Source organism: Oncorhynchus kisutch, linkage group LG30 (assembly GCF_002021735.2).
Source record: "Oncorhynchus kisutch isolate 150728-3 linkage group LG30, Okis_V2, whole genome shotgun sequence".
Taxonomy (NCBI): Eukaryota; Metazoa; Chordata; class Actinopteri; order Salmoniformes; family Salmonidae; genus Oncorhynchus; species Oncorhynchus kisutch.
The window spans coordinates 10,540,984-10,601,931 of NC_034203.2; the positions used below are offsets into that span (position 1 = coordinate 10,540,984).

The 60,948-nt window shown below is 43.5% G+C and overlaps 2 protein-coding genes across 2 annotated transcripts; one reads left to right on the forward strand and one right to left on the reverse strand.

Moving 5' to 3' along the window:
• The first annotated feature begins 31,501 nt into the window (after positions 1 to 31,501).
• LOC109875220 (prostaglandin E2 receptor EP4 subtype-like) lies at positions 31,502 to 33,333 on the forward strand. The gene is made up of 2 exons (XM_020467479.2): positions 31,502 to 32,356; positions 32,526 to 33,333. Exons 1-2 carry the CDS (start codon positions 31,502 to 31,504, stop codon positions 33,138 to 33,140), a joined length of 1,470 nt encoding a protein of 489 aa, XP_020323068.1. The 3' UTR covers positions 33,141 to 33,333.
• A 10,228-nt stretch (positions 33,334 to 43,561) lies between these two features.
• LOC109875410 (artemin-like) lies at positions 43,562 to 60,319 on the reverse strand. The gene is made up of 5 exons (XM_020467753.2): positions 59,734 to 60,319; positions 59,010 to 59,187; positions 45,618 to 45,709; positions 45,204 to 45,402; positions 43,562 to 45,017 (listed from the first exon to the last, which is right to left on the reverse strand). The coding sequence occupies exons 2-5, from the start codon at positions 59,098 to 59,100 to the stop codon at positions 44,527 to 44,529; spliced, it is 873 nt and encodes a 290-aa protein (XP_020323342.2). The 5' UTR covers positions 59,101 to 59,187; positions 59,734 to 60,319; the 3' UTR covers positions 43,562 to 44,526.
• Positions 60,320 to 60,948: the final 629 nt, after the last annotated feature.

Below are 60,948 nucleotides of genomic sequence, written 5' to 3' on the forward strand. Positions count from 1 at the left end.
CATTATTTTTATTTCTACTTTGCACATTCTTCCATTGCAAAACTCCCATTCCAGTGTTTTACTTGCTATATTGTATTAACTTTGCCACCATGGCCTTTTTTGCCTTTGCCTCCCTTCTCACCTCATTTGCTCACATTGTATATAGACTTGTTTATACTGTATTATTGACTGTATGTTTGTTTTACTCCATGTGTAACTCTGTGTCGTTGTATCTGTCGAACTGCTTTGCTTTATCTTGGCCAGGTCGCAATTGTAAATGAGAACTTGTTCTCAACTTGCCTACCTGGTTAAATAAAGGTCAAATAAAATAAAACAATTCCTCTGTAAAAGGCACATGACAGCCCACTTGGAGTTTGCCAAAAGACACCGAAAGGACTCTCAGACCATCTGGTCTGATGAAACCAAGATTGAAGCATGGTGGTGGCAGCATCATGCTGTGGGGATGTTGTTCAGCGGCAAGGACTGGGAGACTAGTCAGATTCAAGGGAAAGATTAACAAAGTACAGAGAGATCCTTGATGAAAACCTGCTCCAGAACTCTCATGACCTCAGACTGGGGTTCACCTTCCAACAGGACAACAATCCTAAGCACACAGCCAAGACAATGCAGGAGTGGCTTCAGAACAAGTCTCTGAATGGCCTTGAGTGGCCCAGACTTTAACATCTCTGGAGAGACCTTACTATAGCTGTGCAGCGACGCTCCCCATCCAACCTGGTCTGCAGAGAAGAATTGGAAAAATTCCCCAAATACAGGTGTGCCAAGCTTGTAGAAGACTCATACCCAAGAAGACTCGATGCTGTAATCGCTGCCAAAGGTGATTCAACAAATTACTGTGTAAAGGGTCTGAATACTTATGTAAATTTAATATTTCTGTTTTTTATAAATTAGCAAACATTTCTAAAAACCAATTTTTGCTTCGTCATTATGGGGTATTGTGTGTAGATTGAGGGGGGGAAACTATTTAATCAATTCATGTCCCTTTTATAAAAATGTTAATGGACAATAACATTTTCTTTATTTTATCTTTAACAGTTGAACCGGTGTTAGGCAGTCAGAGGAGTTACCAGATGTACTGAGGTGCAGGTCAGATGAGGAGGTAAGCATGCAGAGAGATGGTGAAGTGTGTGGGATGACCAACCATCATAAAAACACAGTTGCTAGGTTATAAGGGCATACACAATACAGTACAGATTCAGCCTGTGAGATCCACATGGTAGCCAGGCAACACATAGAATTAGAGTCATATCTATCTGACCTGCCATCAATCACATTATACATGTATCACCAAGCATGCAGTGGTCCATCACACGGTCCACACACTGTGTATGTTAGGGCAGCAGGTAGCCTAATGGCTAGAGCGTTTGGCCAATAACCGAACGGTTCCTAGATCAAATCCCCTATCTGACAAGGTAAAAATCTGTCATTCTGAATAAGGCAGTTAACCCACTGTTCCTTGGCTGTTATTGTAAAGAAGAACTTGTTTTAAACTGACTTGCCTAGTTAAATAAAGGTAAAATAAAAATGTTCAGCCTCATCGCTATCCATCCATCCACACATCTAGCTGACCTTATTACAGTAAGCATGCATATTCTTCCTATAAAGTATACTCGAAAGAGCATATTGTGCTATAGCCATGAACGTATTGCAGTAAGGGCTTTCCCTCACCAACCACCTGAAGAGGAAGAGAGAGAAATCTGAAGGTGAAAGGGAGAGACACAGAGAGAGAGCAATGTGAAAGAGAGAGAGAAATATGAAGGTGAAAGAGAGAGAGAGAAGTCTGAATGTGAAAGAGAGAGAGACACAAATCAAATCAAATCAAATTTATTTATATAGCCCTTCGTACATCAGCTGATATCTCAAAGTGCTGTACAGAAACCCAGCCTAAAACCCCAAACAGCAAGCAATGCAGGTGTAGAAGCACGGAGAGAAGAGAGAAGAGAGAAGATAAATCTGAAGGTAAAAGAGAGAGAGACTGAGAGAAAGGGTTAGAGAGGGAGAGTTATGAGACATAGCCATCTATTTAATGAGCTTTGCAGCGGAGACAGCCTGTGGGCTCCTTGGGAGGGAGCCAGTGATTTCCCCTGCAGGAAGTATTTGAGCAGTGTGACGGAGTGGAGTATCACAGTGCGGTAACACTATCAACATCATAGCGGTGCTGACGTCATCTACATCCGTAGACGAGCCAACACCACTAACTCTTCTCTCACTCCAGGCATGCTGGGAACGCATTGTGGCTTCGCAAGCTTATGGGCATCTTTTCATATCATCCTCATAGAGAGAGAGAGAGAACTACACCTCATTTAATCGGGTTTGCTGAATTCCCTCTCTTTGCCAAGGGCTGCCTTCTCTCAGAAATGTCTCAATCCAAACAATCTCTATTTTCTGTATCAATAAGGAAGATGGAGTAAAAACATAACGTGCACTCATCTCTCATAAAGTGCACTCATCTCTCTCCAATGCAGACACAATGGACATGCAGGTGCCGTGTTTCAATTCTAATCATCTGTGTTTCCTTTATTAAAAACAACGGTTTCTGAACATCATCCAGTTTGCTGGAAAACAAAAGAATGAATGGTTTGGACAACTCTGATTTTCTCATCTAGAGATTTGGGACATGGATTTGTGACTCTGCTGCCACTGGTTCAAATCCCACCGGAGCAATTCAACTACTTAAGCAGTGAAACTTGCTGAAGTTATTGCTGTAATAAATAACAAGCCATGGCTACGGTAGCTGTAGATACATACTCTATTTACCAGGCACTGATCTCCACCTTCTGTTGCCAAAAAAAAACACAGCAAATGATTGTAATGCTAATGGTATGAATGGATAGGACAAATGTTGGTGTGGATACAAATCCCATTCAAGTCATGGGACCGATATCAGCATTTTTCGTGCATCATGTCCAAATGATAATGTTGAGCCCATGACATTAATGGGGTTTGTGCCACAAATGCTAAAACGTTAGCATTTGGAAACAATGCCAGGGAAACTTAACCAAATCATGGTTTGCTGTCATACCGTACCTTGTAGAAAAACTGCTTACAGGGTAATGAAACCAATGTGTAATTTTGTAATTTGGGTGAACTATCCAATTAAGTTTTCAGTATTTGTCTGGCAACCCCACTGAGTGGGGTGCAGGAGAGGTGTTAATTAAAGCGAACAGAACGTTTGAGAGGTGGGTCCCTAATTAGGAAAAGTGGAACACTATCTCTCCTGGGAATGATGTTATATCTTAGGGGTGAGGCAGCCCTGCTTTTTCCTTGTCCTTTGTGACCCAACTAGCATCTTTTGACACCTGAGTAGAACAAGTGTCTGTCAATTTTGACTTCTCCAATAATTGACGACAGTCGAGAACAGTGTCATCAAAAAGATAATTGTTTTGCCATTGCCAAAATGACAAGGTGTATAATGCATAAAATCTATAATTGAAGGTATGACATTTGAAGAAATTATGTGGGGATGAATGTGTGACACCAGCCAAGCAGGCAGCCAGCTGGCGAGAAGTCGTACTCGTGGAAAATACATTCATTTGAGGAGTGCATCTTCATTTGCATTTATTTGGAGCTTTTGAATGCACTGTAAAAAAAAATATTAAAAAAATTATGTTCATTCAGCGTACCATTGTAAGGCAACAACCTGCTCAACATTTGGGCATCTAGCAAAACCAAAATACATTTTCAAGTTTAATTGTATGCTCAATAAACGTCGAATTTTAGGTTGAGTGAACGTGCAAGTCAACTTAAACATTTATTCTACCTTATTTACATATTTTTTTTGTTAGCATCTACTTTATGATTTCATGGCTTTAGAAGCTTCTGATGGACTAATTGACATCATTTGAGTCAATTGGAGGTGTACCTGTGGATGTATCTCAAGGCCTACCTTCAAATTCAGTGCCTCTTTGCTTGACATCATGGGAAAATCAAAAGAAATCAGCTAATACCTCAGAAAAATTTGTAGACCTCTACAAGTCCGGTTCATCCTTGGGAGCAATTTCCAAACGCCTGAAGGTACCACGTTCATCTGTATCTGTACAAACAATGGTACGCAAGTATAAACACCATGGGACCACGCAGCCATCATTACACTCAGGAAGGTGACGCGTTCTGTCTCCTAGAGATGAACGTACTTTGGTGCGAAAAGTGCAAATCAATCCCAGAACAACACCAAAGGTCCTTGTTAAGATTCTGGAGGAAACAGGTACAAAAGTATCTATTTCCACAGTAAAACGAGTCCTATATCAACATGACCTGAAAGGCCACTCAGCAAGGTATAAGCCACTGCTCCAAAAACGCCATAAAAAAGCCAGAATACGGTTTGCAACTGCACATGGGGACAAAGATCGTACTTTTTGGAGAAATGTCCTCTGGTCTGATGAAACAAAAATCGAACTCTTTGGCCATAATGGCCATCGTTATGTTTGTAGGAAAAAGGGGGAGGCTTGCAAGCTGAAGAACACCATCCCAACCGTGAAACACGGGGGTGGCAGCATGTTGTGAGGGTGCTTTGCTGCAGGAGGGACTGGTGCACTTCACAAAATAGATGGCGTCATGAGGATGGAAAATTATGTGGATATATCTCTAGACATTAGTCAGAAAGATAAAGCTTGGTCGCAAATGGGTCTTCGAAATGGACAATGACCCCAGCATACTTTCAAAGTTGTGGCAAAATGACTTAAGGACAACAAAGTCAAGGTATTGGAGTGGTCATCACAAAGCCCTGACCTCAATCCCATATAAAATTTGTAGGCAGAACTGAAAAAGCGACTGACTCAGTTACACCAGCTCTGTCAGGAGGAATGGGCCAAAATTCACCCAACTTATTGTGGGAATCTTGTGGAAGGCTACCTGAAACATTTGACCCAAGTTAAACATTTTAAAGGCAATGCTACCAAATACTAATTGAGTGTATGTAAACTTCTGATGAAAGAAATAAAAGCTGCAATAAATCATTCTCTCTACTATTATTCTGACATTTCACATTCTTAAAATAAAGTGGTGATCCTAACTGATATAAAACAGGGAATTTTTACTAGGATTAAATGTCAGGAATTGTCAAAAACTGAGATTAAATGTATTTGGTTAAGGTGTATGTAAACTTCTGACTTCAACTGTACACACACACACACACACACACACACACATACAATGCATTTGGAAAGTTTTCAGACCCTTTCACTTTTTCCACACTTTGTTACATTACAGTCTTATTCTAAAATGTATTAAATTGTTTTTTTCCCCCTCGTCAATATACACACACAATAATGACAAAGCTAAAACAGGTTTTTAGAAATGTTTGTATAAAGAAAAAACGGACATATCACATTTACATAAGTATTCAGACCCTTTACTCAGTACATTGTTGAATCACCTTTGGCAGCGATTACAGGCTCAAGTCTTTCTGGGTGTGACGCTACAAGCTTGGCAACCCTGTATTTGGGGAGTTTCTCCCATTCTTCTCTGCAGGTCCTCTCAAGCACTGTCAGGTTGGAAAGGGAGCGTTGCCGCATAGCTATTTTCAGGTCTCTCCAGAGATGTTTGATTGGGTTCAAGTCTGGGCTCTGGTTGACCACTCAAGGACATTCAGAGACTTGTCTCGAAGCCACTCCTGCGTTGTCTTGGCTGTGTGCTTAGGGTCGTTGTCCTGTTGGAAGGTGAACCTTCGCCCTAGTCTGAGGTTCTAAGCGCTCTGGAGCAGGTTTTTAATCAAAGATCTCTCTGTACCTTGCTCCGTTCATCTTTCCCTCGATCCAGTCCCTGCCACTGAAAAATATCCCCACAGCATAATGCAGCATCCGCCACCATGGTGCCAGGTTTCTTCCAGACGTGACGCTTGGCATTCAGGCCTAAGAGTTCAATCTTGGTTTCAACTCAAAGCGGGCTGTCATGTGCCTTTTACTGAGGAGTTGCTTCTGTCTGGCCACTCTACCATAAAGGCCTGATTGGTGGAGTGCTGCAGAGATGGTTGTCCTTCTGGAAAGTTCTCCCATCTCCACAGAGGAACTCTGGAGCTCTGTCAGAGTGACCATCAGGTTCTTGGTCACCTCCATGACCAAGGTCCTTCTTGGCCAAGCGGCCAGCTCTAGGAAGAGTCTTGGTGGTTCCAAACTTCTTCCATTTAAGAATAATGGAGGCCACTGTGTTCTTGTGGACCTTCAATACTGCAGAAATGTTTTGGTACCCTTCCCCAGATCTGTGCCTCGACACAATCCTGTCTCTGAGCTCTATGGACAATTCCTTCCACCTCATGGCTTGGTTTTTGCTCTGACATGCACTGTCAACTGTGGGCCTTTTCAAATCATGTCCAATCAATTTAATTTGCCCCAGAGGACTCCAATTGAGTTGTAGAAAGGATAATCAATGGAAACCAGATGCACCTGATCTCAATTTTGAGTCTCATACTTATTAAATAAGGTTTTTCAATTTTTTTGTTTTTAATACATTTGCAAACAATTAAAAATAACTGTTTTCACTTTGTCATTATGGGGTATTGTTTGTAGATTGATGAGGAAAATGTTTTATTTACTGTAATGTAACAAAATGTGGAATAAGTCAAGGGATCTGAATACCTTCCGAATGCATTGTATATATACCCTAAACAGAAATAAAAACGCAACATGTAAAGTGTTGGTCCCATGTATCATGAGCTGACATAAAAGATCACAGAAATGTTTCATATGCACAAAAAGCTTATTTCTCTTGTTTACATCCCTATTTGTAAGCATTTCTCCTTTGCCAAGATAATCCATCCACCTGACAGGTGTGGTGTATCAAGAAGCTGATTAAACAGCATGATCCTTACACAGGTGCACCTTGTGCTGGGGACAATAAAAGGCCACTCTAAGATTAGGCAGTTTAGTCACACAACACAATGCCAGAGATGTCTCAAGTTTTGAAGGAGAGTGCAATGCTGACTGCAGGAATGTTCAACAGAGCTGTTGCCAGAGAATTCAATGTTAATTTCTCTACCATAAGCCGCCTCCATTGTAGTTTTAGAGAATTTGGCAGTACAACTGCAGACCATGTGTATGGCATCGTGCGGGCGAGCTGTTTGCTGATGTCAACGTTGTGAACAGATTGCCCCATGATGGCCGTGGGGTTATGGTATGTGCAGGCATAAACTACAGACAATGAACAAAATTGCATTTTATTGATGCTAATTTGAATGCACAGAAATACCATGACGAGTACTTGAGACCCATTATGAGGCCCATTTCTTTACACTACTGCAGATACCTTAAAGTACTTAGGTAAAAATACTTGAAAGTACTACTTAAGTCATTTTGGGGGGTACATGTACAGTACTTTACTATTTACACTTTTACTTCACTACATTCCTAAAGAAAATGCTGTACTTTTTACTCCATACGTTTTCCCTTACACCCAAATGTACTCATTACATTTTGAATGCTTAGCAGGACAGGAAAATCATCTAATTCACATACATATAACGAGAACATCCCTGGTCATCCCTACTGCCTCTGATCTGGCAAAGTCACTAAACACGTGCTTAATGGCTATCTGTAAATTAAACTAACAAGAAAATGGTGCCCTCTGGTGTGCAATATAAAGAATTTTAAACGATTTATACTTTTATATTTGATGCTTAAGTATAGTTTAGCAATTACATTTACTTTTGATACTTAAGTACCATATATTTAAAAACAAATAATTTTAGACATCAAATCAAACTTTACATGCACCGAATAAAACAAGTGTAGACCTTTCCGTGAAATGCTTACTTTCAAGCCCTTAACCAACAGTGCAGTTCAAGAAAGAGTTAAGAAAGTATTTACCACATAAACGAAAGTAAATAATAATGAAAAGTAACACAGTAAAATAACAATAATGAGGTTATATACAGGGGATACCGGTACCGAGTCAATGTGCGGGGGTACAGGTTAGTCGAGGTAATTTGTACATGTAGGTAGGGGTGAAGTGACTATGCATAGATAATAAACAGCGAGTAGCAGCAGGGTAAAAAAAACAAATGGAGGGGGGATGTCAATGTAAATAGTCCGGTGGCCATTTTATTAATTGTTCAGCAATCTTATGGCTTGGAAGTAGAAGCTTTTAAGGAGCCTTTTGGTCCTAGACTTGGCGCTCCTGTAACCGCTGCCATGCGGTAGCAGAGAAAACAGTCTATGACTTGGGTGACTGGAGTCTCTGGCAAATTTTGGACTGACACCGCCTAGTATGTAGGTCCTGGATGGCAGGAAGCTTGGCCCCAGCAATGTACTGGGCCGTACGCACTACCCTCTGTAGTGCCTTACGGTCAGATGCCGAGCGGTTGCCATACCAGGCGATGATGCAACAGGTCAGGATGCTCTTGATGCTGTAGAACTTTTTGAGGACATGGGGACCCATGCCAAATCTTTTTAGTCTCCTGAGGGGGAAAAGGTGTTGTCATGCCCTCTTCACGACTGTCTTGGTGTGTTTGGACCATGATAGTTTATTGGTGAAGTGGACACCAAGAAACTTGAAACTCTTGACCCGCTCCACTACAGCCCGTCGATGTTGATGGGGCCTGTTCAGCCCGCCTTTTCCTGTAGTCCACGATCAGGTCCTTTGTCTTGCTCACATTGATTGTTATCCCGGCACCACACTGACAGGTCTCTGACCTCCTCCCTATAGGCTGTCTCATCGTTGTCGGTGATCAGGCCTACCACCGTTGTCGTCAGCAAACTTAATGACGGTGTTAGTGTCGTGTTTGACCACACAGTTGTGGGTGAACAGGGAGGGCAGGAGGGGACTAAGTACACACCCCTGAGGGGCCCCAGTGGTGAGAATCAGCATGGCAGACGTGTTGTTGCCTACCCTTACTACCTGGGGGTGGCCAGTCATGAAGTCCAGGATCCAGTTGCAGAGGGAGGTGTTTAGTCCCAGGGTCCTTGGCTTAGTGATGAGCTTCGTGGGCAATATGGTGTTGAATGCTGATAAACAGCATTCTTACATAGGTGTTCCTTTTGTCCAGGTAGGAAAGGGCAGTGTGGAGTGTGATTGAATTTGTGTCATCTGTGGATCTGTTGGTGCAGTATGAGAATTGGAGTGGGTCTAGGGTATCCGGGAGGATACTGTTGATGTGAGCCATGACCAGCCTTTTAAAGCACTTCATGGCTACCGACGTGAGTGCTACGGGGCAGTAATCATTTGGCAGGTTACCTTCGCTTCCTTGGGCACAGGGACTATGGTGATCTGCTTGAAACATGTAGGCATTACAGACACGGTCAGGGAGAGGTTGAAAATGTCAGTGAAGGCACTTGCCAGTTGGTCCGCGCATGCTTTAAGTACACATCCTGGTAATCCGTCTGGCCCTGCGACTTTGTGAATATTGACCTGTTTAAAGGTCTTGCTGACATTGGCTACCGAGAGTGTGGTCACACAGTCGTCCAGAACAGCTGGTGCTCTCGTGCATGCTTCAGTGTTGCTTTTAAAAAATATATAAAAAATGGGCTACCCTGCCGCTTGCCTTGAAGTGAGCATAAAGGGCCTTTAGCCCATCTGGTAGGCTCGTGTCACTGGGCAGGTCGTGTCTGGGTTTCCATTTGTGGTCCGTAATAGTTTTCAAGCCCTGCCACATCCGTTGATAGAATGTAGAATGGCGCCGGAGAGGATGGCTTACGTTTTAGATGCTCCTAACCAACTGTGCTGTATTGTTAGTTTTTTTTGCACTGTTTGTAACTTATTTTTTTACTTATTTTGAACATAATGTTGCTGCTACTGTCTCATATGACTGAAAATAACTTCTGGACATCAGAACTGCAATTACTCACCTCGAACTGGAAGAAGCTTTTTCCTTCGCGACAAGTCCGATGCGAAGGATACACTGCTTTCTGGAGAACAGGCCCAAATCTCCGTCATTTGCGTGAAGAAAATATGGAGAAAAAGAGGGAGGAGGGCTGCCTTCTGAGAATTCGTAGGCGAGCAAGTAAACTCCCACTGCCATCTGTTCAATTGGCCAACGTGCAATCATTGGAGAAACAAAAACGATGGCCTACAATCAATATTATCCTACCATCGGGACATTAAAATGTGTAATATCTTATGTTTCACCGAGATGTGGATGAACAACGACATGGATAATATAGAGCTTTTATCGGGATTTTCCAAGCACCGGCAGGACAGAGAAGCTACATCTGGTAAGACGAGGGGTGGGGGTGTGTGTCTATTTGTCAATAACAGCTGGTGCGCAATGTCTAATATTAAAGAAGTCTCAAGGTATTGCTTGCCTGAGGTAGATAATCTGTAGAACACTATCTACCAAGAAAGTTCTCATCTATATTATTCGTAGCCGTCTATTTACCACCACAAACCGATGCTGGCTCTAAGACCGCACTCAACCGACTCTATAAGGCTATAAGCAAATGAGAAAATGTTCACCCAGAAGCGGTGCTCCTAGTGGCCGGGGACTTTAATGCAGGCAAACTTAAATCCATTTACCTCATTTCTACCAGCATGTCACATGTGCCACCAGAAGAAAAAAACTCCAGACCACCTTTACTACACACACAGAGATGCATAGAAAGCTCTCTCCTGTCCTTCATTTGGCAAATCTGACCGTAATTCTATCCTCCTGATTCCTACTTACAAGCAAAAACTAAAGCAGGAAGTACCAGTGACTCGCTCAATATGGAACAGGACTGTTTTGCTAGCACAGACTGGAATATGTTCCGGAATTCATCCAATGGCATTGAGGAGATTATCACCGTATATTACAAAAGTATGTGGACACCTGCTCGTCGAACATCTCATTTTAAAATCATGGCTATTCATATGGAGTTGGTCCTCGCTTTGCTGCTATAACAGTCTCCACTCTTCTGTGAAAGCTTTCCAATAGATGTTGGAACATTGCTGCAGGGACTTGTTTCCATTCAGCCACAAGAGCATTAGTGAGGTCGGGCACTGATGTTGGGCGATTATGAATGACTCACAGTTTGCCTTCCAATTCATCCCAAAGGTGTTCAATGGGGTTGAGGTCAGGGCTCTGTGCATGTCAGTCAAGTTCTTCCACACCGATCTCGACAAACCATTTCTGAATGTACCTTTGTCATGCTGAAACAGGAAAGGGCCTTCCCTGAACTGTTGCCAGAAAGTTGAAGAATCGTGTAGATTGTCATTGTATTTTGTAGTGTTAAGATTTCCCTTCATTGGAATTAAGGGGCCTAGCCCAGACCATGAAAAACAGCTCCAGACCATTATTCCTTCGCCACCAAACTTTACAGTTGGCACTATTTAAGGCAGGTAGCGTTTTCCTGGCATCTGCCAAACCCAGATTTGTTTGTCGAGATTGCCAGATGGTGAAGCGGGATTCACCACTTCAGAGAACGTGTTTCCACTGCTCCAGAGTCCAATGGAATTCGGTATTGAGTGTTGCAACGTGTTAAAAACGTCCTGACATGGTCTTTGCTGACATCCTGATAACTTACTGGGAAATACACAAAGGTCCCCCAGACAACATTAGCTTGGGACTATCGCGTGAAATGAAAGTCCTGAGAACGTCCTATAAAAGTCTTGACGTGGTCCTCAGTGACGTCCTGGTAACTTACAGGGTACTTACTGCACATTCTCAGGAAATTAATTTTACCAGTCATCAGGACACCACCTGATGGCCCACATTCTCTTGGGGACCTTTGTCAAGTTCCCTATAAGTTTCCAGGACGTCGTTGAGGACCATGTCAGGATGTTTTCAAAACGTTCTCAGGACATTTGTTTTATAAGTATAGTAATGAAATGGGATGGGATTTTAAGGGAAGTGGGACACTGTTCAGCCTTTATACTAGTTGAAAACTTGGCTGCAAGTGGATCTTCCAGCAAGATAATAATCCCAAGCACACATTAAAATCCAGAAAGAATTGGTTAATTTACATTTTGCAATGGCCATCTCAGTGTCCGGAATTGAAACCCATTGAAAACCTGTGGTTTGAATTGAAGAGGGCAGTCCATAAGCAAATAATAAGGATATCAAGGCTCTGGAAGGATTCTGTATGGAGGAATGGCTGAAAGATCCCTGGCAATGTGTTTTCCAACTCATACATTTGAGTGCTGTTATCCTCGTAAGGTTAAGGTATTGAAAGGTATTGGCCCCTACCATTTTTTGAAAAACAATGATTACTTGTTAAACACAATCTGTTTCTCTGAGCAATTGTATTAGTGTAAAAAATGTAATCCTTTTTTTGAACACATAATATAGCTCAGTATTTGAATTATTTTTTTCATACAGCCATGTTTTCTCATCTTTATCAAGGGTGTCAATCATTTCAGACCCTACTGTATGTATGCTTAAAAGCACTGTTTGTGTGTGTCCCTAACCTTGCTAATAGACAAACAGTTGTGAATGGGTCAGTAGTTCACCAATCAGGGCCTTGATGTGCTCGGCAACAGTAACAATGGGTGATGTGTAATGAAACAAGGATGGATATGCCCAGGTAGGTGGGTAGAGCGTTTCTCGGGACGTCCTGATGACGTGATATACAGTCCCATGTTGCTCATTTGGTACAGTATGGCAATTGCAATGCCAGGGCTGTGGGTTTGATTCCCATGGGGGACCAGTATGAACAAATAGAAAAATGTATGCACTCACCACTGGTGGAAAGAGTACACAGTTGTCATAGTTGAGTAAAAGTAAAGGTACCTGAATAGAAAATGACTCATGTGAAAGTCACCCAGTAAAATACTACTTTGAGTAAAAAGTCTAAGAGTATTTGGTTTTAAATGTACTTAAGTATCAAAAGTAAATGTAATTGATAAAATATACTTAAGTATCAAAAGTATAAATCATTTCAAAGTCCTTATACTAAGCAAACCACACAGAATAATTTTCATGTTTATTTATTTATTTCCGGATGGGCACTCTCCAACACTCAGACATCATTTACAAAAGAAGAATGTGTTTATTGAGTCCACCAGATTAGAGGCTGTTGGGATGACCAGGGATGCTCTTTTAAAAAGTGTGTGCTAAATGACTCAAATGTAAAAATGTAACGACTTGAAAATACCCTGATTCTAAATGTCATTCCAGGAACATAGAGGAAACAAGAGATTGCCTTGTGACCATCACATGATGTTTCTGAGGTACGTGGTAAAAATCTCCAGGGGACCATTACAGAACCTTCTATGAACATCCTTTGAATGTCATTGGAGACGTCCGTGGAATTAGACAAAACCTCCACAGGACCATGATACAAAGCCTTGAGAATATCCTAACGACAAATTTTTGTTTGCAGGGTAGTTACACCCTAATACAGTGGTCTAAAACCCCAGTTTACAGGACACATCACGTCACATTATGCTGGTTTGCAAAGTAATGTGTAATTCGTATTGGAATCCAGCCAGAATGAGGCTATCCAACAATTGGAACTTTGAATCATCTGCAACCTGAATTTAGAATGACTGCCAGGGTAGGGCATATTTATTATCGAGACTACCTAAATCATATAAACTGGAACAACCATCTCAGTAACGGGTGCAATAAGTTAAACTACTGAGAGATTGGATTAATTTAGAAAATGTATGTTATTTATGTTTGTGTAGCATAAGATTAATCAACCAATGCAAAAACAGGTATTGAAACAAACAATTCTGAAAATCAACCTGCAATAATCAACCGGTTCTGTTCGTGTGGTAATGAAAAGCTTTCCTTGTGTATTGGCCAGTGATTTTTTTGTGTAATATTTGTTGTGTAAGAGCGAAATTAACTCTAAGCAGTATAAAACAACCCCCAGTGTTGGTGTTAATACCGGAGATGTTTTACAGGCTCATCAAAGCCACGCCCATCATTATCATATTTCCCAGCATGCTCTACTGCAGGTACACCAGACACAGATGAAAGGGGACATATAAGTATATTTGCCATTGATGCTTAGTGTAAGCTTTAAATTATATTTGCTGACACCCTACAGTCAAATGTTGGCACCAGTGGAGTAGCTATCTAGCTACATAAACCACACCCCTCCACAAACACGTATTCTCTGATGTTGGTTACAAGGCGGCCCTCATTTAAATTAGGTAAGAGAATATGTATTTTGACCTTTATTTAACTTGGCACGTCAGTTAAGAACAAATTCTTATTTACAATGACGGCCAAAGAACAGTGGGTTAACTGATTCATACCTTGTCAGCTCGGGGATTCAATCGAGCAACCTTTCAGATACTGGCCCAACATGCTAACCACTAGGCTACCTGCCACCCTTAATATCATGTTAGCAAGGGTGTATTAGAATGAAAGTTAGTGTGATGTCACGCTATCCCCTTAATGATCCTGCTCCTCAATCCAAGTGTTTGACATGGTGGAGTGGACCGGTAGGTAACTTTATGATCAAACTTTATTAATGTAGAAGCAACAGTAATTTTTCATACTTTGGTCATCATATTTTGATCTGGTTTCATCCAAATGTCACCCAATTTCATGTTGACTGTTCATGACCTTTAACAAAGGCTTCCAAACTTGCAGCAACTACAGGGCAAAACAGACCAAAAGGACATGGTAAAATGTTTCAGACTTGCTGTGACACTAATCTGTCCCCTATACAAATTGATGGGGCACTATAACCACATAGGAGTTCAATTGGTACAGCATTCTCACTCACAAAGCAAAAAATATAGCCTCTTAAAAGGCACGTCTCAAAATATGTTAATGAGCCAGAAACAACAAGACCATGCACCCACTAGTGGTCAAAAGGTATTTGGCGCTCCAAAGATACGGTATGGTACCGCATTCTGTGGGGTGGAATTACAAAACCAATCGAAAATTCTTTCCCCGCCCACATTTACCAAACAATGCATCATAATTTACAGTAAATGCGCAGCACTAAAATGTTTATTTTATTGTTGTTAATACCCAAAATGAACATATAATTGACAGTTTTCCATTACATTGACACTATCACCTTTTGACTCTGAGTAGAAAACATGTCTTTCCATTTTGACTTTGAATAATTAAAGAGGACAGTCCAATATAGTGGAATCATATACAACCCCAGCTTCAGGTGAGGATGCAGGAAAATGTAATTGTTCTGACATTGCTGAAATGGCACGGTGTATAATGCAGAAAATCTATAACTGAAGGTATGACATTTGAGGGAATTATGTGGGGATGAATATGTGACACCACACCATTACTGTGGCAAGTAATATAATTAAACCAGTGTTCTTTTTTTAACACTGGTTCATTCTCTATTTAAAAATATTTATTGTAGGATTGTATCTTCACTATTTGGGATTTGTCACGTTTCTTAGTTGACTTGGACCTCATTTGCATTTATTTGCAGCTTTTGAATGTAGTTGTACTACATTGCCACGAAGAGACAATGCATGCCACAAAAAGAAACAGCTCAGTATCATATTTGGAGAGAGATCCCCAAGGATACTAATGCGTGTGGACTAGTGATGAGAAGCTTTTCTTCTTGTGTACATACACACGTCACACACGTACAGTATCAGTTAAAAGTTTGGACACACCTACTCATTCCAGGGTTTTTCTTTATTTGTTTGTATTTTCTACATGGTAGAATAACACATATGGAATCATGTAGTAACCAAAAAAGTGTTAAATCAAAATATATTTTATATTTGAGTTTCTTCAAAGTAGCCACCCAGACCAACCCTTGTCAAGTTGGCCTTGAGGACAGCTTTGCAACCTTTTGGCATTCTCTCAACCAGCTTCATGAGGTAGTCACCTGGGAGCCCTCACGGAGGATGAATAATAACCGTTTCTGTACTGTGGTGGAGCAGGACACTTTATAGCTACCTGCCCTATTAGGAAACCCTTGTCTCTAGTGGGTACCAGTACTATGGTGAGTCAGACTGGGATTTCCCTAATTCCCATCACTCACGGGGGCTGATGAAAATCTTATGGATGCCACGATAGCTATGGTGCTTGGTATTCCCACTCGGCCTCTCTCTGTGCCCTTGGATACTAGGGCACTGGACGGCCGCTCTCTAGGGGAAGTCACCCATAGTACTGTGCCCGTTCAATTACGGGTTTTTGGTAACCACAGTGAGATAACACAGTTCCTCCTCATTACCTTTCCCCATGTTCCGGTGGTTTTGGGATTTTCCTGGCTTCAAAAGCACAATCCGATGATTGATTGGACCACAAGCTCCATCCTGGGTTGGAGCCCATTTTGACATTCCCACTGCCTTCAAGCAGCACAGCCTTCCTCAAGTCATCTTCCTCAGGATGTTAGCAAGACTGTGGATGTCTCTGCTATCCCCACATACCATGGCCTCCTAGAAGTGTTCAGTAAGGCACACGCTACTTCCCTTCCCCCGCACCGTCCTTATGATTGTGCTTCTTGATCTTCTCCCAGGCACTACACCACCTCGGGGTCGATTGTATTCTCTGTCTGGACCAGAGACCAAAGCTATGGAGTACGTAGAGGAGTCTCTGGCCACTGGGGCCTTCCGTCCTTCTGCATCTTCTGCCAGCGCAGGGTTTTTCTTTGTGGAGAAGGACAAGACCCTGCGTCCGTGCATTGACTACCTGGGACTTAATGACATTACTGTCAAGAATCGTTACTCCCTACCGCTCCTCGGCTCCAGGGGGCCACCATATTTTCCAAGTTGGACCTTCGAAATGCCTACCACCTGGTTCAGATACATGAGTGGGATGAGTGGAAGACAGCCTTCAACACAGCCAGTGGACATTATGAGTGCCAGGTCATGCCATTTGGACTCACCAACTGTTTTCCAGGCTTTGGTCAATTATGTGCTTCGGGACATGCTAAACCGATTTGTGTTTGTGTACCTTGACGACATCCTGTTTTTTCCCAATCTGCACAAGAACATGTTCTTCATGTCAGACAGGTCCTTCAGCGCCTCCTGGAGAACCAACTGTTCATGAAAGCCGAGAAGTGTGAGTTCCACCGCTCTACTATCACCTTTCTGGGATATGTCATTGCTGAGGGCAATGTTCAGCTGGATCCTGGAAAGGTGAAAGCAGTGGTGGATTTGGCCTCAACCAATATCCAGGGAGCGGTTGTAATGGTTTCTTGGTTTTGCTAACATCTACCATCAATTCATTCGGGACTACAGCACCCTGGCGGCACCCTCGGCCCTCATCTCCCAAGGTACCGTTCAAATGGTCTCCAGCTGTCGACAAAGCATTTGTGGACCTGAAGCATCGGATCACAGCACCACCCATCCTCATCCATCCTGACCCCTCGCGTCAATTTGTGGTGGAAGGGGATGCTTCGGATGTTGGAGTGGGGGCCATCCTGTCCCAGCGATCTGCCCAGGACCATAAGCTTCATCCCTGTGCCTTCCTGTCCCATCGTCTCAATCCTGCTGAAAGGAACTATGATGTTGGCAACTGAGAACTCCTGGCGGTGAAGATGGAGTTGAAAGAGTGGAGACACTGTCTGGAAGGAGCAGAACAGCCATTCCTGGTCTGAACTGACCATAAAAACCTGGAATATCTCTGTACAGCCAAGCACCTCAACTCCAGGAAGGCCTGGTGGGCCCTCCGTTTCACCAGATTTAACTTCACTATCTCCTACTGACCAGGGTCAAAGAATGTGAAGCCCTCCCGCCTATACAGTTCCTCTGCCACAACCTCGACCTCTGAAACCATTCTCCCTACCTCATGCCTTGCTGCCACTGTGGATTGGATCGAGGCGCAACGCTCCAAGCCTGGACCTGAAGGGGGCCCGGCTAACCGGCTGTTTGTCCCTAATCCTGTCCGGTCCCAGATCCTGGAATGGGCTCATTCCTCCAGGATGACCTGTCATCCAGGGTCCTGTCGTACACTAGCCTTCCTTCGACAATGTTTCTGGTGGCCCACAATGGTCCCTGACGTCTCTGCCTTTGTCACCACATGCACTGTGTGTGCTCAAAACAAGACTCCACGGCAAGCTCCTTCTGGACTCCTGCAGCCACTACCGGTTCCTCATCAACCCTGGTCTCATATATCTCTTGACTTTGTCACTGGGCTCCCTCCGTCTGATGTCAACACTGTCATTCTGACGATAGTTGACCGGTTCTCCAAGGCCACCCATTTCATCCCTCTACCCAGACTACCTTCTGCCAAGGAGACGGCCCAGCTTATGGTGCAGCATGTCTTCCAGTAGACATGGTCTCCGAACAGGGTCCCCAGTTCTTGTCTCAGTTCTGGAAGTCATTCTGCACCCATATTGGGTCGTCGGCCAGCCTGTCATCTGGATTCCATCCCCAAACTAACAGTCAGTCGGAACGAGCCAACCAAGACCTGGAGACAACCTTAAGGTGCATGGTCTTAACCAACCCCTCTACCTGGAGCCGTCAACTGGTCTGGGTGGAGTATGCCCGGAACACTCTTCCCAGTTCTGCCACGGGACTCACCCCATGGAGCACTCGAAAGGGGAATCCACCTCCAATCTTCCTTGAATAAGAGCAGGAGGACAGCGTACCCTCGGCCCAGATGTTTGTCCGCCGCTGTCGACATACCTGGAGAAGAGCCAGGGCGGCTATTCTCAAGACCAAATCCAGGTACCATAAACAAGCGGACCGTCGCCGGATCCCAGCTTCCCGCCACTGCATTGGGCAGAGGGTATGGCTGTCCACACGGGACCTGCCCCTTCAGGTAGAGTCCCACAAACTGTCCTCTCATTTCATTGGTCCTTTTCCCATCTCCAGAGTCCTAAATTCCACTACTGTCTGTCTTGTGTTACCCCGTACCCTCCGTATTCACCCTACCTTCCATATGTCTAAGATTAAGCCCGTGTCTCACTGTTCTTTGTCTTCTGTACCTAGGCCCACGCCCCATCCTCCCTGTGTCATTGATGGCTATCCGGCCTACATGGTAAAACTTCTCCTGGGTGTTCGACCATGGGGAAGGGGTTTCCAGTACCTGGTTGACTGGGAGGGTTGCGGCCCGGAGGAGAGGTGCTGGGTTCCCGCTGGAGACATTCTGGATCCAGTCCTCATCACTGCCGACACCCCGGTCAACCATGTGTGCGCCCAGGTAGGTATGCGCCCAGGGTTTTCCCGTTCTCCTGCTTTTTGCATTCTCCTTTTTCTAGTCCTGTCCTTTTGACCCTTGCCTGTTTCTGGACTTTGTACTCACCTGCCTGACCATTCTGCCTGCTTTGACCACGAGCCTGTCTGCCACTCTGTACCTCCTGGACCCTGATCTGGTTTTGACCATTGCCTGTCCATGACAACTCTTGCCTACCCCTTTGGATTAATAAACATTGTAAGACTCCAACCGTCTACATTTGGGTCTCGCCTTGTGCTTTGATACAATCAGCCAATCTCAACCCAATTTAGATGGTTTGTGATGAATTGGACTGCAGAGTGAAGGAAAAGCAGCCAACAAGTGCTCAGCATATGTGGGAAAAGCGTTCCAGGTGAAGCTGGTTGAGAGAATGCCAAGAGTGTGCAAAGCTGTCATCAAGGCACAGGGTGGCTACTTTGAAGGATCTGAAATATAAAATATATTTTGGATTTGTTTAACACTGTTTTTGGTTACTATATGTGTTATTTCATGGTTTTGATGTCTTCACTATTATTCTACAATGTAGAAAATAGTAAACAAAGAAAAACCCTTGAATGAGTAGATGTCCACACTTTTAACTGGTACTGTATGCAAATACACACACACAGATGGCCAAGCCCTCATTAAACCCATACTGTCGGACGCAGGGGAGCGTGGGGGTGGAGATCTGTCCCTCAGGTAGTGTGTGCATTCAAGTGTGTGTGACTGTGCATGCGCGTGTGTGTAGAGGACTGGCCATGTGTTGATGTGTGTACGTGTGTGTGGGCAGCTGTGATCTGACGTCCAAGGAACGGCTCACAAAGAGGAGTACAAACAGTCTGCGTAAAACCACACACCCAGCGGGGATCTGTCCAATAGCTTGCAACACTAGGAAAAGAGGAATCTACTTACAGAGACAGAGAGCCACAGCCATATTGTAGGCCACCATTAGAGCCTCTACCATTGGATATGACAAATGATTGCATTATTCCAGATCAGATTACCCAGCCCTAGGTTGGGGGGGCTCATATTGTCTGTGGTATACCTGGCTGTGTGAAATCAGTCATTGTGAGCCTCCCCTGCAGCGTGAAACTCACATGGAAGGCCATTCAGTCGCTATCTAACCAATGTCTATCCCCTATTTATACAACGGGTGGGTCTAATGCAGATTGGTTAAAACCTGATTCCAGCCAGTGTCAATCCAACAAAAACTAAATCTATGACGTTAAAATGCCTATTTACTCTTTTCCATCTGACTGAGCAACCTACTGTCTCATCAGCCCAGCCAGGCAATTTATAAACTTTATCTCCACAATAAAAAAGCATCTAGACATTATCTCACATTTCTTTTAGACTAACATTTCGTTTTACAACAGTGGAGATTTGCATAAACCTTGCTATCTGTCCCTCTAACATTTGCAACATTGTTTCAATATTCAAATTCGATCTCCAGTTGTCCCATAGAGTCGGGACGAGACAGGCAGGCAGCATTTCTCAGCCAGTTGAAATCATGAATCACTTGTCATAATTTTAATGGATATATACAAAGAAATGTCCATTGAAAAAAAAGACACACATTGGGAGGGATCTTAATCATTGCTCCATACAAAATCTTTCGAGATTCTTGATATCCTTCGTCTGCGCGTATGAACTGCCATTTTCAATTCAAACCACAGGTTATCAATGAGGTTCAAGTCCGGAGACTGAGATGGCCACCCTTTGTTATAATTATTTATTTACAAGTTAATTACAATTAGCTTTTTGCTTTAGCGCCATCTGTGCTTGATAGATACTGTAGTCTCGTTTTTGTGTGTTTTTTTTAAACCAATCACAAGTGGGGCACTGCCCTTTACGCCCTAATGGACACCTGTGTTCTGAATGGAGTTGTTGTTGTTTGTTACTGTGTAGGATGATAAAGTGCATGCAGCCTCAAAAAGCCTAGCTAGCTAGCTTAACTAGCTTTTCCCGGTTTGATGCAGTCAAGACAGGTACTACGCAAATCATATTGGATGATAAATAACCTAGCTATGGCAGTTATTAAGTCTACTGTAGGGCGAGTTGGCTTGGATATTTGCGGTCTCTCATCTCTCCCTCCCTCCCTGTTCCCTGTGTCAGTCACTCACACTCACAGTAGCTTACACACACAGCACAGCCCCTGCTAGAGTGTTACCTCTATCTCCTCTCCCTCACGTTTTATCAGTTTCGGTTATTAAAATAGCTTAGAAATGTACTTTTCTGCTGCATCTCTAACTCGGATTGGACCAGGGCTGGATCCGACCACGTCTATATGGAACAGGTCTAGTTGTCCTCGGGTCTGTTCGTAACGGGTCTCTGTATAAAAAAAAGGTATTTATGCAGATCGGTACGGATGGGAAAGCCCCAGGTCCATTTCGGAATGGATCCAACTTTTTGGACCCGTGAAGGTTTCTAGTGCACGGGGAATGGTGGACTGTGATTGGCTGATACAAGTGGGGTACTGCTATGGTGAGAAAATAAGGGGGTGTTGGGCAAGTACAACAAACTACTAGTAAAGGGGTGCTGAAACTGCTAAATTGTAGCTGGCAGAGCCACCCCCACGTTAACTGTGTAAATGTGAACTCAAAACAAAAGGCTCTATCTTAAAGGGGATGACATGAGGGAAACGGAAAGGGGGATACCTAGTCAGTTGTACAACTGAATATAAGGCCACTAGTGTGTGTTCGTCTGCCTGGACAGGGAAGAGCTGTGAAGGAGTCAGACAAGGGAAAGTTCAGTCTTTGTGAGTGTCTGGCCACCCCGTCAAAAAAGTAGACAATATGCGTCTGGCCCAAACAGGGTTTGTTCTTTGGTGTTTTTTGGTGCAGTGTCTGGCCACCCAATCAAGTAGCTGCTTGAGATCACAAAACCTGGCTGTGTGACGAGGCCGAGACCACTGCAGGCTTTGCAGTTCTGAAAGAGGTGAGCCATCAGCATGCAGAGGTGGATCTAATGGCGGCCACCCCCTCTGCCCAGAAACAGACAAAGAGAGGACCTCAGCAGTGAGGGCAGGTGAGACCCCCAGCGGAGGAGCAGGAGTCATCTTGTCCCCCAGCATGGTGTCAGCTGAGGACACCGGGACTAGAAATATTAGGGCGTCAGCGGCAGAGCTTGACAAGGATCTAAGGACTGGAGACCGCATAGCTGCAGCAGTAGAGCTCAATAAGGACACTGGGACTGGATACTTTGGTGGCTGGACCCACAAAGCAGCAACAGGTAGCAGCCACCGGAAAGGCCGGACACAGGCAGGGGGACCAGGTGAGGACCTTGGATCAGGAGGACAGGCCGCAGTGGGAGGGCTCAGCTGGGCCCCCACAGTGATGATAGGTGAGGGATCCAAGATTGGAGCTGATGTCAGCTGGATCTCCACAGAAGCAACGGACGGTGATCTCAGGACAGCAGATGGCCCGAGCCCCACGTCAGCAACAGGAGAGGGAGCTATAGACACTCTCAGGAGGACAGGAGACAGCGGCTCACCTGATAGAGAGGGATAAAAAGACCCAACGACGGGAGAGAGCTGGACAGCTGGTCCAGGAGAAACTGACTGAGTTCCCAGAGCTAGTGACTTAGGGCCTGACTGGGTTACAGACTGTGAGCTAGGGGATGTTAGGCCTATCAGGACAGAAAACTCTGGGCTTTCTGGGATAGGAAACGGTGGGCCTAGCCAAGCAGGAAAATGTGAAACCACTGGGTAATCAAGGAAATCAGGGAACTGAGAGCTACAATGCTCTGGACCTACTGGGGCTATAGGAGCTATAGACTGAGGATGTTAGTAGGGCAGAGGATGAGGTGTCTCCTACGATAGGACACTGAAGACCATGGATAGGAGGGTCCCCCAATGGGACTTCAGTAGGGTACCCCACTGGGACATCAGGAGGGTCTCCCGAGACAAGATCTAGAGGGTCTGGAGGTAGAGTGATTCTGGACACTGGAGTTAGCAGAGTACTAGCATGAGTGGCCAGCAGAGACCCCCAAGGTGGTGACAGGCAAGTCCTACAGGCAGGGGCTGACAGAGTCGGGCCAGCCTGAGCTGTCCATGTGGGGGTAGGCAGACACCACTGGACGGTGGCAAGCTGGACTTGGAAGGTAAGATGAGGTCAATCCCACCAGGCAGGGTCCGACTGACATTCTGATATGTCGGCTGGAGTAGGGTGTTCTCTCAACGTGAGCTGTGGTAGCTCCTCCATCCCTGGAAGGGCTGTAGAACCACTGTCATGGACTCCACAGCGGGTGTCAGCTGGAGAACAGTGGTAAGGTGCTCCCCCGGAGTGAGCTCTGGTAGCTCCTCTGGCCCTGGTGAAGGCTGAGGCTCCATGGCAGGAGCGGGTGTGGTAGGCCCCACTACTAACTTGAGCTCCATGGCCGGAGCAGGCTGGATCTGCATGGCTGCTGTTGGCTGGAGCACAGTCGTGGGGTGCTGCCCCAGGGTGAGCTCTGGAGGTTCCTCTGGCCCTGGAGAAGGCTCTAGCAACACTGTGAGGGACTCCACAGCAGAGGTTGGATCCGATACCGGGGTTGATGGCGACTGATGCTGAAGGTGAGGGAGTCACCGAGGGCTTATGCTTATGAAAGCGCTGATGAGCAACTTTAGGCTGACGAGAGTGGTGTGGAGCTGCAGGCCGGTATATCTGCAGCAACCCCTTGAAGATGAGCCATAGCAACTGGCAGTGATCGATAAGGTGCTTGAGAAAGGTGACATGAGGACTGGTCAGCCTCCACTTGGTCAGGATGGACATCCCTTTTGGTGACCAATGGTGGTGATCTTCTCCTCGTCGTAGATACAGCCGTCCCTTCCCTGTATCTTCTCACTGACCCTCCGTGGTTCATAAAGACTCTAAATGTCCATAAACACAGCTATTAACTTAACCAGAAAGTATGAGCATAATTTATATGATAGGCTATCCGAAACGAAGCATGGGGTACACAGCATAACGAGCTAGCATGACTGGCTAGCACCTAGGCTAGCTGGTTTGAAATAGCATGAAGCACATGGAAGGAAAATACCTTATAAACATGGTAAATACTCTACTGCCTTAGCAACACCAAACTAAAACTCCAATGACATGTCGGACAGTACTTAAAATAAGATGCACGCACTAAAACACAGGTCAAACACAATTAACATAAGGAAAAGTCCAGCAAGTCCTCCTTTCTGACCATGAGAAAATACCTTCTAACATTACAAACATGGTAAATATTCTACTGCCTTAGCAACACCCAACTAAAACCCTAGAGACATGTCGGAGAGTACTTACAATTAGATGCATGCACTAAAACACAGGTCAAACACAATTAACATAAGGAATAGTCCAGCAAGGCCATTCCATTCTGACCATGTTCTCACTCTGAAGACCTGAGCACGGTTCAGTGAGGAGGAGGGTTCAGTGAGGTGCATGGGGAATGGCGGACAGTGATTGGCTGATACAAGTGGGGTGACTCGGAGGTACCACTACGGTGAGAAAATAAGAGGTTTTTGAGCAAGTACAACAAACTACTAGAAAAGGGGTGGTGAAACTGCTAAATCAGCACTGGTCTTTTAACAGTGGTCAATGAACTATTTCTTTGTGGACTTTGATGTGTGCCTGGGGTTATTGTCTTGCTGGAAGATCCACTTGTAGCCAAGTGTCAACCTCCTGGCAGAGTCAACATGTGTTTTTGCAAACATGTCCTGGTAATTGGTAAAGTTCATGATGCCATTTACCTTAAAAGGGGCCACAGGACCAGCAGAAGCTAAATAGCCCCATAACATCCCCACCTGATCTTGGCAAGGGGTTGTTCAATGACAGACATGATTTGACATGACTCTTCGCGATCAACCGGTTGGTGACCACTGCTCTAGAAAGTTGAGTGAAATTCAATATCATGTTTCTCTCTGTGGGCTGATATTTCTGTGTGGCAGTCCTGGAGAGCTGCGTGGTGTTCTCAGACAGCTGCGTAGAGGTCCCGGGGAGCTGCGTGGCGGTCCCGGGGAGCTGCGTGACGGTCACGGAGAGCTGCGTGGCGGTCCCGGGGAGCTGCGTGGCGGTCCCGGGGAGCTGCGTGGCGGTCCCGGGGAGCTGCGTGGCGGTCCCGGGGAGCTGCGTGACGGTCACGGAGAGCTGCGTGGCGGTCCCGGGGAGCTGCGTGGCGGTCCCGGGGAGCTGCGTGACGGTCACGGAGAGATGCGTGGCGGTCCCGGGGAGCTGCGTGGCGGGCTCGGGGAGCTGCGTGGCGGTCTCAGGGAGCTGCGTGGCGGTCACTGGGCTAATGCATGCGCACACGCGCAAAGTTTAGAGGGACCCTCCCCTGTTTTGGACCACCCCAGTAATTGTCTAACTGTCCCTAAGCATTTGCTCCAGTTACAAACCTTGCAACTGTTTTTCATCATCCAACACTATCAGGACTCAGGCTAAGACAAAGATGCAGACACAGGAGGCGAATAGTACGAGTCTCAGAGTTTATAATAGTACATGGGGCAGGCAAAGGGTAAGTCAAGGCAGGCAAAGATAGTAATACAAATCAGAGTCAGGCAGGTACAGGACGGCAGGCAGAGTCAGGACAGGCTGAGAAGACTATGAAAAACAAAAACTAGAGCACAGGAAGCGCAGGAACATGATAGTAGGACAAGACGAACTGTCAACACACAAACAGAAAACGCAGGTATAAATACACAGGGGATAATGGGGGGAGATGGGAGACACCTAGTGGGGGGTGGAGACAAGCACAAAGACAGGTGAAACAGATCAGGGTGTGACAGCATACCCCCCCCCCCCCCCGGTGTCCTACCTGGGCACATACCTGGTTAACATTCTTAGACCCAGGGCGGTAGGAGATGGTAAAGTTGAACCGAGTGAATAGCAGGGCCCATCAAGCTTGCCTGAAGCTGAGACGCTTGGCGGTGCGGAGATATTCCAGGTTCTTGTGATCAGTCCACACAATGAATGGATGTTCCGCCCCCTCTAACTAGTGCCTCCACTCCTCCAACGCTATCTTCACCGTGAGAAGTTCTCAATTTGCCACATCATAATTCCTCTCAGTGGCATTAAGACAAAGGGAAAAGAAGGCGCAGGGATGCAGCTTTTGGTCCTGCGCAGAACGCTGAGACAGGACAGCCCTCACTCAAACGTCCGAGGCGTCAACCTCCACCACGAACTGACGAGACAGATCCGGATGGATTAATATGGGAGCTGTAGTGAATCGATGCTTTAGGTACAGGAACACCCGGTCAGCAGCTGGAGTCCAATGCGAATGGGACCTTGGGAGAGGTGAGTGCTGAAAGGGGGAAAGCCAGGGTGCGGTAAACCCAGATAAAATGGCGATAGAAATTGGTAAAACCCAAGTGTTGCAACTGCACTCTGGAAGTGGTTTGAGGCCAATCCACCGCACTCACCGTGCCAAGATCTATCTGCACATTGCCTGCAGCGATGATGTATCCAAGGAAGGAGATGGTAGAGCGATGGAATTCGCATTTTTCTGCTTTTTTTGTTTTGGCTTTGTCATTATCGGGTATTATGTGTAGATGAGTGATTTTATTATTTTTTAAATGTAATTCATCTTAAAACAAGGCTGTAAAGAAACAAAAGGTTAAAAAAGTCAAGGGGTCTGAATACTTTGCAAATGCACTGTATGTTAGAATGCCCAGTCATGTTCATATAATCTCAGACATAAATTACTGCAGTTTAAGACCATCCATAGAACATGCTATATTCCAGTGAAACTGAATATCATGCACTCATACATGTAATTGGTCTGCTCAAAGTGTAAAACACAAAAGGGGACCTATTTGCAAATGTTATGGTCTTGTGAAGGCTGGCTTAATTCTGGCAAAGAGTATGGTATTTTATATCAGCATGTCTAAAGACTCCCTTCTTCCTGTTTTTGTATGCTTGGAAATGTTGATACTGGAGACTGTTATCAGAAGAAACTGTGTAACCTAGCATTTATAGCAGCTAAGAAATGCATTGCCATTAATTGAAAAGGTTGGTTATCCTCACACAATGTCACAATGAATGGCAGAAATGTCAAAGTACGCATCACTAGATTTGATTTATTACAAGATTGAGGGTATACTGTGTGCCTTATATGGAATAGCCTACTGTATGACAAAAGGGGTCTGTATTGAAAACCTTAGATTGTTTTCGTCGAGCAGTCGCAAATATATATGGATTTCATGGCACACGAGACACCTGTGTGACGTGCGCTTCTCTCATTGGACTAATCTATTGAAGAGGCCACGGGGATGCCACGGTTCAATAATATGGGGATTGTGGCTCAGATGCACAAGGCACGTCTCTCTCCAGAATGCGCTCTCTCCCACCATTTCGTGGGTATTCATTACTTCATAACTTCATTGTGTGCATTGTTGGTAGTGTAACGTCCATCAATTCCCCATTACATACAGCACCAGTAGTAGCCTACATTCACCGTTAATTCCCATCATTTCTAATCTGCAATGTTTGTTTAGTTATGGTCATTTTTAATGCATTCAAAAAAGTATTATTACAGTCTTTTACCGTTCGTTCTCCCTTTCGGAGTGGACATGTGTTTTGCAGAACTCACAACCTATGCTACATTTGTGAGAAACACGTTTTTGTTTATTTCATTTACGAGTTTTGACAATTTATTCATCGTCTTTCGTTTGAAATGTCCTGTCAATGTTGAGTAAGGAAAGCTCACCTGATTACGCATATAGAAGTAGGACTAGCCCACCTGGCCTGTGCGCAACATGGAGGGAAAAAAGGCCTATAAATATGCCCATTTGGGGATGTCTGATCATCAAAAAAACGGTCTTAATTTACCACCACTAATGAGCTGTGGAGCTTCTCAATGTATTTTTTTCCCACCTCAAACAGCAAGTAAATTGAGAATGATAATAGTTCCTTAAAGAATTTGAACAATATTTCCAGCTCTCTCCCTTTGAATAACCACTCAGCATGAAATGGAAAAATGTAATGCTCTGATCCAGTGGAAACGTCATAAAACACCTGATTACTTCTTATCCCTTGCATAAATAGCCTACAGCTGAGTCTGTCCCAAGCTCTATGTAGCTCTATGTCTGGCGTTATGTAGGTTATTATTACATAGCTGGCAATGGCATTAAACGTTACTTTTAGATTTGTATCATTTTCATTTAGATTTAGATAGAATGTAGATTAACCTCAGACAATGGTTTTCAGATACAAAGAACATTTATTATAAATTAAATTAAACTGTTCTACAAAAATGTGCAAATGAAAATCATAACTAGCACACAGATTGGTAGAAATGGTAGAAATTGGCACTCCAAATAGAAAAGGTTGCCGACCACTTCGTGTAGCCGATTAACGGCAACTTCAGGAGAATACCGGCAGAATTTGCGAATGCCAGCAACAACAAAACGTAAGCAAAAATGCCCACAGTCATCAAGCTAGGTAAGAGACCATTATTAAATATGTTTAAGTGATTGATAAGACTGAACTAGATCAATGATAATTCAATAATCAACATTGGTGATGGACCTTTAACCTTACAAATGAACAACTCTTACAAATAAGGTACAAAGACCTATGTGTTGATTATCTTTATTAAGACATCCTTTATATCAAATTTTAGCCACACCGCCCAGCCAGCTAGAGCCGCCTGCATACCCGAACCCCACCAGTCTAGTCAAAAACTCAACTCTGTCCCCAACACAACTTCCTTCCCATCCAAAAAAAAAAAATATGTCTCAAGGGAAAGATTTGGAAATCAAAAGTTGAATAAAAAAACACACATACACCTCCTACACATTAACATACAGAAACAGTCCATCCTCCATATAATTAATATCATAGGACTAATAGTACTGTAGAGCTCTTTTTACTTAAACACAATATAGCTGGGTCACCCCATCCTGCCCCTAGGGGTCTACGTCCCTGCAGCGCCCTGACCCAACACACCCCACTCAACTTTAGGATATTGGTGTGTTAGGCCAAGGCCAGAGTGACAACCAACAGTACAGTGGACCCCCCCCCCCCCCCCCCCCCCCCCTAGGGATTGCCTAAATAGGTATCTCTCCAAACGTGAGCATATTCCATATAAGGAATCCAGACCTTATGAAAGTTGCACAGTATACCCTTAACCTTGTAATAAATCAAATCTAGTGATACATAACCAACCTTCCAATTAAAGGCAATGCATTTCTTAGCCGATATAAATGCTAGGTTACACAGTTTCTTCTGATAACAGTCTCCAGAATCAACATTTCCAAGCAAACAAAACCAGGGAGAATCTGTAGATATGCTGAGATAAAAGAACATACTCTTTGCCAGAATTCACAAGACCATCATCATATATGCAAATATGTCCCTTTTTGTGTTTTACACCTACTCCGGAATAATGACATTTCTGAATCGATGTTATTCAGTTTAACTGGCATATAGTACATTCTATGTATGGTCTTAAACTGCAGTAATTTATGTTTGAGATTATATGAACATGACTGGGCATTCAAACATATCTGTATCCATTCATCATCATCGTAGCGTATCTTCCTCACATTTTTGTTTTACGTGTTTTGTGTCATCGGGAAAAGCCACCATCAACCCTTGATACACTGTGGAAATCAACTTTAGGAGTTTAAAGGACTGCCTAATAGTTGAATTCTTTGAAGTTTCTTGCGTGGCCAGTGTTTGCTGCACAGAGGAAATAAAGTGTTGTATCTGCAAAAGTTCACCTCTATGCCGTCCCCGGTTGTCCCCAGCTTCCTGACCCTGATGAGACCCGTCACCATCTGATCCTGCTCAGATGAGGCATTACAAAGAACTACCTTGGTGTACATTTACACATAATATTACCAATGAATAGAATCAATGGTTCAATCAATGAAATGACCATTATTCCCAGATCCCAGACTGTATCCTACCCATCAATTCAAGATGGAACGGTGTATCCATTCACTGATTGATATAATATACTGCAAAATTGACCTGAGCTCTGTAGACTGGTCATCCCTGGCTGTCTGATCCTGCAGGGACATATGTCACCATCTGATCCTGCTAAGACATGACGAGCATAGTGTTGTGTACTGACTGTGCACCATGACATTGAAGCCTGTGGAGCTGTTTATACAGTGGCAGTGTGAAAAGTAGGGCATTAGCCAGGGAAACTGACAGACCAACAACGTTCCATTGCTATGCTGACTAATAAAAACTCACATCACACTGAAGAAACTTCCGAATATATTGGTCTTCAATCGTTTGGCTGCTGGTTTCATCATTTGATTCAGGTCTAGTGTGATTGAGGCAAAACGAATAGCTAGTTAGTGAGATGGCTAGTTTTTATTCTGTCAAACAGAAGGAACTGTACCTTGCCAACTAGATCAGTCAACTAAAGAGCAGCCAGTTTCTGCTCTGCTTTTACAACTCTGAGAAATTGCTCCACACAGACAGAAGCTGCCTCTGTTAATCTCTCCCTTTGCCTTAACACAGCCTTTCCACATGCTCTGTGTTGTCCATGTGGTCCTAAATCCAGCTGGCTGAAACCTGGAAAACAGCCTACCCGACCACTCTGAGGCGTCCGCGTGGTCCTAAAGCACACTTGCCGAATTTTGTATCACAGCACAATGATAAAACTGGTGGGGACAAAAATGCAATTTCAGAATGTGGGGGGGTCATGTCCCCAGTGAAATTTGCAACCCTGCCCCAATGTATGATCTATAAAAGCATAGGTGTGGCTCAGATCACCTGGGCTGTGTTGCTGAGCTGTACACTGAGTAGACAGACTATGTCCGGGTTTCTTTTATGTAGCTTTTGTTGTGTTTTCTTGTAGAGATACTGCATGGTGGAAAGGGAATGTTTCTTAGAAGTTGAAGCTAACCAGCTATTTTGTTTAAATTTTGATTTAAGAATGATGAATTATTCTGTCAATGACAATGGCTTGAACATTTCAGAACTACTCCAACCGCTCTGTGTAGACTATGTCTGCTGTTGAATAAAGACGAGTTTAAAACAAACGGTTGAACATTCCAAGGATAGACTTATTTTCCAAGGATAGACGTTTGGCACAAATATAATTTCTATGTGTTGAAGTCATGCAGGGTCCATTATTGAACCTAGAAGAATGGTACTATAAGGCTATTTCACATCCGGCAGTGATTGGGAGTCCCATAGGGCAGCACACAATTTGCCCAGCGTCTTATGGGTTTGGCTGGGGTAGGGGGTCGTTGTAAATAAGAATTTGTTCTTAACATTCACTTGTCTTGATAAATAAACGTTCAACTTAAAAAGAAATGTAGGCTACACCTCGTGTGCCTGACGTCACATTATTGACATCAATGGGTGTGTGCGAGCGAACAGTGGCTTAAATACCAGCAGCAGCGTCAGGAGCGGTCGTAGATACTACCCAAACCAAACCACACTGTTATGGAAACTGTTTGAGCTTGCTGGTAGGACAAAAACAAAGCCCAGCAACATATGTTATGTGGTATCGTAGGCTACACTTTATTTTATGTTCTCTTGTAAAGATACTGCATGGTGGGAAAGTGAATGTTTCTTAGAAGTTGAAGCTATCAAGCTATTTTGTTTCAGTTTTAATTTAAGAATGATGAATTATTCTGTCAATGACAATGGCTCGAACATTTCAGAACTACTCCAACCGCTCTGTGTCACCTACAACCACAGCACTTTCCCACCTCTGCGACTGGAATCCAAATCCCTGGTCACTTCAGCCACTATGTTCGCCGTTGGAGTCCTGGGGAACCTCATTGCCATTGTTGTGTTGTGCATCTCAAAGAAAGAACAGAAGGAGACCACTTTCTATACGCTGGTTGTTGGAATGGCTATCACGGACCTGTTGGGCACCTGTTTCACCAGCCCGGTGGTTATCGCCACCTACATAGTCCAGAGATGGCTCGGCGGAGAACTACTGTGCGATTTATTCTCCTTCTCTATGCTCTTTTTCGGCTCGGCTGGAATGTCCATCCTGTGCGCCATGGCAGTTGAACGATACTTGGCTATAAACTACGCATACTTTTACTCTCAATATATTGACCGGACAATGGCGCGTTTCGCGCTCATGGGCATCTACCTGGCCAACATTGTGTTGTGCATCATGCCCAGCTTTGGGTTCGGGAAGCACATGCGCCACTTTCCGGGCACTTGGTGTTTTTTGGACTGGAGGGCGACGGACCCCCTCGCCGCCTCGTATTCGTTTCTTTACGGTGGGTTCATGTTGCTGCTGATTGCGGTGACAGTTCTGTGCAACTTCGCAGTGTGTCTGTCACTTGTGAGGATGAGCCAGAAGACGCGGATAGTGAGAGCGAAAGTGTCCGCGCACGGTGGCTCACTGCGCGGGTTCCTGCCCTCTGTCACAAGCCTGTCCGCTGCTGAGATCCAAATGTTCTGGCTGCTAATATTTATGACCATCGTTTTCCTGGTGTGCTCCATTCCTTTAGTGGTAAGTAAAAGGGGCATCTATGGAAATTTTATTTAAGCTATTGTGCATGCCATAGGCATGTGTTTCAAATATGGACAAAGCTATGCAACACAGACATGCATGAATATTACTGAAAAATTGTTTGCTTTATCCGCATATACTATTTTTATATATTCTCTCAATCTGACAGGTGCGCATTTTTGTAAACCAGCTGTATGGTCCTGCCTACATCTGTGCTGGAGTGAAACCGGATTACCGGAGTGATCTGATGGCCATCCGCTTTGCCTCTTTCAACCCAATTCTGGACCCCTGGGTCTACATCCTCTGTCGGAAGAACCTGTTTTTTAAGGGCTGTGAGAGGATGAAGAATACAGTTGGAAAAGTCAAGGCGGGGCCCGGGCCTAATTTAGTCTGTCTTGGCACTGGCAGTCAACATTCACACCTGTCATTTGAATGCACTAACGAGACCAGTTATGTGTCATTATACACAACCAACTACAGAAATGAATTCGAGAACCAGGTTAGCACCAATAGTAAATCGTTTACAGACTTTACCATGCGACAAGCCTGGGACTTTGACACAGCGCGGGATAACTTCCATCCGTTTAGTGTCGACCAAACTGCCGTGCTCAGCTTCCAGGCGGAACTTGCTGTGGTGTCCAAACCGGCCATGATTGCGTCAATGCTCGGAGGCAGTAAAGCGCTTCCGGCGAAGTGCGCACCAGCAGGTCTCCATAGGCATGTTAGTAAAGTGGACAAAGTCACCTGCACCTTCAGCACACCTAGCTCCTGTCATACGGAGTAGTGCCTCTGAGCAACTGCAGGACTGTGGTATCCTCTACAAAACATGAATGTTTTCACATTGACTTTAACAGCAAATATCTGAGATGCTGACAGCCAGACAGACACCGGTCATTTTCCCCAGCAAACGGGGCGTTCTAAGGACGTCCAGGGGACCAAGACACACCCTTTAGACGTTCTGGGGATGTCATTTTTGTTTGCAGGGACCTTGATGTAGCCTACATGTGACAAAGACTGGGCTTCTGCACACAGAGGAGATTTTACCAAATGGACCCATTTGGAAATTTTAAGATGCAGTTTTAAAATTTGTATTATTAATTTGTATTATTATCATGCCAAATGGGTACAATAGGCACCTACTTGCCTTCACGACAGACATCTCTTTATACTTTTTGAATTCAATGAATTTAAGAATGTCATTTTTACACATTGGTCCCATTTTACAGGATCTTCTTGATATATTCAGATGTCAGTCTTTGAGTGATACAAATATATATATTTTCCCGTCAAAGGATGCTCCCAAGTTACAACTCAATGCAGCAGACAGTAATGCACTCGCTCACACGGACAGCGTCATTGCGTTTGTGTACATCAGAAGCACATTCATCTCCAGTGGAATACTGCACTTGCCTTGCAGCATTGGGTTGCAGAGGCAGTTGCAATGCATTCTGTGTACTGTGTGGTGCACACATTGGATATATCCAACGGGTGCATCAAACTGTATGCGTACACTTGACAGAAATAGTAGCAAAAGGTGTTTGTTGAAATTCTCTTGTACACATATCCAGTCAAAACAAATAACTGCAGAATATATTTCCCAGCATTGATGCAATGACACTGTCAGTCTAATTGCAATGTTAATTAAGTAATTGGAAGTGCTGGTTCTTTCTGTGCCATACCAGCGTTGCATGCAGGGAATAGTAACTGAATGTACCAACATGTCAAACTTCGTTTTTTACTGTTGAATGTTTTTGATGACTTAACTGTGAGTGGTGATCAACTTTCCTATTTGAATGTGTTTTAAAACTATCGGGAAATTAATTGTGATCTCGTGAAAAAAAATGGTGTCATTAGTAATTGTGCGTTTTTGAATTAATGGATAATTAATGCATCTGAACAGTACAACTTGTTACCTCAAGGATGCTTAACTAAATACAGTTAATGAGTCGTGAGTGAATGACATAATAAACATATTACGGTAAGCGCACATATTAAGGTGATCAAGCTCAAACAGAATGAGACCCGGCAGCAGTTATGAGTCATTGTGACGTGAAGTGACTTGGCATCCAGTTTTGCGGTCTAATCTATTAAATGAAGCACGGGCCATTTTATGTATTTGTTGAGGTCTTATTTGTTTGTCTTTTTCTGAAAACAAAAGCAATGAACACTTGTGTTGAGAGATCATCAACCTGATAATGGTTCACACACTTCGAACGTTGATGAAAATTCCTATGGATTTTTGAGGTGAAAACGTGTGATGCCTTCTTGAGATGAATAGTGTGAACTGAACACCTTTCAGGTTGCTGTATTTATGTATTCAACCTGTAGGGGGCACTACGACACAAGGGAAACTACCGGTGAAACCACTCTAACTGAACAGGACTGTCAAATCAAAGTTTATTTGTCACCTGCATCAAATACAACAGGTGTAGACCTTACAGTGAAATGCTTACTTACAGGCTCTAACCAATTGTGCGAAAAATGGTTGGTGTGTGTGTGTGTGTGTGTGTGTGTGTGTGTGTTTGGGTAAGTCAAGATTTAAAACAACAGTAAAAAGACATTTGAAAATAACAGTAGCAAGGCTATATGCAGACACCGGTTAGTCGGGCTTATTGAGGTAGTATGTACGGTGATACACAGAGTTAGGCTTGATGTCACATGAAATGTAGATTTTTAAAGCCATTTCCTTGTGGTCAAAGGTCAAATCTGGTGAAAATAGGCATAAATTGACACAAATATCCGGAAATTCACAACAAAAACTGAGGGGGTTGTCAAACATAAACACTTAGACTATGGAATGGATGCATTAATAGTTACTTTTCATACAGTTTAGCATATTAATACAAACAGACTATTTAATCATTTATAAATACTTAGACTATGGAATAAACATTTATTATAGTTACTTTTGGTAGAATTATTATGCTTTAAACTATTCATACAAGAAAAGCATCAGTTCCATCATTTTGGTCAAACTTGGGCTTTAGCAAACAAAAACACTTTTCTCAGACAGTGTAAATCCCCTCTAACTCCTCAGAAAGAAACCTCTGAACAATAAGCACTTTATCTTGTGAGGATCGGGCATTCTGAGGCAGAGATATTGGAACTAAGGGGTCAGATGTGAATGCAGTCTAAGTTAACATTTTTGAGGTACTGATAGATTTAGGCAATTTTCTCTAAATGGTAAGAACTTACTTGACACCCAGTGCAAACACGTTATGACACATTCATAACCATGTCATAATATATCATAACAGCTGACATAACGTGTCATAACCTGTCATAATATGGCTATAACACTGTCATTACTAATATATTTACACCTGTTGTGACATATGTTGTGTTATTTTATGACTGGTTATGACACCTACATAAGAGTGTCAAAACCCACATACTATTTAAAAAAATATTCTGCCAAGTTTCCTTCTGTTTTAAGTGTGTTTCTTAAATCCTTTGTTGTTCTTGTTGTAATGAATTCTGTACAGTCATGTTTTTTTGCATCATATTTTAAACAACTTGTAGAAAATACACTTTACGTCACTGTCAAGAAGCATTATGACCATCATCATCATATCAGCCAGATAGGCCTATCATATACATGCCCTTATATCAGTCCTCAGTCAAAAAGAGGGTGTCTTGTCCTGCTCCTGTGTTCATCCCAGTCATCTGCAACAGAGCATTTGGGGTAGATGCATGTCTGACATCAATGTGTGTGAAATTACAATTACAATTTAATATGGTCAATAAAATATATATATAACATAAACATACTGTTGACTTATAGGATGTGTAGGTGTAATGGAATGTTTTGCCTTGTGTGGTCGGTTTTGTGGGTTTTGACACTCTTATGTAGGTGTCATAACCAGCCATAAAATAACGCAACATACAGTATGTCACAACAGGTGTAAATATATGTGTCATGAAAGTGTTATGGTCATATTATGACAGGTTATGACAAGTTATGTCAGCTGTTATGACATGATATATTATGTGACTGTGTCATAACGTGTTATGATGCTCGGTGTCAAGTAAAGTGTTACTAAATGTAAAGAAAAAATACATGTACTATTTAAACCATATACATGGACTCTACGAGGTGTCAAAAGCGTTCCACAGGGATGCTGGCCCATGTTAACTCCAATGCTTCCCACAGTTGTGCCAAATTGGCTGGAAATCCTTTGGGTGGTGGACCATTCTTGACACACACGGGAACTGTTGAATGTGTTCTCGACACACTCAAACACGTGCACCTGGCACATACTACCATACCTCGTTCAAAGCCACTTCATTCTTTCGTCTTGCCCATTCACCCTCTGAATGATACACATACTGCACACAATCCATGTCTCAATTATTTCAATGATTAAAAATCCTTCTTCAACATGTCTCCTGTTATTCATCTACACTGATTGAAGTGGATTTAACAAGTGACATCAATTAGGGATCATAGCTTTCACCTGGATTTACCTGGTCTGTCGATGTCATGGAAAGAGCGGGTGTTGTTAATGTTTTGTACATTTGGTGTATACTCAGAATCCACGACAGCAGATTGTTGAAGATAATTACAGTAATTTATGACAAATAAAATAAATACACAATTTCTAAAGCATTTGATGACATCTGCTCTGTGCCACCATTCTATGGGAGTTTAGTCACCCTCTAAAGTCTGTCAGGGTAAATACATCTAAAAAAACACTTTCAACATAGGCCAGGCCCTGTTGTTAACTCATATCCCAGCGACAATGCCTTGCATTACGCCTAGGAAGAAAACATGTTTAGTTAAAATGATTCATTTTGTGTACGGTTTCCTAGAAACAAATATGGCTCAACTTACCCCTTTTGCTCAACTTACCCCACTCTCCCCTACTGTTCAGAAGTGTCTTTCTTGAGTGTCTTTTCACCAGGTAGGCCAGAACTTCATCCCACCAAAAAAAGCCTTACAGTGCCTTTGCAAAGTATTCAGACCCCTTGATTTTTTCCCGCATTTTGTTACGTTACAGTCTTATTCTAAAATGAATTAAATAAAAATAATCCCTCAGCAATCTACACAAAATACCCAATAACGACAAAGCTAAAAGAAACAGGTTTTTAGATTTTTTTTCTAAATGTGTTAAGAATAAAAATAAGAAATACCATAAGTATTCAGACCCTTTGCTATGAGATTCAAAATTGAGCTCAGGTGCCTCCTGTTTCCATTGATCATCCTTGAGATGTTTCTACAACTTGATTGGAATCCACCTGTGGTAAAGTCAATTGATTGGACATGATTTGGAAAGGCACACACCTGTTTATATACGGTCCTACAGTTGACAGTGCATGTCAGAGCAAAAACCAAGCCATGAGGTCGAATGTATTGTCTGTAGAGCGCCGAGACAGGAATGTGTCGAGGCACAGATCTGGGGAAGGTTACCAAAACATTTCTGCAGCATTGAAAGTGCCCAAGAACACAATGGCTCCATCATTCTTAATTGGAAGACGTTTGGAACCAACAAGACTCTTTCTAGAGCTGGTCGCCCAGCCAAACTGAGCAATCGGGGGAGAAGGGCCTTGGTCAGGGAGAATGACCAAGAAACCGATGGTCTTTGGTAGCATTGCCTTTCAATTGTCTAACTTGGGTCAAACGTTTCGGGTAGCCTTCCACAAGCTTCCCACAATAAGTTAGGTGAATTTTGGCCCATTCCTCCTGACAGAGCTGGTGTAACTGAGTCAGGTTTGTAGGCCTCCTTGCTCACTCTCACAGAGCTCTAGACTTCCTCTGTGGAGATAGGAGAACCTTCATCTCTGCAGCACTCCACCAATCAGGCCTTTATGGTAGAGTGACTAGACGGAAGCTACTCCTCAGTAAAAGGCACATGACAGCCCGCTTGGAGTTTGCCAAGAGGCATCTAGACTCTCAGACCATGAGAAACAAGATTATCTGGTCTGATGAAACCAAGATTGAACTCTTTGGCTTGAATGGCAAGCGTCTCGTCTGGAGGAAACCTGACCCCAACGTGCTGTGGGGATGTTTTTCAGCGGCAAGGAATTTCTAAAAACCTGTTTTTTGCTTTGTCATTATGGGGTACTGTGTGTAGATTGATGAGGGGGGTGGAAAAAGTCATGGGTCTGAATACTTTCCGAATGCCCTGTATATTTCAAATCAAATCAAATCAAATGTATTTATATAGCCCTTCGTACATCAGCTGATATCTCAAAGTGCTGTACAGAAACCCAGCCTAAAACCCCAAACAGCAAGCAATGCAGGTGTAGAAGCACGGTGGCTAGGAAAAACTCCCTAGAAAGGCCAATACCTAGGAAGAAACCTAGAGAGGAACCAGGCTACGTGGGGTGGCCAGTCCTCTTCTGGCTGTGCCGGGTGGAGATTATAACAGAACATGGCCAAGATGTTCAAATGTTCATAAATGACCAGCATGGTCGAATAATAATAAGGCAGAACAGTTGAAACTGGAGCAGCAGCACAGTCAGGTGGAAGTTGAAACTGGAGCAGCAGCATGGCCAGGTGGACTGGGGACAGCAAGGAGTCATCATGTCAGGTAGTCCTGGGGCATGGTCCTAGGGCTCAGGTCAGTTGAAACTGGAACAGCAGCATGGCCAGGTGGACTGGGGACAGCAAGGAGTCATCATGTCAGGTAGTCCTGGGGCATGGTCCTAGGGCTCAGGTCAGTTGAAACTGGAACAGCAGCATGGCCAGGTGGACTGGGGACAGCAAGGAGTCATCATGTCAGGTAGTCCTGGGGCATGGTCCTAGGGCTCAGGTCCTCCGAGAGAGAGAAAGAAAGAGAGAAGGAGAGAATTAGAGAACGCACACTTAGATTCACACAGGACACCGAATAGGACAGGAGAAGTACTCCAGATATAACAAACTGACCCCAGCCCCCCGACACATAAACTACTGCAGCATAAATACTGGAGGCTGAGACAGGAGGGGTCAGGAGACACTGTGGCCCCATCCGAGGACACCCCCGGACAGGGCCAAACAGGAAGGATATAACCCCACCCACTTTGCCAAAGCACAGCCCCCACACCACTAGAGGGATATCTTCAACCACCAACTTACCATCCTGAGACAAGGCTGATTATAGCCCACAAAGATCTCCGCCACGGCACAACCCACGGGGGGGGGGCGCCAACCCAGACAGGATGACCACAACAGTGAATCAACCCACTCAGGTGACGCACCCCCTCCAGGGACGGCATGAGAGAGCCCCAGCAAGCCAGTGACTCAGCCCCTGTAATAGGGTTAGAGGCAGAGAATCCCAGTGGAAAGAGGGGAACCGGCCAGGCAGAGACAGCAAGGGCGGTTCGTTGCTCCAGAGCCTTTCCGTTCACCTTCCCACTCCTGGGCCAGACTACACTCAATCATATGACCCACTGAAGAGATGAGTCTTCAGTAAAGACTTAAAGGTTGAGACCGAGTTTGCGTCTCTGACATGGGTAGGCAGACCGTTCCATAAAAATGGAGCTCTATAGGAGAAAGCCCTGCCTCCAGCTGTTTGCTTAGAAATTCTAGGGACAATTAGGAGGCCTGCGTCTTGTGACCGTAGCGTACGTGTAGGTATGTATGGCAGGACCAAATCAGAGAGATAGGTAGGAGTAAGCCCATGTAATGCTTTGTAGGTTAGCAGTAAAACCTTGAAATCAGCCCTTGCTTTGACAGGAAGCCAGTGTAGAGAGGCTAGCACTGGAGTAATATGATCAAATTTTTTGGTTCTAGTCAGGATTCTAGCAGCCGTATTTAGCACTAACTGAAGTTTATTTAGTGCTTTATCCAGGTAGCCGGAAAATAGAGCATTGCAGTAGTCTAACCTAGAAGTGACAAAAGCATGGATTAATTTTTCTGCATCATTTTTGGACAGAAAGTTTCAGATGTTACGTAGATGGAAAAAAGCTGTCCTTGAAATGGTCTTGATATGTTCTTCAAAAGAGAGATCAGGGTCCAGAGTAACGCCGAGGTCCTTCAGTTTTATTTGAGACGACTGTACAACCATTAAGATTAATTGTCAGATTCAACAGAAGATCTCTTTGTTTCTTGGGACCTAGAACAAGCATCTCTGTTTTGTCCGAGTTTAATAGTAGAAAGTTTGCAGCCATCCACTTCCTTATGTCTGAAACACATGCTTCTAGCGAGGGCAATTTTGGGGCTTCACCATGTTTCATTGAAATGTACAGCTGTGTGTCATCCGCATAGCAGTGAAAGTTTACATTATGTTTTCGAATAACATCCCCAAGAGGTAAAATATATAGTGAAAACAATAGTGGTCCTAAAACAGAACCTTGAGGAACACCGAAATTTACAGTTGATTTGTCAGAGGACAAACCATTCACAGAGACAAACTGATATCTTTCCGACAGATAAGATCTAAACCAGGCCAGAACATGTCCGTGTAGACCAATTTGGCAGTATTTCAGGCAGTATTTTCAAACAGCTCTTACACTTAAAGGACATTATCCTAATTTTCACAATTTCACAGTGTCATTCCAACCTCAGTGTGTAAATACACACTGAGTGTACAAAACGATGAGCACACAAGTTACGGCTTTCTTCCGTCGGACCAAAATGCAGCGTGGTAAGTTAGATACATATTTAATGATAAACAAACAAGAACAAGAACAAGAACAAGAACAAGAACAAGAACAAGAACAAGAACAAGAACAAGAACAAGAACAAGAACAAGAACAAGAACAAGAACACCTAACCAGTCTATCTTGTGCTAACACACACAGAGACATGAACAATCACCCACAAACACACAGTGAAACCCGGGCTACCTAAATATGGTTCCCAATCAGAGACAACGATAATCACCTGACTCTGATTGAGAACCGCCTCAGGCAGCCATAGACTTTACTAGACAACCCTACTCAGCCACAATCCCAATACCTACTAAAATCCCAATACAAAAACACAACACAAAATAAACCCATGTCACACCCTGGCCTGACCAAATAAATATATAAACACAAAATACTAAGACCAGGGTGTGACAATGACGGTACAAATGCATCTCAAAAAAGTTGTACTTTTTTTGTTTGGTTAGATTTAGGAAACTTTAGCTAACTCAATACTTTTCTCATTATTATTGTTAACTTGGTAGCATTACTACTAGGCACATAATTAAATATAATCCTGAGAGAAAAAAACACTGAAGATATTAAGTGAAAATTATACAAATTGATCACCATGTCCAAATGTTTATATTTACTACATCTAAACGCAATTTGTTACATATGATTAAAAAAATACACTAATGGTTGGCCCTTAGTCTTAGATTAAGTGTTTTCATCCTGACAAGGGGGTGGCTAAATTCCCATAGAATGATACCACAGAGAGCATCAAATGCTTTAGAAATTATGTGGATTAATTTATGTGTCATAAATTACAGTAATCACCTGTCATCATGGATTCTGAGTGTGTACAGTTGAAGTCGGAAGTTTACATACACCTTAGCCAAATACATTTAAACTCAGTTTTTCACAATTCCTGACATTTAAACTTCTTTCAAAATCCCTGTTTTATGTCAGTTAGGATCACCACTTTATTTTAAGAATGTCAAATGTCAGAATAATAGTAGAGAGAATGATTTATTTCAGTTTATAATTCTTTCATCACATTCCCAGTGGGTCAGAAGTTTACATACACTCAATTAGTATTTGGTAGCATTGCCTTTAAATTGTTTAACTTGGGTCAAACTTTTCGGGTATCCTTCCACAAGCTTCCCACAATAAGCTAGGTGAATTTTGGCCCATTCCTCCTGACAGAGCTGGTGTAACTGAGTCAGGTTTGTAGGCCTCCTTGCTCGCACACGCTTTTTCAGTTCTGACCACAAATTTTCTATAGGATTGAAGTCAGGGCTTTGTGATGGCCACTCCAATACCTTGACTTTGTTGTCCTTAAGCCATTTTGCCACAACTTTGTAAGTATGCTTGGGGTCATTGTCCATTTGGAAGACCCATGTCTGAGAATGCCAAGAGTGTGCAAAGCTGTCAACAAGACAAGGGTGACTCCTTTGAAGAATCTGAAATATAAAATCTATTTTAATTTGTTGAACACTTTTTTGCTTACTACATAATTCCATATGTGTCATTTCATAGTTTTGATGTCTTCACTATTATTCTACAATGTAGAAAATAGTAAAAATAAAGAAAAACCCTTGAATGAGTAGGTGTGTCCAACCTTTTGACCGGTAGTGTACATTTATTTTGTCTTTATATTCAGTGAAAATGGCCAAAATCTATCAGTACCTCAAATGTCAACTTTGACTGCATTTACACTTAGTTCCAATATCTCTGCCTCAGAATGCCGATCCTCACAAGGTAAGGTGCTTATTATTCAGACGTTTCTTTCTTAATTAGAGGTGATCTACACTGTCTGAGAAAAATATTTTTGTTTGCTAAAACCGAAGTTTGACCAAAATGATGCAAAGTAGGCTTTTCTTTTGTACATGCCTGGCTTAAAGCTCTCTGGTCCAGTGGGGTCTTCCGCAAAGTTTTCCTGGTCCAGTGGGGTCTCCCGCAGTTGTAGACCTCTGAGAGGGTCTACATCATCTGAGAATGGTCCTTAGTGGCGCTACAGACCACAACTGTAGCGGAACACATCTGAATGGTAATATTTTATGTATATTTGCATGGTGTAAAACATAATAATTGTATAAAAAGTAACTATTAAGGCATCAATTCCATAGTCTAAGTGTATATGTTTGATATACACAATAATTTTCAGATATGTGACCGAAATGTATCACTATTTCCATTATGTCAATTTTCACCAGATCTGACCAAAATCTAGCATGTGTGACAGCCTTAACAAGCCAATTATTTTTCAAGTACCTTTTACAGTTTGGCTGGTCTACTACCATGGGTACATTTACAATAGTGTTAGGGATGGATTCAATCCGCATTGCAGAGGTATAGCGGAAGATTGTAGCTCTTGAAATGTAAAGACAATGTACCCGTGTTTGCAAAGACTGCATTCATTTTAAACACTACATATGTCGGCTCATTTGGAAACATTTTTACGCGGATCTTCCGCGATACAGATTGAATCCAGCCCTTAATTTGTAACCATCGCCTCTATTTCAGCATTGATCTGAAAGGTCATATGAGGTCATATATACTCCAGGACTCCACACTTGCAACCAAGCAGAGGTGAAGTGAGGGTAAGGGGTGAATCTTAGAAATAATAAGCAATCCACAGTATATCTAGAAATACTTTATTCCTACGCAGAATAATGTCATTGTTGTACAAAAATAAAGGAAACCATTTCAATAGTAATATTGACTGTAATTGTTCTGAAATACTGAAACAACAATGAAAAAATGAAACTAAGCTTGTAACCTTGTTAGGTTTTCAGCCACAAGACTATTTCCTTCCTTTGCGTGAAATGAGACATACTGCATGTTGAGTTCCTTGCCCACTTGTTTTGATCTTTTTGATGTTTCAAAACCCCCCCAAAATCAAACACAATTCAAAGTCTAAGGATCCAGCAACACAAACCCCCCGGGATATGTGATCATGACAATAAATATAAATCTACAGTCCATAAAAACGACCTCATATGAAATGACAATAAATAAATAACTTATCTGTAATAAATATGTTGACTATAATGCAGCAATGCAAAGAGATGCATGGCATCCGTTTCGTACAATTCAAGAGAACATTGAAAAAATGAAGTTACGGAAAATCCCTGTTTTGAGCCTGTCTACTTGTGGTCAAATGCAATGAGATATGGTCCTCTTTTTGACCTTTGAGTCAATATTTTAATCAGTACTCCAGGTCAGTCTTATACATATCCCAACTGCTGTGAATATTAAGATCCTACCATTGTATGGTCACCATCTTGTTAAAAACTGTTCCCAGAGACTATCTTGCCATTCGGTCATGACAGTCTCTCATTGCAACCGAATCCACTTTATCCTCAACAGAAAATGTACAACAGGAAGAGGCGTGGCCTCACTCCACCATCATAGACACTCTACAGAATCTCCATCCTGCTTTGTACTGGGGACCAGCCCTGTTGCATATGTTTCGGAGCGACTACTTCTGCCCTCCCAGAACCTCTCTCTAGACCCAAACACAACGGCGAGCCACCATCTGTATATAATCAGGCAGGCGTGAGTGACAGACAGTTACCACCCTGCCCTATTCATCCTCCTCTTGGCTGGCTCCCTCAGCCCATACACATGCAGCTGGCCGCCGACAGTGACTGGATGGTCTGCCACGTGGTGTGGGCGTCCATGAAGGACACTGGCTCATAGCGGTCAGGCCGGCAGCAGGGGTGGGCACTGACCCGCCGGGAGGTCCTCCGCGGCAGTGACCCGTTCTCCATCAGGGACCATAGAGCCAGGTCGTAGTTGGTCCTGGACGACTGGCAGGAGCCCACGCAAAACTTGAAGAGGATGATCTCGTCCGAGTCGAAGCCCAGGCCCAAGTCCCGCACCCGCATCTCTCGTTTCTCCACCCTGCAGTCTGGGCTGCTCTGCTGGGGCTGCCTGACCTTTCCCTTTCCTTTGCCCTTTCTGTCCCTCTCTTTCTTCCTCCTCTTCTTCTTTTTCTTGGCCAATCCTGTTGGTTCGGCGTCTGAGGGGTCAGAGTTGCGGGGGGAACGGCCCACCCACCGGCCACTGGGGTGGTCGTCCGCTTCGTCCATCACAGAGGGGTCTGAAAGAGAGAGCCAGAGAGAGCGAGAGAGAGAGAGAGAGAAGATCAGTGGCTTGTACTCTGTGATCGTATTTTACACCCTTCTTTTACTATTCCCTATTCATGGAGAACATCATGCTGGATTAACAAGTGATGTAGAAAACAGATCTAAAAGATCTAAAAAGCACTTCCTGGTTCCACTCTTACCAGAGAGGCCATGCCAGGGGGAGTATGGGTCACTCTCCCCCTCTTGTTGCTCATCCACCTCAGGTAGAGTGTCTGGGAGCTGCCTCTCCCACATCCCTCCCACCCGTCCCAAAGCCTGGACAGAGTCTGCCCCCAAACCAGTGCCCATACGGGCCCCCTCCACCAGGGGCAGCAAAGAGACCACCACCCACAGCACCACCTACAAAAGCGGACAGTAGTTAATGGGAGATGGTCCACAGTTCAGAGAAACAACACAGCCAACAGTATGACAACTATAATAAGGAGGATGATGATGAGATGATGTTGGAGAGGATGAGATGTTTTTGATAGGTGATGATAATAGTGGTGATTACGAAGATGATGATAATGATAGTAAAGATAATAAGTCACCAATAAGCAGAACGAGTCACTCACCTTCCAGTTACTCAGGTGGTAAGGGGCGCCTGCTGACGGCATTGCGGTAACCCCCGGTCTGTCTCTCCTCCTCGTCCTCCATCTTGCTCCACCTGGAGGGAAAGCAGAACAAGGCCTCGCTCTGTCAATTGTCCCAATCTCAAGAACGCACTCTGAAAAGAATAACATAAACTAACTGCACAACATGATGTGGCCTGCGATAACGTATCCATATTAACCAATACTGTACAAAAACACCCTTTCAACCCTTAAACAACCCGACGTGTCACATCAATCATGTCCTCAATGCGAAGGATATGTTTATTGTTACGGAGGTAAAAAGGCTAGTGTTTGCTGCCGGGGAGTGCGGCTAGTGTCGGCTTGTCTGTACATACAGCCACACAACAGCTCCTGTCCAGCGACAAAGGCTACCTTCAGTCAGATACCTGTCAAAGACATTCTTTATTTAGGAGGAGGTAGGGCTGGTTCTGTAGAAGGGGCACCGGGGGGAACCACAGAGATGAGGAGGTGGTGATAAGGGGTGCGAGCATCGCAGATGTTTACATACGAGGTGTACAGTGTGACCGGGTTAGCTGTATGTCAATGGCAGCACCACATGCCCCACTCAAGGGTTTTTCCTGTAAAGAACCCTAAAAAGGCTCAAACACAACATTTGACTGGGGTTTAGAACATTCGCTAAAAGGTTCCTGGTTCGATCACCAGTTTCGGCAACAAATTTGAGGTTAATGGTAAAGGTAAACAAACAAGTAAATAGAGCTAGCAGATCAGATTCACAGATAGCGTAGCGGTTCATGAGCATTGGACCAGTTACTGAAAGGTTGTTGGTTCAAGTCCCTGAGCCGACTAGGTATACAATTGGTTAATGTGCCCTTGAGCAAGGCATTTAACCCTAATTTCTCCTGTAAGTCGCTCTGGATAAGCGTCTGCTAAATGACTAAAATATTGAAAACCAATGGGCGTTTGCTCCACTTAATTTGTTAACACAGTGAAGCACCTGCTGCTAGAACAGCGGAGCGTTAATTTAATCAATTGGTCTCAGAAACGCAACAGAAACAAGTGATTCTATCTCTCTCCAAAGAGATGAGTTGCCATTTATTCGTCGTGGACTCATCTAGGAATACAAGAACTAAAAGCACACGGAATTGCACCAGAGATTAGGCATGGATTTCAGCACCCTGCACTACTCTCATTGAGCAGCTGGGGGCTTAGCTGTCCACATCCTGCTACTGGTCATGTCTCTCAGCTCTCCATACGTATCCCAGCTGACGTGCCATGTAAGTAACACCTTAGGATACGTGCATACATGGAGGGATTGACTAGAAACAACACCGGTTCTCAAGAGATGTCTTCTGGAAATGTTAAAGCCCATACGATGAACTCAGTCAAACTTGGTTGGTTTCGACATCAACCGATGTTATGACGAAATGAAATTCAGCTCACCAAACAAATTGACACAACACATGGGGATGGCACAGCAGATTCTGTAAAAACGAGCATAGGCCTATATAAGATACATCAACAGTCATCTATCATCTACCAGAGAGGCGCGACAGCCTGGTAGCTGAACCAGAGCGGGACGTGAAGGTCCACGGTAAGGTATGTAAACTCTGCTGCTCTTCAATGTTTCTAAATACAGCCCTCGGGATGCGTCCCAAATGGCACCCTATTCCCTTTATAGTGCGCTCCTTTAGGCCGGGGCCCATAGGACTCTGGTCAAAAGAAGTGCACTACATGGAGGACAATCATCGTGATGCTATCTTTACTCAGGATGATGGAGGACTGGGGAGATTACAGTGCAAAGGTTACGATAGGATCTGTGCTTGCATCACCGGCTATGCTGCCGAAGATTACAGAAGCTTGACTATATCAATATAGTTACTGAGAAATAATAGGTCAAATCAGGCCCAGGGAGAAAGCAGACAATCTCTTACACAATGGAACCTGAAAAGCAGAGATAAATGTGTGTGTTTTTGTGTGTGTGTGTGTGTGCGTGCGCACCCGCATGTGTGTGTCGGAGGAGAGAGACCGAGAGAGACTGCAATCCAAAACCAGGCAGCAAACTCGCCAACTCCCTCTCCCCTAACCTGATTTAAAAACTGGCCATTAAGAGAGAGAGGTTAAAGGGGATTTTTCAACAGATCCCCTCTCGGTCCCTTGAGAGGCCTTGTACTGAGTCCTTAATTCCACAGCTGGGAGCGTTTAGCCTCCTTTAGCCCTGTACGCTGGGTGTCTATGTGGGCCTGTCTGGCCGGCTCACTTCACCCCACCACTCTGGAGCTGTTTACAGTCCAATACCTCCAGCCCCTCAGGGTAGAAGGTGGAGGTGGGCTACTGAGTCCTGAAGACCTCCAGAGCTTCGGAGCCTCTGTGTGTGTGTGTGTGTGTGTGAGTTGTGTGTGAATGTATGTTTGTGTGATGTGCCTCAAGGGATTTGGTATGGTCAGCAGCCTGTTCATCTGCAAATGTGCAATAGGAGAGTCGATTGGTTGTCACCTTATATTTGTGTTGTTGGTACAGTGCCCACCTATTACTTATACAGGTCATTGAATTGTACCTTTGTTCTGAGTAAGGATACATTTGCCCTGATATAGAGGGAATAATGTAAGCTCTCCTTCTTAAAACAGTTTTATTAAACAATCAATAATGACATGTTAATTGATATTTGCTCAGGGCTTGCGCCCAAAACTAATATATGGACGAATGACATTGGTTGAACATAAACGTGATTCACATTATCATCACCGAGTTGGGTAGCTAGCTATACGTTTAAAGTGGCTTCTTTGTTGTGTTACAGCCTGAATTTAAAATGAGTAGCTGGAATGTCTTGAGTCAATAAGTATTCAACCCCTTTCTCATGGCAAGCCAAAATAAGTTCAGGAATAAAAATGTGCTTAACAAATCACATAATAAGTTGTATGGCCTCACTGTGTGTGAAATAATAGTGTTTAACATGAATTTTAAACAAAGTATCAACCATAAATACCCGGGGGGTTTTCCAACACCTCACAAAGGGCACCTATTGGTAGATGGGTAGAAAAAAGGAAGCTGAAATTGAATATCCCTTTGAGCATGGTGATGTTATTAATTACACTTTGTATGGTGTATCAATGCACACAGTCACTACAAAGATACAGGTGTCCTTCCTAACTCAGTTGCCGGAGAGGAAGGAAACTGCTCAGGGATTTCATCATGAGGTAAATGGAAACTTTAAAACAGTTACAGAGTTTAATGGCTGTGATAGGAGAAAACTGAGGATGGATCAACAGCACTATAGTTAATCCACAATACTAACCTAATTGACAGAGTGAAAATAAGAAAGCTTGTATACTATAAGAAATATTCCGAAAGATGCATCCTGTTTGTAACAAGACACTAAAGTAATACAGCAAATAATGTGGCAAAGTAATTCACTTTGTGTCCTGAACACAAAGTGTTATGTTTGGGGCAAATCCAATACACCACATAACTGAGTACCACTCTCCATATTTTCAAGCATAGTGGTGGCTTCATCATGTTATAGTCATGCTTGTAATCATTAAGACTGGGGCGTTTTTCAGGACAAACAATAAACTGAATGGAGCTAAGCGTAGGCAAAATCCTAGAGGAAAACTTTGTTCAGCCTGCTTTTCAACAGACACTGGGAGACAAATCCACCTTTCAGCATGACAATAACCTAAAACACCAGGCAAAATATGCACTGGAGTTGCTTACCAAGATGACATTGAATGTTCCTGCCTGGCGTAGTTACAGTTTTGACTTAAATCTACTTGAACATCTATGGCAAGACCTGAAAATGGTTGTCTAGCAACGATCAACAACAAATTTGACAGTGCTGAAAAGAATAGCTGTCAAATGTTGCACAATCCAGGTGTGGAGAGCTCATTGAGACTTACCCAGAAAGATTTGCAGCTGTAATTGCTGCCAAAGGTGCTTCTACAAAGTATTCACTCAGGACGGTGAATGCTATATAAATGAGATATTTCTGTATTTCATTTTCAACACATTTGTAAAAAAAAATCTAAACACATGTTTTCACTTTGTCAATATGGGGTATTTTGTGAAGATGGGTGAGGGGAAAAAATATTTAATCCATTTTCAATTCAGGCTGTAACACAACAAAATGTGGAATAGGTCAAGAGGTACGAATACTTTCTGAAGGCACTGTACATCATTCTGTATTCTACATGTGTGAAAGCTCTCATAGAAGCGTAGAGCAAGCTAGGCTGGGATTCCCTTCTGTGTTCTGTCTCACTTTAAAGGGGAAGTTGAGGATTTTACGAATTAAAGTTGCACTCCAGTGTCCTTTTCACCTCATTTATCATCTCATTTAGTTAACAAAAGGCACATCTCAATAAGTGGTCCAGGCATCCTCATAACATGGCACAAGTGTGTGTGTGTGTGTGTGTGGGGGGGGGGGGGGGGGTTCCCTCTTTTGTTCTCTATTGCTGCTCTATTGTTCACACAAGCAAGGGGGGAGGCAGGTGACAACGGAGGGCACCCTAAAAATGTTTTTTACTGTTACTTGTGTGTACATTACTGTATCATTATGTGGGATATTGTTTTTCAACAGGAACATTTTTTTAAAAAATAGCTGGAGTGAGTCTTTAATGTTAGATGGTTCCTTACCCTGAAAGTAGTCTGTGGGCCAGGAGAAACTATAAATCATCACTTCCATTGATTTTAGTTAGAGGTGGCTAAAGTTTAAGTTTGTCGCGGCTGCTAGAAAACCGAAACATGGATTATAGTTTCTCCTGGCCAAAAAACATACTTACGAGGTGAGGAACCATCTAACATCAAGTTGTAAAATCTTGAACTTCTCCTTTAACAGCCCACATCCCATCTCTCCAGAACAGAACCCTCTCCTATAATGATGCCCCATTAGAGGTGTTCTATCCGCCAGCTCTACCTGTCATAGACAGAGCCCTGCCGGCATGGGGGTATGGAAGGGACCTCACTAAATCACCACCGCAATAAAAGACACCTGGGGAGAAAGAGGAGAAGAGGAGATACAGAGTACTAGCCACAGCCGCCAGGTCCTTGCCTAATCATTACCAGACACACTTTTATCTGGGGGGGGGGGGGTACACAAACTCCCATATCACCTATGATGATATACTGTACACGGCATACGTGTTCCCTATTCCTTCTGGTTCCTGTGCAAACCTGTTCTGATATGTACAGTTCACGTCCAAATCAGAACAGACAATTTGTACGTCTGGCAGTTTACAACTATGTTTGTTTGCTTTTCAGTTTTTAGACTGTGCTGTTAGCAAACCCACAAACCCCACCCAGTCTTGTACTTGTATGTCCTTACGGTGTTAAAGTGTCGGGTTTGGGTTCGAATCCCCCCCCCCCCCTACTACTCTCGCCACACTGATTGCACCGCTGCACCAGATGTGCCCTTCTAACTGCTGCTAGACTTAGACTGCAGTCAGCAGCGACAGAACCAGAGGGTCTGAATACGCCACATAATCCCCTAATCCCTTCCAGGCTGGAGAGGAGAAGAGGTGATTACTCGTTAGTGCCAGTTTCCACTCTTTAGCCGAGCTGTCACCGGTGGAAAATCCACAGAACGCTGCCAAAATGAGAAACAGAGAGCTGGGGATGTTTGCGGCTCGGAGAAACCCAGTCAGAAGCGGCAATCAGAAGGTGTGGACAACACTTCCCTGGGCAGGCTATCCCTGAAGGAGATGCTAGCTAGAAGTCAGTGCGTTTCTTGCACTGAAGAGTTGCTTGAGATTCTTCTACTGAAGACAGAGGCAGTCTTGACAGATTCATAAACACATGATGGTTGTGTTTCTCAGGCGTGCCACACAAAGATACTGATACACAACAGAATAGCCGTTACGGATGAAAGACAGGCTAATAAGAGAGTACTGATCTGTGCTTCCGATCATACTAAGAGATCATACAAAAGTGCCTAGTCAAGCCGAATAGGCTCAGCCTGGTCCAAGATCTGTTTGTGCTGTCTTGCCAACTCCTATGGTCAGTGTCATGCCACATTGTCACTTTCACTGTCATGCTAGGCATTAACAAGACAGCACAAGCAGATACAGGATTAGGATATACCAGTGCAGGGTCATTGTTAAGATGAGAGAACAAGGGCCAATATCAGTGTTTAGCTCATAGTGGCTCTGGATAGGAAAGAGGAAGCGGTACAACTGAACCTCAATTAGTCCTTAACGGGTAGACAGAGTAAGCTGGTTGCAATCAGTGGTGCTGGTTAGAAGCAAACAAAGTGGTTGCCTGGTGATAAAACTATAACCTAAGGGCAGAATCCTAACTTGAGATGTGTGCACTTAACTTGGACTTTCTCATAAATCATTTATTTAACCTTTATTTAACTAGGCAAGTCAGTTAAGAACAAATTCTTACTTACAATGACAGCCTAGGAACAGTGGGTTAACTGCCTTGTTCAAGAGCAGAGCAACAGATTTCTACCTTATCAGCTCAGGGATTCAATCTAGCAACCTTTTGGTTACTGGCCCAACGCTCTAACCACTAGGCCGCCCTTGATGTCAATGGAAGATCTGTGCGAAAGCTTGGGTTCCGCTCACAGATCTCAAGATAGAATTCAGGTCTAAGTGAGCAGTGATTTACCTCCATGGCCCCAAGGTTAGCATCCTCTCACTGTGGAGGAGAGCTCTAGAAAGGTTCAGAGAAAAACAGGTAATGGTGTTTTTACTGGGGAACCAAGTGTTTGAAGTAGCATGGACGGATTAGTACCCTCACCCTCATGCCTAAACCCCTGTCCCTCTCAGAGATGCTGTGGAATGGGATATCATACTCTCCAGCCTCTTATTATAAGGAACAGGGTCCAGGGGTGGGTGTTAAAATGTATCCTCCAGAAGGACATTAGACATATCACCCCTAACCTTAACCTCAATGGCACTAAACCACTCCCACTGCTCTGATTGGTTCTTTGGTCAGTTTGTTTGACTCTTTAGAGTACCATAGTCTTAATACCCATAAAACCTAGCGGTCAAACCGGGAAATTGTCCCAATCGTTTTTTCAACCACTCATTTTTCTCATAGGGGATTTTATAAATAAGGGCTGTGTTTTGTTTAGGCCTACCCTGACCTGACGTTTCGATAAACGTGTAAATCTCTCTCGGACAAGGTATTTACCCCCCAAAAATGAAATGCTATTTAGCTGCTAATGTGGCTATCATACAGAACTACAAATTCAGTGATGCTCTGGATGAGACTGCCGAATCGAGGCAAAGGTAAGAATCTCTGGATTAACAATCTGTTAACTACATTTAGTGATGAATAAATTGGCTAAACTTACTTTAATTTACAATTCTGTGAACTCTCTAGGGCAAATTTTTTATTTACACTAGCAAAGGTGTCAGCGAAAGATGACAAGCAGGAAGGAGCTTGTAGGGATTTGTAGTCTTATATGATGTCTACTTTGATGCTAATTAAATAGAGCCGACTATATTGATAAAAGTCATGCGGTCCGAGAGAGATTTAAATGGTTATCAAAACGTCACGCCAGTGTAAGCCTACACAAAACACAGCCCTTATTTTAAGTGTTTCTAAAATCCCCTATGGGAAAAATGAATGGTGAAAAAAATGATTGGAACCATTTCCTTGTTGGGTATTATAACACCTCCACTGTGGGGCTCTATTCTAACTGAAGGAAATGTACTACTGTGGGGTTTTCCATGTGAAAAGCAATGTCTGCCTTTTTTTCTACTAAGTCGGCCACTGGGTCATTGGAATGTTCAATTGATTTGAACTTTGTGCTTTGTGTGAATGGAAACAACTGCCTTCACAGACAGTTTTTCTGGAGATACCTCATCGCAACCAATAATGGACGACAACTTCATATGACCAAGACACTGCATGTAACGGTTCTGCCTTTGTTTCTTGCTAGCACACTCCCTAGTCCCTATAAGATCCCAAATTCCAAGCTGATTAATGCCGTTTAAGAGGGAGTCACAGAAAAAGAACACTTGGGTGAACCTCACCTTAAATGGGAACACATTAAGTTGTGTTATGGCAGCGATAGAGGATAGGATTTCAGATGACAGGTTTTGTGAGCGCTACAATCTGCTGGAGTCACATCAGCAGGAAAGAGTGGGAGAGTGAGAGTAGAGAGTGGGAGAGTGAGAAAGGAGGAAAATGTTGGAGACAATATATGGAGAGATATCTACAACAACAAAAAATGAAAAGAAAAAACATAACTGTCCTCAATATGTCGTCATCTCTTTTTAAAACACACTATCCTTGTGGGGACCAATGAAATTGATTCTCGTTCAAAATCATATTTTCCCTAACCCTAACCCTTAACCTAACCCTGACCTTAACCTTAACCCTAACCCAAAACCTAACCCTTCACCTCAAAACCCTAACCCTTATTGTAACCCCAACCCTAAACTTAGGAACCTGCGAAATGTCCCTAATTATCCGAATTGTCCTTGTTTTACTATCCTTGTGAGGACCCCCCCCCCCCCCCAACCCAACCCTACCCCACCAAACCTCCTCTCCCCTTTCCCTCAACATCCCATGTCTCATTTCGTCTAATTAAGTTGAGTGTGGTCCAGACCCAGGGAAAGCTGGCCATTAATGCGTCACTGCATCTGGATGAACAAACGCCCTGCAGAGCGTTTTTTTCCGTGTCGCCCGCTTGTCTTGAACCCCAGACGGGCTCTGGTAATGACCTGCTGGCCCGGTAGTTCAAAGGAGCCCTTGACACCATGATGAATGAAGCTGACCCGGCAATTTCGGAAGAATACAGCTTATTGTATCAAAAAAAAGTGCTGGAAGCCACAAACACGGCAGTGCAAACACTGCTAGTTAACATTCTTCTCGAATTCAAGAGCAAATTTATAAGAGTGAGATCTTGCGATAAAAACAGGAGTTTTGCTGCGTGTTTCATCAGTGTTTTGAACTGTGGTAACTATCGCTTTGTTCTAAATGTAAGTCTGCTTGAAGAGCCAAAGTGCTCGACGACAAATCAGCAATAGACATTAAGTACAATAACACAGGTATAATACTGGTATACTTAGCAGTATGTCCCAACTGCAAGAAAGTAAGACAGAAATGGCGAGCGTTGACAAAAAAAACGAAATTCCTTTTGGTCAGATCATGCCCCCTTCACTTTACCCCAGAAGATGTATTGTAGCTCAGTGAGTTCGTTAAACAATTCCAGATTGAGGTAGGTTGCCCTGTGGCACTCCAGGTTGCATAACCAATCTCTCTCATTACTTACACACTCTCACAGACAAGGCAAGCCAGACAAACCTTCCCTGTGTAGACTTCTAAATAGAACTCTATTACAGTGGATTTAGTGTAGACCTTACAGAAAATTATTTTTCTCACAGATTTACACATAATACTGCATAATGACGAAGTAAAAACATGTTTTTAGAAATGTTTGCAAATGTTTTGAAAATGAACTGTATACACTATATATGCAAAAGTATGTGGACACCCCTTCAAATGAGTGGATTTGGCTATCTCAGCCACACCCGTTGCTGACAGGTCCAAAACAATCACGCACACAGCCCTGCAATCTCCATAGACCAAAGATTGGCAGTAGAATGGCCTTACTGAAGAGCTCAGTGACTTTCAACATCGCACCGTCATAGGATTCCACCTTTCTAACAAGTCAGTTTGTCAAATTTCTGGCCTGCTAGAGCTGCCCCGGTCAACTGTAAGTGCTGTTATTGTGAAGTGAAGACGTCTAGGTGCAACAACGGCTCAGCAGCAAAGTGGTAGGCCACATAAGCTCACAAAACAGGTCCGCTGAGTGCTGAAGCGGATAAAAATCATCTGTCTTCAGTTGCAACACTCACTACTGAGTTCCAAACAGCCTCTGGAAACAATGTTAGCACAAGAACTGTTCATCAGGAGCTTCATGAAATGGATTTCCATGGCCAAGCAGCCACACACAAGTCTCAGATCACCATGCACAATACCAAGCGTAGGCTGGAGTGGTTCCAATTCATCCCGAAGGTGATCGATGGGGTTGAGGTCAGGGCAAGCCAGGCAAGTTCTTCCACACCTAACTTGACCAAACCATTTCTGTATGGACCTTGCTTTGTGCACCAAGCGTCAGCTGGAGTGATGTAAAGCTTGACGCTGTTAGACTCTGGAGCAGTGGAAACGCGTTCCCTGGAGAGATGAATCATGCTTCACCATTTGGCAGGCTGACGGACTAATCTGGGTTCGGTGGATGCCAGGAGAACCCTACCTGCCCCAATGCATAGTGCCAACTGTAACATTTGGTGGAGGAGGAATAATGGTCTGGGGCTGTTTTTCATGGTTCAGTCTAGGCCTCTTGTTCCAGTGAAGAGAAATCTCAACGCTACAGCATACAATGACATTCTACACGATTCTGTGCTTCCAACTTTTGGGAAGGCCTTGCTCTGTATCAGCATGACAATGCCCCCGTGCACAAAGCGAGGTCCATACAGAAATGGTTTGGTCGAGATTGGTGTGGAAGAACTTGACCGGCTTGCAGAGAGCCCTGACCTCAATCCCGTCGATCACCTTTGGGATGAATTGGAACGCCGGGCCTAATCGCTCAACGTCATTTCCCAACCTCACTAATGCTCTTGTGGCTGAATGGACCTCTTCTTGGTATGCAACTGCAGTATAGATTTGGCCATGTGTTTTAGGTTATTGTCCTGCTGAAATATGAATTTATCTCCCAGTGTCCGGTTGGAAAGTTCACTGAACCAGGTTTTCCTCAAGGATTTTGCCTGTGCTTAGCTCCATCCAGTTTATTTTTTATCCTGAAAAACTCCCCAGTCCTTAACTATTACAAGCATACCCATAATATGACACAGCCACCACTATGCTTGAAAATATGGAGAGTGGTACTCAGTAATGTGTTGTATTGGATTAGTATTGTGGAGTAACTACAATGTTGTTGATCCATCCTCAGTTTTCTCCAGTCACAGCCATTAAACTCTGTATTCTGTAATTGGCCTCATGGTGAAACCCCTGAGCAGTTTCCTTCCTATCCGGCAATTGAGGAAGGACACCTGTATCTTTGTAGTGACTGGGTGTAATTAATAACTTCACCATGCTCAAATGGATAGTTTTCTTTATACCCATCTACCAACCCTTCTTTTTGAGGCATTGGAAAACCTCCCTGGTCTTTGTGGTTGAATCTGTGTTTGAAATTCCCTGCTTGACTGAGGGACCTTACAGATAATAGTGTGAGTGGAGTACAGAGATGAGGTAGTCATTCAAAAAATCATTTTTGCACACAGATTGAGTCCATGCTACTTATTATGGGACTTGATAAGGACACATTTTTACTACTGAACTTATTTAGGCTTGCCATAACAAAAGGGTCAAATACCCCAAAATACATTTTAAATACAGGCTGTAACACAAGAAAATGTGGGAAAAGTCAATGGGTGTGAATACTTTCTGAAGGCCCTGTACATTTTCAAGTGATCTAATATTTGCTTTACCACTAGGGGGAGGGAGTAGAACTTTGATAACACTTGAGTTTAGCAACTTGCAGGTAATAAGAAATATACAACACGTTGATGCATTTAACGTTGATATGGAACCATCCGCCTCCCAGAGGAGATACAGACGGATGTTAAGATGCAACAATGAAAGAGAAGTGAAGTAGAAATGAGAGCATGTAGTGAAATACACCTCCAGACCCAAAAAACACCCTCTCATTCCCATAAAGTACAAGCTTGTTTAAACAGACCATGCAGGCCACACAGAGGGAGGTTGTAGGAAAAGGGGAAAAAAAGAGTGTCCAGTTGATCTGATCCCTAACCGGGCTGCAGACCTCCATGACCTTTGACCCGGGAAAGTGGAACCAGTGGAAGGATCACAGGAGAATGTGAGATACCTCAGGTACCACAGATCTCATGCTCTCTCTCTCTCTCTCTCACACACACACACACACACACACACACACACACACACACACACACACACACACACAATACTACCTGGAAGTGAAATAGCAGAGTAAATGGACAGACCTAAATCAACTCAAGGGAGCTATTTAGTGCCTCACTTCACACATGCACGCACAAACATTGTTTGCGTATAAAAGTAGAGCTCTTATTATCGAAGGTTGGACAATATCATCTTTCTGCTCTTTTGCTGATTCCGAGTTTGCTTTCTGCAACTCCTTATCAATGCTGGTGGATTGACATCGCCGGTGTTTCATTCTGTGGGAACTTGATTTCCCTACAGACTGCAGAGTAGTTAACAGTATGAGCCACCTTGAGTTTGGAATTCATCTTCAAACGTATACAATTTGACCCAGTTCCCTGACCTCCCCAATCTACACTGTGCTACTGGGATGCTAGAGGTCCAGTAAGTGCCCGACGAAACACTGAGACTAAAGCCGCCACTGCATCAGCCTTCCCTTTAGAGGTGAGTATAAAGTCAACTAAGAAAGCAGACTAATACTGCAGGTAGCCTAGCTGTTAGAGAGCGTTGGGCCAGTAACTGAAAGGTCACTGGATCGAATCCCTGAGCTGACAATGTGAAAAATCTGGCGGTGTGGCTGTGAGGAAGGCACTTAATCCTAATTGCTTCTGTAAGTTGCTCTGGATAAGAGTGTCTGCTAAATGACCAAAAATGTATCTAGCACCTGGGAGGCAATGGAAATCAGGGGAAATGGATACGCCTGTATGTGTGAGGTTGTATGCATGCTTTGAGGGGGGGGGGGGGGGGTACACGCTGAACATTAGCACGTGTGTGAACAATGCTTTGATATTCAGATTGCAGCCCCCCCCCCTTGGAGAGGGTCACACACTAAGACTTCCTAGCTGCCACTGTTTCCTCAGAGTAAGAGATTACCAGGGAATTGGCACAAGAACAGGTCAAGGATAACCTATACTGTAGCCAATCTACATTGGGCAGGTTCAATTTACACACAGAATAAGCTTTTTTTTAGGACTGATTTGAATCAGAAAGGTTAGAAAGGCTGTATTATTAATATGACGATAGTATTCAATCAGTTTACAGAGGCAGAATCAGTTTGTGGCATAACAGATAAACATTTATGACAAAAATACTCCCAATAGGTCTGCATGAAAAAAATCTGGTGACTCAACAAGTCAGGCCAGAACAGGTGGCAGGTGTGATCAAAAAGAGTTTTACATGACAAAAGCAGCTGCTGTGAAAAGAAAGCCTTTGACATCAAACCAGCCATTTAATTGTTGGCATAGCAAACACTAAGAGAAGGGTAATGACTAATGACAGGTAAGGAATGTGGCTTTCATAGCAGCAATGTACCATAACACGCAAGTAAAGGAATAGGAATTTAATCAATTTATCAAAAATCCGTTTTAAATTAATTAAATACCTCATGTAGTCTAAATTCATTATTTCCTACTCAAACAAATATATATATTTTTTTGTAGAATTCAAAGGAAAATTGTGCGTTACCGATTATCCCATGCGTATAAATCCAGTCTGAGCGCACGCCGGAGAGGTCAGACCCTTTCCCCCAGCGTGCTCCTGGTCGGCTGTGGAGCATGTCTTGGCGGTGAAAATCCACTCAATGATGTCCTTTAAATGCACATCATTTTCAAGCGTCCAACTTTTCAGGTTATCTCCTCTTTGCCTGAAGTGAACAAAAAAACAACAATTCAAAGGCTTTGGTTTCAGGAGAGCGCGAAAGGCGCCTCCCTCTATGCGGCCAAGCCTTTCTCTTCTCCTCTCCACCAAATCCTTTCAGTTTCACCCAGCATAGGAACACAATGTGTATAAATATAATTTTAATTTCGTAAAAAAGTTGAATAGTACAGATAAATACGCACATTGCCAAAATATGTATGCTGCACGCTGTCCCTGCAAGGGGCAATTCGAAATTAAAGGCACTGCAAGTACATTTTTGTCTAACTTAAATCTCGTGGGAACATTCCGTTAATTATTTAATGTTGGGCACATCTGTAGAAATGTCAAAGGCTTTATCATTTCAAAGAAACGTTATTAAATGAACACACTTTATTTGCTGTTTGTGAGTGTGTGTGTGTGAGAGAGAGAGGGTTCATGTATGTATGATAAATTACAGACTCAGCGTCTTATGTATCATGCATTGTTATTGACAATTATAAACCATTTTTAAACATACAAAGCAATATAACGTGTACATTAAGTTCACCCTTACCTTTAGGACTTGCTCAGTCTTGCCTCCAAACATTGAGTTGAGAAACTAGTAAACAACGCGCCAAGAACGCTCATAACCTTTAGGCTATTCCTGGGTTATTCCACAATAAAATTTAAAAACATAACATTTCCAAGATACACGTTCGATTTTTTGGGATATAACTGCATTCCGGCTATGTCCTTGTTACAGAAACGTTGTCTATAGTGTCTCTCATTCAGACCTTGGAACTCGATGCCGTTCTTGTCTTTGGTACCTGTTATTTTTCACACGTATACCTCAGGTTCAAAGACTATTGATGAGACCCTGCGCGCGTCAAAATCTACTTCTCAGCAACTGAGGATAAACGCATTTGCAACATTTCAACTCCATGCTCCATGTCATTACGTGATGACTTTGCAACTATTACCGAAGCTCCAAATATTGTACGCTATCCCATCGATCTTTGTTGAGGAAATATCAGACACACCTAGGACAAAAAAAAATGTATCCAATGTTCAGCCTTTGCCGCTCTTGTGTCTATTCTGCCGCACACTACAGAAACACCATATAATACCCAAGCACTGGAGGCTAAATATTCACCACGCTGCTCTGCCTGTCAAAAGTCTTGTGACACCAGAGAGAACGGACGCTGTGAGAGTGCAGTGATTTCTCCTGCCCCTCAACATAGCTAAAACATAGTTGTGTTCATGGAGAGAGGGCGCACTGGAATTGTCATATTTTATTTGCTTTTGTGTTTGGATCTGGAGACCTGTCGGTGTGTCAGTATTGACAACAAGGTTCTGAGGAAAAAATAAGAACAGGAGTCCTACATATATTTTGAGGAGATGCATGTTCTTCTAAGAATTGCCACATCGCCCACGGACTGACTCCCAAGTTGTTTATGCTCCGAGTCCCATAAACTTGAGAATTTTTACTGCATTTCTTACATTCTTCATCAACTAACAAGACACACACACACTCTTTTATGTTTGCCAACCTCCACTCCATGTTTACATAGTCACACAGGGCCTCCCTTACAGACTGTGTCACCAAGGCTACTGTCACCCATGGCGAGAGGGATGGATTGAGGGCAGAGGCAGTGAGGGGGATTCCTTCAGAAAGGGCCTGCCTGACACACTTCAGGCCAGGCTTGTGGTTGCACCGTACAGCACGCACCTCAACTCCAGGGCCTCGCACCCCAACCCAACCCACCACACCTTCCACCCCCTTACCAGG

Excerpts from the sequence above, each read along its gene's own strand:
- LOC109875220 (XM_020467479.2), top strand. The coding sequence starts at position 31,502 with ATGATGAATTATTCTGTCAATGACAATGGCTCGAACATTTCAGAACTA. Across the intron at positions 32,357-32,525 it reads TGTGCTCCATTCCTTTAGTG|GTGCGCATTTTTGTAAACCA; the intron begins GTAAGTAAAAGG and ends TCAATCTGACAG.
- LOC109875410 (XM_020467753.2), bottom strand. The coding sequence starts at position 59,100 with ATGCTCCACAGCCGACCAGGAGCACGCTGGGGGAAAGGGTCTGACCTC. Across the intron at positions 45,403-45,617 it reads ACCACCTGAGTAACTGGAAG|GTGGTGCTGTGGGTGGTGGT; the intron begins GTGAGTGACTCG and ends CCGCTTTTGTAG. Across the intron at positions 45,018-45,203 it reads CCCCTGGCATGGCCTCTCTG|ACCCCTCTGTGATGGACGAA; the intron begins GTAAGAGTGGAA and ends TCTCTCTTTCAG.